This window comes from Homarus americanus, unplaced genomic scaffold (genome assembly GCF_018991925.1).
Source record: "Homarus americanus isolate GMGI-L3 unplaced genomic scaffold, GMGI_Hamer_2.0 scaffold31037, whole genome shotgun sequence".
Lineage (NCBI taxonomy): Eukaryota > Metazoa > Arthropoda > Malacostraca > Decapoda > Nephropidae > Homarus > Homarus americanus.
The window spans coordinates 4839579-4894089 of NW_024722227.1; the positions used below are offsets into that span (position 1 = coordinate 4839579).

The 54511-nt window shown below is 41.4% G+C and overlaps 2 protein-coding genes across 5 annotated transcripts; both read left to right on the forward strand.

Annotated features, from left to right (window-relative positions):
* Positions 1-17448: 17448 nt before the first annotated feature.
* On the forward strand, positions 17449-19902 carry LOC121862322 (SH3 domain-containing protein C23A1.17-like). The gene is made up of 2 exons (XM_042360494.1): positions 17449-17488; positions 19134-19902. The coding sequence occupies exons 1-2, from the start codon at positions 17477-17479 to the stop codon at positions 19800-19802; spliced, it is 681 nt and encodes a 226-aa protein (XP_042216428.1). The 5' UTR covers positions 17449-17476; the 3' UTR covers positions 19803-19902.
* Positions 19903-32975: 13073 nt separating this feature from the next.
* On the forward strand, positions 32976-51056 carry LOC121862324 (calphotin-like). 4 transcript variants are annotated; one of them, XM_042360497.1, is made up of 4 exons: positions 32976-33067; positions 34914-35154; positions 35239-35330; positions 50531-51056. In XM_042360497.1, exons 1-4 carry the CDS (start codon positions 33056-33058, stop codon positions 50960-50962), a joined length of 777 nt encoding a protein of 258 aa, XP_042216431.1. In that variant the 5' UTR covers positions 32976-33055; the 3' UTR covers positions 50963-51056. The 4 variants fall into 4 exon arrangements, with proteins under 4 accessions (XP_042216431.1, XP_042216432.1, XP_042216430.1 ...); XM_042360498.1 differs by having other exon boundaries at positions 34914-35138; positions 35223-35330; XM_042360496.1 differs by having other exon boundaries at positions 34914-35075; positions 35160-35330.
* The last annotated feature ends 3455 nt before the right edge of the window (positions 51057-54511 follow it).

The window sequence follows — 54511 nt, forward strand, 5'->3', positions numbered from 1 at the left end:
GTTAGGTTTGGGGGTGGGGGGGCGGGTAAGGTTAGGTTTGGGGGTGGTAGGGGCGGGTAAGGTTAGGTTACGTTTGCTTTGGTTAGGTTAGGTTTGAGGGTGGGGAGCGGGTGTGGGTCAGGTTAGGTTAAGTTAGGTTAGGTTTGGGGTGGGTGAGTCGGTAAGGTTAGGTTAGGTTTGGAAAATTTGGAAAATTTCCCGAGATTTTTCAGAAATTTCCCGATTTTTCCAAAATTTCACCATATTTTCCAAAAAATTTCCTAGATTTTTCAGAAATTTCCCCAGATTTTTTTAAAAATTTCCCCAGATTTTTTAAAAATTTCCCCAGATTTTCCAAATTTTTTGGAATTTTTTGAAAATTTCTGAAAAATTTCTAAATTTTTGGGGGAAAATTTAGGAAAATTTTTGGAAAATTTCTGAAATTTTTTGGAAAATTTTTGGAAAAATTTTGGGGAATTTTTGGGAAATTTTCGGAAAATTTCTGGAAATTTTTTGGAAAATTTTTGGAAAAATTTTGGGGAATTTTTGGGAAATTTTCGGAAAATTTCTGGAAATTTTTTCAATTTTTTTGAAATTTATTGGACGATTTTGGAAAATTTGGGGAAATTTTCAGAAAATTTCAAAAAATTTGGAAAATCTGGGGGAAATTTTTAAAAAATCTGGGGAAATTAATGGAAAATCTAGGGATTTTTTGGGAAAATCTAGGGAAATTTTGGGAAAATCTGGGGAAAATTTCTAAAATTTTTAAAAAGCAGAAGACAACGTTTCTCCAACGGGTAACATCCTCTCAACCTGGACACAAAAACAGGGCTACCCACGGCTTTTTCATATATGGATGAGTCTGGGATGAACCTGAACTGAGAATAAGGTGTGGTCAGCGTGGCTCCAGGGCAGGGAGGGGCGACAGACGGTTGGCAGGAGGAGGCGACGGTAAGTAAGGACTATGAAGGAAAAATAAAAGGATAACGTGAAACAAGACGACATATTATGATTGATTTTAAAATCTGTTGAAAAATCATCAGTATGACGATTTAGTTAGATAAGGTTAGGTGAGCTGGAGTAAGGCTAGGTGAGGTTAGAATGACAATGAGGGAGAATCATACTGGTATTTGAAAATCGACGAAGTGGTATGAAATCCACCTTCCCGCACACTGACACGAACACAGAACTAGTCTATGAATAGTTTAAGAAACTCAGTGGATACAAGGATGGTGGGGGTGCTACGGAGAATAAAGCCTTCATCCTACCTGAGGCGTTTTGAAGTCTTGCTTGTCAAGGTGTAAGGCAATTTAGAATTTATAGTCGTTTCAAAGGAGATATGTCAGGCGATTTAGTTATTTCGAGGTTGAGAATTAGCAGGATTCGCCGTTCAAGATGAAGAAGGAAGAGAATTAGTCGTTTCAAGGTAAAAAAAAGTCGTTTAAAAGAACAGAATTAGACGTTTCAAATACAGAATTAGTAATTTCAAGGTACAGGATAAGTCGTTTCAAGGTACAGAGTTAGTCGTTTATAGTTACAATATAATCGTTTAAAATTAAAAAAAATATTCATTTCATGGTACAGAATGAGTCGTTTCAATGCACAGAATTAGTCGTTTCAAAGTACAGAATTAGTCGCTTCAAGGTACAAAATTAGTCGTTTCAAGGTACAGAATTAGTCGTTTCAAGGTATAGAATTAGTAATTTTAAGGTACAAAATTAGTCGTTTCAAGAATTAGTCGTTTCAAGGTACAATTAGTCATCTACAGTATATGGTAGGTACTGTACAGACTGTTAACACGACGCAGAATTACCAACGCCAAGGTAATATTTGTCGTGTTAAGAAACAACAGGAAAGTTGTCGTCTAAAGGTTAGGGCGCCAATTTTCGAGCCTTTGATTCAGTTCAGTTCTCCCACCTGCTGTCGTTAGCCGTCCTTGTCTCTGTTCTCGTCAACCACCCGTCCTCGTGTGTCTGTTCTCTACCGCTTGTGTGTGTGTGGGGCTGTAGTTAACCTGTACATTTTAATTACATTTGTGTGTGTGCGTGAGTTCATTAATATGGAATGTGTTCTGCCGTTCTTGTAAATATTAGAGAGTATAGGTTTGTTATTTTTTATGATTATGTATTACGTAAAAGTTTCGTCTTACATTATACAAATAAGCTAACAGGTAAACGAGTCATCAACTAAAAAGTGGATCAAGCTTTGTTCATCTTCTCAGCTACAAAAAAGGGATGTATGTAGGAACTAGTTTTTCAGCAAGGGAGAAGTGAGTGGGTCGCCTTGGCCTTGACTGGTCGGTCTCAGGTAAGCGGTGGCGTTGGGTGTGTCTCCCTCCCGCCAACACTCACCTCACTACTTTCATTCTCTATTGCAACACTCAAGACGTGCTTAAAAGTGTGAGTGTTTGTGCAGATGCTTGCAAGATGTGATAGACATGTGGAGGAGATGTGGTATGAGGATGTGGTGGAGGAGACAGGAAGGGGGGGGGGTGTGTGGTCATGGGAGCTATCACGGCCACATACCATCATTATGGGCGACCAATTCCAGGGTCATCCGTGTCTCCAAAACCTTGGCAGATGCTCCTCCGAGACTCTACGGACGGCAGGGGGTGGCCTACAGACACACCAGACTGAGAAAGGTTACACGACCGTCTTACAATAGAGCCCAAGGAAAATTTAAAGATATAGAGTCGTGGTTATTAATAGAGGTGATGGAAAGGGTCCACAGACTATTCTTATAAGGCACATGGACACTGCACAGGGGATCACGGACACAGCGAGAAGGCGGGGTAGGGAAGAAGGCCTCACGTACACATTCCAGGAGGGAGCTCACAGTTACTGGGGGGCAGCTTGGGGGACGGGGTGACAACCACCACGCCCTCTGTTACCAAACAACGATGCTTGGGTGGCTGTTCCAACCCTCGCAACTCTGTGTGTGAGTGACCAAGCTTTCCGGATGACAGCCACAATCATCCAGGCTATATTGTATAATGCTTGCTGCCCACGACCCACTGTAACTTCCCTGGTATTAATGAGATACCAGTCTCAGCGAGGCTTCTTGAATTTATCAGTAAACAGTTGGTAAGTATAAGGTCCTCTTTGATTTTAATTAATGACTCACTTGCTTATAACAATCTGTCTAACACTTTTCTATAGTTTATAATACCCCCAGAAATCTATTAATGACCGGTCTCAGACCTTCACATATTTTCCCTGTGTTAACTAATCTGTTTGTAAGCGTTCGAGGAAGTTGAAGACACGATCTATTACATCAGTTTACAGAAATAGTGCGAATCAGTTGAGCGATCCTGACAACCACCTCTGGGAACTGTCACTACCGCCATTAGCCTATTGTACACCATTTGCACAGGCTCCCACCACGACAGATAAGGGTCCAACCACCTCACCTCGCCTCTCGCTTATCTCGTGAGTTAAACTAGGAGGCAAGGATGGAACTTCACCTAGAAAAAATGGTGTCTAGGATTAAGGTGCTTTTTTTTTTAGGTCCAGACAAATTGTACTTCAATATTTACCAATACAATTGTTAAACTAAAAAGCACAAGTAAAATAAAAACGTAACATTGTTTTTTACTTTTTTGCTGGTGATATAAACCCCGCCCCCCTTGCAGTTCATAGCCTTACTTTAAAGTCGAATTGAATATATGTAAAGATATAACTGCTTGAAAACATTAACTTTCAAGATATAAATGGATTTTTTTTAAATAAAGAATATTTACCGTCGACGTCACAAACAAATTCACGCTTTCGGAGAACACATTCGCCCTTCTTCTCTTTTCACTAATTATTAGGTATATCAAGACAAATGACAGGAAACATATAAAGAATAGAAGATGGAGAGATGAGGAGGGGGGAGGGTGGAATGAGGTGAAGAGGGGAAGGGTGACTTGAGGTGGGAAGGGAAGGGGGCGAAGTGGAGTGGAGAGGTGGAAGAAGCATGGTGGGCGTGGTCAGAGGGAGTTATGTTTAAAGATCGCATGATGAACGTGGTAGTGATGGTGGGCATGATAGAGGATGTAGCGATGGAGGGAATATAATAATGGGGGTTCATATATTGAGCACGGTGGTAGTGGTGGTGGGCGTGGCAGAGGGCGTGGTAGTGGTGGTGGGCATGGCAGAGGGCGTGGTGGTGGAGGCCGTATGAGGGTTGGCCACAAGGACGAGGGAGAGCCCCGGGCGTGGGTGGACCCGGTAGTGTGTGTGTACACCATCGACCCTCTTACCTGCTGTCTCTCTCTCTCTCTTGCTCTTTATTTCAATTAAAGTACTTTTTTCTCTCTTCACTACTTAATATCCTGTTTTATTATTATTGTTAATTAATTGTCCTCTTTTTTGTCTCGCTCTCTCACCTAGTCAAGAGTTACACATTCATTAAGGATCTTACAACATTCCTCTCTCACCTAGTCAAGAGTTACACATTCATTAAGGATCTTACAACATTCCTCTCTCACCTAGTCAAGAGTTACACATTCATTAAGGATCTTACAACATTCCTCTCTCACCTAGTCAAGAGTTACACATTCATTAAGGATCTTACAACATTCCTCTCTCACCTAGTCAAGAGTTACACATTCATTAAGGATCTTACAACATTCCTCTCTCACCTAGTCAAGAGTTACACATTCATTAAGGATCTTACAACATTCCTCTCTCACCTAGTCAAGAGTTACACATTCATTAAGGATCTTACAACATTCCTCTCTCACCTAGTCAAGAGTTACACATTCATTAAGGATCTACAACAACCTCTCTCACCTAGTCAAGAGTCATTAAGATCACTCTAGTCAAGAGTTACACTCTCATTCAAGATCTTACAACATTCCTCTCTCACCTAGTCAAGAGTTACACATTCATTAAGGATCGTACAACATTCCTCTCTCACCTAGTCAAGAGTTACACATTCATTAAGGATCTTACAACATTCCTCTCTCACCTAGTCAAGAGTTACACATTCATTAAGGATCTTACAACATTCCTCTCTCACCTAGTCAAGAGTTACACATTCATTAAGGATCTTACAACATTCCTCTCTCACCTAGTCAAGAGTTACACATTCATTAAGGATCATACAACATTCCTCTCTCACCTAGTCAAGAGTTACACATTCATTAAAGATCTTACAACATTCCTCTCTCACCTAGTCAAGAGTTACACATTCATTAAGGATCGTACAACATTCCTCTCTCACCTAGTCAAGAGTTACACATTCATTAAGGATCGTACAACATTCCTCTCTCACCTAGTCAAGAGTTACACATTCATTAAGGATCTTACAACATTCCTCTCTCACCTAGTCAAGAGTTACACATTCATTAAGGATCTTACAACATTCCTCTCTCACCTAGTCAAGAGTTACACATTCATTAAGGATCTTACAACATTCCTCTCTCACCTAGTCAAAGAGTTACACATTCATTCAAAGATCTTACAACATTCCTCTCTCACCTAGTCAAGAGTTACACATTCATTAAGGATCTTACAACATTCCTCTCTCACCTAGTCAAGAGTTACACATTCATTAAGGATCGTACAACATTCCTCTCTCACCTAGTCAAGAGTTACACATTCATTAAGGATCGTACAACATTCCTCTCTCACCTAGTTAACGTGTTACACATTCATTAAGGATCTTACAACATTCCTCTCTCACCTAGTCAAGAGTTACACATTCATTAAGGATCTTACAACATTCCTCTCTCACCTAGTCAAGAGTTACACATTCATTAAGGATCGTACATTCCTGTAAGTAAAGATAAATCGAAAAAAAAAATTACGAAAAAATTACTCTGATATTCTCCTTAACCTAACATAGCTTACACCAAACTAACCTAACCTAACCTAATCTACTTTAACAAACAACAAATACTATAACAAGAACAAATAACTATAGCAAGAACAAATAATAACAAGAACAAATAACTATAACAAGAACAAATAATAATAACAAGAACAAATAACTACAACAAGAGCAAATAACTATAATAAGAACAAATAATAATAACAAGAACAAATAACTATAATAAGAACAAATAACTATAACAAGAACAAAGAATCGGTTTGTGTTATTGACTTAGAAGTTTATTTTCTTTCGACTATTGTTTTCTTTCCCTCTATCATTCCTTCCTTCCTTCCTTCCTTCCTTCCTTCCTTCCTTCCTTCCGTCCCTCACCCCCCCCCTTATTCTATAACCAATGTCTTTGTCTTTGATAAATTACATTAGTTTGAGTTTAAATGCAAAAGCATTGTGCGATGGTGGTGGTGCAGAGAGAGAGAGAGAGAGAGAGAGAGATGGTGTGGTGCTAGAGAGAGAGAGATGGTGTGGTGCTGGAGAGAGAGAGAGGGGTGGGGTAGTAGAAATAGAAAAGGGAGGCCACAGTTGATGAAGGGTGGGTGGGCAGGTGAGAGGGTGGATAGTGGGTTGGTGGGTGGAGTGGCGACCTTGGGTAGGTGTGTGTGTGGTCATAACATAGTAACGGTACAGGGCGGTGGTTCAGGATATTGTATACTCTACTCTAAGCTCACCTGTGTGTGTGTGTGTGTGTGTGTGTGTGTGTGTGTGTGTGCGTGTGTGTGTGCGCGTGTCCTAGTTAGTCCAAGAGATAATGAATGTTTTTTTGTATTCTGTTTGGATGTGAGTATTTCTTTCTCAGAGGTCCTGCCATCACTGAAAACATATGTACTTAGTTTCAAAAGAACGCATTCTACCAGTTTTATCATGAAAGTTTCAAACTAATCACTTAACATGGACAGTATGAGAGTCATTCGTACACTAAACCTTACTTAGGCGTCTCCAGATTTCCTTTCATTTTTAGGACAATAAGCAGAACTAAATGGTGGAGTTTGCGACATTACTACACACACCCAAAGCGTTATCATTGTGCACGAAATCTTGCTCTGTCCAGTGGTCTCTGGGTATTAGCACGTTTTAAGGAGAAGACTACCTGCTCTTGGCACAGACCAGGACAACATGATATCTGATGTAACTTATTCCAGTGTCGTTCTTGTGTTACTTATGCCTACTTAACTCTTCAGTCAATAGTCTTCAAACTTCCCTCCAGGTAACTTATTTGTTTTTAAATATTCATCGTTAATATATAAAGTTACGACCAAAGCAACACATTTTTAAGGACGATCCTCAAAAACTTTATAAGAAAGTTTGAAAGCAGCAGGTTGAGCTGTTGAGCAAGTAGGGCGGTGCCAGGATATGTGAAGTAACCCGAATAAACCAGACGGATATTTGACGCCGCCTTGTGGAAGAGGATCACCACAGCAGAACACAGGTTACAGAAGTGAGTGAATAGAAGACCGTGAATGGAGGGAGAATGTGTCTACCCTTGACCCCGGACACCCTGCCGAGTATGGGCTTACCAGAGTGAAAATAATATGTGACCGATATTTACAAGAACCACATCAAAGAACATGTTTTTGTGGTGAGTAGAAGCATCTTATTCTCTCCGTCTTTGCCCTTTGGTGACTCCGGTCTGTGACACCTGACCTTTACACAGCCTCGAATTAATATGGTTTTTTTTTGTTTGTTTATTTTCAGTGCCTCAGCTGTTGAGGGTCTGTGTCCCGCTGCCACCTTGAACTTGAACTTTGATCCTTTTCGTCTTATTCCCCAACAGTTATGAAGATGACCCTTTCCCCACGAACATTCTGGCGCGAACGGAGGCCTCAACAGGATGTAAACCAGCAGGACGGCCCACAGCAACACAAGCCTTACCAAACAGGACACCCACCACTACTTATCTAAGCCACAAAGGCGCTTAAGCACATGTCTACACACACACAAAACACCATCTGTGAGGGAATTACTACACCACGTCAACCCCCTCATATCACCATCTATGAGGGAATTACTACTCCACGCCAGGCCCCCTCATAACACCATCTGTGAGGGAGTTACTACACTACGTGTCTGCTGTTCAACACCTCAGCGCATATGATCTACATGACCTCCACTCAGGGCCGGTGCAAGATGATTTGGCGCCCTAGGCAAGCCTTTAGATGTACGCCCCCTTGAAAGTTTTGATAAGCTAATGTAGGTACAGTAACCCATTACTACATTGTGAAACTGGAGATTAGCTTTTACTGTAATGGATACATAACCAAATTTATTCTACAAAACATATATCAAATTATTGTTGAAAATAATACAATCACTAGTACACACTCACGCAGTACATACGTCCACTAGTACACACTCACGCAGTACATACGTCCACTAGTACACACTCACGCAGTACATACGTCCACTAGTACACACTCACGCAGTACATACGTCCACTAGTACACACTCACGCAGTACATACGTCCACTAGTACACACTCACGCAGTACATACGTCCACTAGTACACACTCACGCAGTACATACGTCCACTAGTACACACTCACGCAGTACATACGTCCACTAGTACACACTCACGCAGTACATACGTCCACTAGTACACACTCACGCAGTACATACGTCCACTAGTACACACTCACGCAGTACATACGTCCACTAGTACACACTCACGCAGTACATACGTCCACTAGTACACACTCACGCAGTACATACGTCCACTAGTGTACACGAGTACAGCATTATAGACAGAGTACAAGAGAAATCAAATAACTACATACTATAAAAATAATAAGACAGTTTCAACTTACTGTTTAGCAGGATAGCCCTTACTGTTAGCAGGATAGCCACTGACTGAACCACACTTTTGGAGATGACTGACTCGGACTGAAGTGGCCTGGTCACTGGTGTCTGTGAGTAGTCTGGACAGCTTGAATCTTGATCTCCAACTAATCAAGTTGTTCCAGGTTACTATTTGCCTGGCGGCTGGCGGCTCTGGTCGCTGGCCAGTCTCAGTGGGATTATGTTATGCGAGGTCAAACTTCAGAGGTCAGTTAACCTTGCCTCATCCCGACAAAGGCAGGGAAGGGGCGGCTCAGCCGCCCTGGCAGTAAGGGAGGGGAGGGGATGGTGGGGTTGGGAGAAGGGTTCCTCAGATGTCAGCCTTCAGGTCACTGCTCGACAGTTCTCCAGGCCGCCAAAGATAAGGACCCGGGTTAGTCCCTCCGGGGGGTTAACGAATAATGTTAAAAAAGAAAACACAGTCGGCTACCGTCTACCTACCCTCGCCTCCCTCCGACCCCCCCTTCTAACATCCTGCTCCGACCCTCCACGGCTCCACCACAGTGTCCACCACAGTTTAGGTTACATTAGGTTAGGTTGGTTAGGTGAATTTTAGTTAGTTTTACTTCTTTTCACGAAAAACACTCAGTTTTAGATAAAAACCAATGTATTTTACTTATTTTTCTTCTTTTCACGGAAAACTTAATTTCTTTTCAAAACACTGATTTTCAGTGTTAGAGTTTAGGTTAGGTTAGGTTAGGTTAGGTTAGGCTAGGTTAGGTTAGGTTAGGTTAGCTTAGGTTAGGTTAGGTTAAGTTAGGTTAGGTTAGGTTAGGTTAGTAGGTTAGTAGATAACCAACTTTCCCAGAAAGTAGATATTTCCTATTTTTTATGGCACAAATTTCCCGTTTTCTATGATAATCTACTTCGCAAAATTAGGTAATATTTCCCCCAAAACTCGAAAATCTACTCCCCCGAAAGTCGATAATCTACTTTCCTGAAAAGTACAAAGTCTATCTACTTTTTCGGCAAAGTAGATAACCAACTTTCCCGGAAAGTAGATATTTCCCAATTTTTTATGATACAAATTTCCCGTTCTCTATGATAATCTACTTCGCAAAATTAGGTAATATTTCCCCCAAAATTCGAAAATCTACTTCCCCGAAAAGTCGATAATCTACTTTCCCGAAAAGTAGATAGATTTTCTACTTTTCGGGAAAGTAGATAACCAATTTTCCCGGAAAGTAGATATTTCCCATTTTTTATGATACAAATTTCCCGTTTTCTATGATAATCTACTTCGCAAAATTAGGTAATATTTCGCCCAAAATTCTAAAATCTACTTCCCCGAAAAGTCGATAATCTACTTTCCCGGAAAGTAGAAAATCTATCTACTCTTCGTGAAAGTAGATAACCAACTTTCCCGGAAAGTAGATATTTCCCATTTTTTATGATACAAATTTCCCGTTTTCTATGATAATCTACTTCGCAAAATTTGGTAATATTTCCCCAAAAATTCGAAAATCTACTTCCCCGAAAAGTCGATAATTTACTTTCCCGAAAAGTAGAAAATCTATCTACTTCTCTGGAAAGTAGATAACCAACTTTCCCGGAAGTAGATATTTCCCATTTTTTATGATACAAATTTCCCGTTTTCTATGATAATCTACTTCGCAAAATTAGGTAATATTTCCCCCATGTTTTCGAACATGTGCCGTGTTTTCTGTTGAAGAACTCTCTTTTGAAGTTAGTTTTACTTCTTTTCACGGTTAGGTTAGGTTAGGTTAGGTTAGGTTAGGTTAGATGAATTTTAGTGAGTTTTACTTCTTTTCACGAAAAACACTCAGTTTTAGACGGAAACCAATGTATTGTACTTAATTTTATCTTCTTTTCACGGAAAACGCTTAATTTCTTTTCAAAACACTGATTTTCAGTGTTAGAGATTAGGTTAGGTTAGGTTAGGTTAGGTTAGTTTAGGTTAGGTTAGGTTGGGTTAGGTTAGGTTGGGTTGGGTTGGGTTGGGTTGGATTAGGTTGGGTTAGGTTAGTTTAGTTTAGGTTAGGTTAGGTTAGGTTAGGTGAGGTTAGGTTAGGTTAGGTTAGGTTAGGCGAATTTTAGTTAGTTTTACTTCTTATCACGAAAAACACTCAGTTTTAGATGAAAACCAATGTATTTTACTTATTTTTATCTTCTTTTCACGGAAAACGCTTAATTTAATTTCAAAACACTGATTTTCAGTGTTAGAGGTTAGGTTAGGTTAGATTAGGTTAGGTTAGGTTAGGTTAGGTTAGGTTAGGTTAGGTTAGGTTGGGTTGGGTTGGGTTGGGTTGGGTTGGGTTAGGTTGGGTTGGGTTAGGTTGGGTTAGGTTACGTTAGGTTACGTTAGGTTACGTTAGGTTAGGTGAGGTTAGGTTAGGTTAGGTTAGATTAGGTTAGGTTAGGTTATGTTAGGTTAGGTTAGGTTAGGTTAGGTTAGATTATGTTAGGTTAGGTTAGGTTAGGTTAGGTTGGGTTGGGATGGCTTGGGTTGTGTTGGGTTAGGTTAGGTTGGGTTAGGTTAGGTTAGGTTAGGTTTGGTTAGGTTAGGTTCGGTTCGGTTAGGTTAGGTTCGGTTGGGTTGGGTTGGGTTGGGTTAGGTTAGGTTAGGATAGGTTAGGTTAGGTTAGGTTAGGTTTGGTGAATTTTAGTTAGTTTTACTTCTTTTCACGAAAAACACTCAGTTTTAGATGAAAACCAATGTATTTTACTTATTTTTATCTTCTTTTCACGGAAAACGCTTAATTTCTTTTCAAAACACTGATTTTCAGTGTTAGAGGTTAGGTTAGGTTTGGTTAGGTTGGGTTGGGATGGGTTGGGTTAGGTTAGGTTAGGTTAGGTTAGGTTAGGTTAGGTTAGGTTAGGTGAATTTTAGTTAGTTTTACTTCTTTTCACGAAAAACACGCAGTTTTAGATGAAAACCAATGTATTTTACTTATTTTTATCTTCTTTTCACGGAAAACGCTTAATTCCTATTATGAAATTCCACCATGAATAAACTACACGACGTGTCCACTAAGGCTCAGAATGACAACCAGTGTGTTCAGAAAACCCAATGCACTAATGGAGACTGGTACACGAACGATGAATTCAGTTTACCCCCAAGACGCTATTCCATTTTCATTACTATGAGCCAGGAGCGTTAATGTGAGGAGGAAAGATCCCACGTTACCTACGTACACATACCTCCATCTTCCGGGTTCCAAGGTGAGAGAAAACCTTTCTAGTGTTGGCTAGCTATGGCTATGGGCGCAGCTGCACTCTAACACAGTAACTCAAGGGCTTAAGACAATACACGAGCTTAAGCCTTAGTGGGCGTTATGTTATCAAGCCCATAACTATAGTCTAATTTCAGCATTCACGAAGAGCCACACAAAACGCCTGAAAAGTATAATAATAGATTTGTTAGAGAAGAACGCTCTCTGCTGAGACATTGATCAACGTACAGTATGCTCATCCAGATGATTTCAAACTTAATTTGTAACTATTGTTTCCAGTAATTTTCCCATGATTGATGTTAAACCAATTGGACAGTATTTTGAGGATGGTAATCTACCTACCCCCTTTTTTTAATTAGTAAATTAGTTCTACATTCACTATCCTCCAGGATTCTGGTACTACACTCTATTTTAATGACATGTTAAACAAGTTTGTAAAAGACGCACAAAGTTTTTCTTACATTCCTTTAATACTCCGATAAATACAGATATCTCATCGAGACCTGGCGATTTATCGTGACTTATCAATACTAACTCGCTAAGTATCTACTTCAGGGATCATCATCTTTAGGTGTTCGCTTGTAAAAACTGAGAGAAATGCATATTAAAGTTACAGTATTGCTCATCCCCCCCCCTGTTATCAGTTATCTGGCCTGACTGATTGTATTGGTTCAGTCTTGTGAGTCTGATACATTTAAAAAATCCCTTAGGGTGAGTCTTCGCTTCCCTAACTGAATAAATGAACCCCATCCCTTCATACGGGGCGTTTCTATCGTAGAAGCTGATATTAACTGCATTATCTGTCTAGATCAGCGGTTCTTAACCGGGGGGGGGGGCACGCCCCCCTAAGGGGACCTGAGTAATTTCCAGGGTGGGCGCGAACCTAGAGCAAAAATAAGGAATGGCCTTAACAGGTGTGTGTGTCCTTTTTTTTCGTGGGGGTCTCGCTCCCACAGATACTTCAAAATGTCGCAAATGGTAACTATGTCAATCAAAATGTGAAATTCAACTAAAAGTTACTGAATTAAGGTAGTAATAATGTCGGGAAGTGTACGATAATTTGATGAAGAAACGATAATTTTGAGGCTCCAGTACAATAATTCACATTTAAAAATTTGTCAACACTGACTGCGACGGTTTCAAGTGCCAGTCGCCCGCGACGTCCGCCCGTGACAACTTTCTACCTCTCACATTCACGCATTTCTTTCTTCAATTGAGCTATGTTATAGCGTAGACTTTTTATGAACAAAACACTAATGATAATTACTTATATCAATTAAAAAGAATGCTAATTGTTTCGTTTTTATAACGAGAATGCATTTTGCGAACTCAAAAATAGATTGTAAACCCGCGGTGTCTACTTACTGTAGAGTGATGTTTATGGCCATGTGGTGGTGTTTATGATCATGGTTTTAGATTTAGAATTTTATATGAAGGAAGGAGGGGGCCGTGGAGAAGAGGACCAACTGCTGTAGGGGGCGCGACCCTAAAAAGGTTAAGAACCACTGGTCTAGAACTAGATGATCCTTAACACATCTTCCCAGGGCAACAATTCCCTGCCAACTCCCCTTCTCGGCATGTGCAACACATATGACATGCAGGCATTCCTCCCTTCTCCTAGTACGATCTACAGTATAGCTGCCTGAAACTTATACCAAGTAGCTCTTCACTCCTACACCTGACAATATCGTTGCCTCCTGCACTGAGGCAGATAATGGTTTTGTTACCATTGCCAGACATGCTATTGTTCATCCTATTAACTATATCTCCCTCCCCCCAACATCTGGTAAAAACGCCTCCATCCTTATTACATAAGACACGATCCACGTACTGTACCTTACCTGCGTATCACCAACTATTGAAGGTTTTCTTACCTCAGTGTATGGAGTGCGGCGGTTGAGTGGATGCTGCACTGTACAGCAGTGATTTATAATGGCGGCTGTTATTATCATTGTTTTGTGTGGCATAACCCGGTATTACACTAACTACGCCACTAAGCATAACAATGCATATCACACCAGCAGTTATCACAATCGAAAAATTGGTCCAGACAAGATTAGGTCAAACCTCTAAATAACTCACCATGTGATAGGATATTCTACACACAATTTCAGGACAACTATTCACTCTCAGTATATCACAATTTATGAAGAAGTCTGAACTATTTATAAGTACATAAGAACATAAGAATATAAGAAAATAAGGAGTCTGCAATAGGCCGGTTGGCCTGTGCATGGCAGCTCCTGTCGAGAGTTACTACCACTCTCTATCATCCATGAATCTATCTAGCCTCCTTTTGAAATTTTCCAGGGTTCCCGCACTTACTACAAAGTTGCTAAGCTTGTTCCACTCGTCCACCACCCTATTTGTGAACCAGTTTCTTCCTATCTCCCTCCTAAACCTAAACTTATCCAACTTTAATCCGTTGCTCCGAGTCCTATCCTGCTCGGATATTATAAGAACTTTATCTATATCCCCTTTATTGATTCCTTTCACCCACTTAAATACTTCTATCATATCTCCCCGCACTCTTCGTCTTTCTAGGGAATGCAAGTTAAGTTTCTTTAACCTATCCTGATATGGAAGGTTTCTAAGTCCCGGAATCATTTTCGTCATTCTTCGCTGCACCGACTCTAGTGAATTGATATCCATTCTATAATAAGGGCACCAGAACTGAACCGCATAATCGAGGTGCGGCCTGACTAGCGCAAGATATAGTTGCAATAAGACCTCTGCACTCTTGTTACTTACACTTCTAGATATAAAACCCAATACTCTGTTTGCCTTATTTCGAACATTAACGCACTGTTTTCTAGGCCGTAGGTCCGGGCTTACAAGTACCCCTAGGTCTCTTTCACAAGTCGACTTCTCTAGGTTGATGTTGTTAAGGCTGTATACATTATAAGTATTTGTTCTTCCAATATTAAGTACGCTGCACTTGCTGGTGTTGAATTTCATTTGCCATTTTTCAGACCACCCCTGCAGTTTATTTAGATCCTCCTGTAATGCATTTGCATCCTGCCCTGAATTAATTTGCCGCCCTATTTTGGTGTCATCCGCAAACTTGCTTATGTCACTGCTGATCCCAGTATCTAAATCGTTTATGTAGATTATGAACAAGAGTGGGCCTAGTACTGACCCCTGGGGAACGCCACTGGTTACACGGCCCCACTCAGATTTAATACCATCTACGCTGACCCTCTGCGTTCTATCGGTGAGCCATGATTTTATCCAATTTAAAACTTTCCCCTCGATACCATGAGCCTTAATTTTTCTCAGAAGCCTCTGATGCGGTACTCTGTCAAATGCTTTGCTAAAGCCTAAGTAAATAACATCGTAATTTTCATCATTATCTACTACCTCGAAGACTTTCCTAAAAAACGTTAGCAGATTTGTTAGACAAGATTTTCCCTTTGTAAACCCATGTTGAGAGTCGTAGATTAATTTGCTAGTCATTCATATCATCCTGATCTACAGTAATTTATCTCTCGCAATTAATATGTAAAAAGTTAACATTACATATCTACTGATAAAATCACATATGTATTACAATAACTTACAAACTTCCATAGATATTTCACTTTCTTCAATAAATTTTAATTGAGTTAAAACATTTTAAGACTCACCAAATCATTTCAAAATGATCGTCACTCATTAATTTTCTTCATACAATACTTCATATTTCTTAAAAATCAAAGATAACATTACAATACCAGAATCTATCATATTTGCTTAAAAATGCTGAACTAGGCATAAAAATCCAACACTCGCCTTTTGTTCCAGTGATCGGTAGCTCAACCCTCGGACACTCCCAGTTCACCTCGATGTAAATGGGTACCGAAGTTTACAACTTGGGGAAATAAATGTGGTCGAGTGCAGTACCAATCATGCTGCCTCCTTGTACAGTATATTGAAAGCTTATTATACAGTGTGCTGTATCTAACAAGGTAATCATGTCAATAGGACCCACTTTCACTTTTCCACCTTCAATGTATACCTAATCTTTATCATTCTCGTGGATCATTTCGTCACCCAGAAGACAAAAAGAATTATAACACTTAGCTGCTTTAGTCATCTTTACCACAGGCTTTGTCGCCCCTCTTAGCGATTTTCCAATACCTAACCTATCTCAGTTTCTTCCAGCCTTACATTCTCTTCCTCCAACTCCAAATTTTCCTCCTTCATCTGCTCGAGCTCAGCCCTCAGAGAAGCACAGAGCTGTTCCCAGCTGGCACGAGAAATGACTACATCACTTGGATGATGCCAGGAACTAATTTAACTTAACCTTTCCTCTTGTGAGGTCACTGGTCGTACTTCTGCAAAATGGTTGTTAAAAAATGTAGAGCAACTTAACCTAACTCAACGGGTCCTAAACGAAGAGAACCTAAGCTAAAACACACCCCCGTATTGTTGTATCAAGTAAGAATAGGTAGCCTTTGGCTACCTATACAGTGGTGGCCAACATTACGTCCTTGGGTTAAGTTTTACAGCTAATAGTTTGTGGGTTTTTCAGGCACGACCAAGATGATGAAGGTTTGTATCTGAGTTCTTTCTCTGTTATATTTGGAGTTTTTAATGTTATTATTCATTTATGCACTTATAGTAGATGTAATAATAATTTATAGCCTTATTTCTAAGGCATAAGTACATATACTATACAATACAATAACAAGGTACAGTATATTACACCAGCCACTACAAGTGGTCTTTGTTACTCGACAAAAATATATATATTTTCATGAGCGATAAACCTGAGAAACATCCTGGGTCTACAGTATGTACTGTACAGCCACATAAGAACGGCTATTACTTATTTTCTGCCTTTTCGAAAGGTAATCAGTATGCTTATCAATCAACCGTTGTCAATCTTTTAACATGAGGTCATGCTCAAGTAAAGGATGTGGAGTTCCTCAAAGAGATGAATTAAAAATTATTCATTCATTATAGACATCCAAGACAACTTAAATGTTAAAAGTAACAACAACCATGACATGACTAGATACGGTATTTTTTTTATAACAGCCAACATTTATAAATTCGTATATCAGCTGATCGAATCTGCTGAGGTACATGAGCTTCTGAACATACAGTATGTGCTACACAGCCGACCATAGACCGTGAGACATACTGGGAAACAGTGTAGCCAACACCAATACTGGGAAGCAGTGTAGCCAATACCAACACTGAAACAGTGTAGCCAATACCATAACTGTGAACCAGAGTAGACAATACCAACACTGAAACAGTGTAGCCAACACCAACACTGGGAAACAGTAAAGCTAACACCAACCCTGGTAGACACTCGCGTATTTTATCAGACACCGCCGAGGAGCATAAAATCTTCAGTTATGAAACGTGGATCAGAATCATTGAGACGACTTAATTAGAGCAAAGATCAGTCAACCAAGCCAAGGATGGCGTGCGTGTGTGTACAGTGATGCAGCAGGAAAGAAACATCACCGGGAATGTAGGTGTGGATGTGTCTAGGTGTGGCTGAGCCGGGGAACCTTTAACCAAGGCCTCGACATCCCCTCCACGAGTTATATAAGGCGTCTCTTTCCCGTGACAGGCAGTGTAGCGACTCTCCCCACTACATCATGAAGACTCTGGTAAGTGCCTCAGTCTTCCCTTCACCCGTGAATATATAATTTTTTCCTTTAAAGTCCATCCGTAATTCATTAACAGCGGTGCAAGTGCAGTGATTCCTACAGTGTATCAGCAGCAAAATGTGGTGGGTGACTTATGATTAGGCTGCATGAGCTGTCTTGGGTTTATTTCAAAACAAAGGTGTTACTTATATAGATTGACATCATCTCTCATTTTCCATTAGAACTACATTTGATTCGTCATTTTATTAAAATGTTCTTCATAATTTCTATCTGCAATATTAAAAAAGTATGTTGTAGTTGTAGTTCTACTGTAATTTGGTGCTTCCATAGCGAGGCTCAGTAGCAGTTCACCTCGTTTCTACAGTATGCTGAAAACTAACTTTTAAAATTTATGAGATTTATTATCTCATGGTGTACACACTCAAGCTTCGCTAGTTTTAAAAAAATGCATTTTTTTGTGGCTGCTGACAATAATTTCATGAATGTTGTTGCTGTTGGTAATTTAGGTTCACAACTTTGGAAATTTAAGAGGCAATTTTCTGGCTAAGTATTTTGTTTTTATGGTGAGAAGCGTTAAGTTAGTTCGTTTTTAGTGAAATGTTGTACTATAAACACTTCAAGTTTATCATCAACAAATTCAGATTAACAAAGGAAGTCACAAACTTGTCAACGGTGTTTACCGCCCTACCCTAGCGAGTTATTGAACACTCATTTTTTCCTGGAGGCCAAACCTCACCGTATTGACATTATCACTAATAACCTTACTGTAAGGTAATTCAGAATTATTTACTGATGTATCTGGTTCAGAAAAAATATTTTATTCTTGAAACGTATTTTAAAGTTATGGTTATTTTGTGTTATTGCATACATAATATTTCTGGTGCTAGGCTTTTCTCTGATCAGCGATTTGTCCACTTGACTATACAGTTTAGACCGCTTACTCTGTACCACACACGCCCCACACCTTTTTACTCTTTTACCGAGTCTTCCATATACAAGACGATGTCTACCTTGTTGGTGTACAGTTGTCCGTACATCACTGTCAGCCACGACCAGTAGCAGGAACAGCAACAATGTTGCTCCACCACAGAGGACAGAACACTGTAGAATATGATTGAAGGTGAAGCCAGCCATTCAGTAATTCAGCTTTATGCCCAGCTTTCGACACTAAAAAAGATACAAGTCATGCTAGAAGGAAAGGGGAATAAAGAATCTGTACAATATCCTATATAAGATATCCTAAGATGTCACACTTCCTAATACACAGTGCCGGATTTAGACCTGTGGAGGCCCATGGGCAGCCTCTTTGTGGAGGCCCCCCTCATTATAACTACCCAAGAGGGTGGGGTGGCGAGTGAAGCGAGCCTAAACATCTGGGAGTTCCGGGGGGCGCTGTAAGCCCCCCGGGAAAATTTTGAAATTTGAACACTTCTTTGGAGAATTTTGAAGCCATATGCAGTTATATCGAGGAAATTAGAACATATTGTAATATGTGGAGGCCCCCAGATTGTGGAGGCCCCTGGGCAGCTGCCCACTTTGCCCACTCCTGAATCCGGCCCTGCTAATACACCTCAATTTTAGTGTTAAGTCAAAGTAGTGATGTATGCATGGTATCTCCTGCGACTGACACCAACATTTTCCACAGGTTTTGTTTGGCGTGATTGCCGCGGCCCTGGCTGCTCCCATCCCTGAAGCCTCGTCTGTGCTGGCCGTCCACGGTGCTCTACCATATGGTGTAGCTCCTGCAGGTGTCCATGTGGCTGCTGCCCCCTTGCCCCATGCTGTATCTTATGTTGCTCCTGTTGCCCATGCTGCTTCCTACGCTCCTGCCCCAGTACCCGTCGCTCTGCCCCCAGCACAAGTGCAGGTGCCCATCACCCGTACTCATGTGGAGGTGCCTGTTCACCAGAAGGTCCACTACGGCACTCAGAATTACGTAGCCGGAGCCACCACCACCATCCATAAGCCATCCCTGGCTGCCCCCGCCATCGCACCACCCACCGTCCTCCTCCCCAAGGTCACTCACAATGCCCCAGAGGTCACCATCCAGCACCAGGAGATCCCTGTCGAGAAACACACCCCTAACTTCGTCGACACCCCCTACCACGCTGGTACCATCATCCAGTACACTAAGCCTGAGATCAAGGAGATCAAGGTGCCCACACCATATGCCCAGCCAGTACCCGTGCCTCACCCCGTGCCCGTCGCTCAGCCCGTGCCCACTCCAGTGCACTCCGTCCACCAGGCTGCCCACTATGGTGCACATGTCGCTGCCCCCGTGAGGTATGGTGCTGTCTTCCAACACGGTTATTAAGAAAAGAAGTCAGGATCCTCCGTAGATATTCACGCCAACACGAGTCTCTCTGATGTAGATATTCTATCATATCACGTTTTATAAATAAATGAAAAAATCAGCTACCTTTACTTACCTAGACTTCAGCCAAAAGATGCCTGAGCGAGTCCAAAGACAGGAGTATCCAAGGCAACACTAAACTAAAAATGCAATAGTTAACTCTGTTATGCCATAAGAACATTCATCAGTTTGCAACACTTAAAACTGCTATTAGAAAACGGCCGAGCCTGATTATCTTACCATAGCGCACTGACCTCTGTTCTCGACATACTGGATCCAACACACATCCACTATCAACAGACACGGGAGACCAAATTAAAAGTTGAGAGGAAATATAGCTTAGTTTACTACACAACGGAAAACCAAGAACTGGACCAATAAAAGAATTTAGATTTGAAGTACTTCTGGGGTTTTAAATGGAATATTTATGGTTATAACAAGAAAAAACTTGTATAAAAGATATAGATATAGGTAGAATATTTAGTTGTAGGAATGTAAAGTGAGGAAGTTTGGTAGCGTGGCCGGTTAGTTATTTACTGTATATTATATTCGTTGGGGGAATTTTCTAAACCACCGACTCTAAGTACAGCTATATATTATTCACTCAATGACACACACACACACAATAATAGAACATTATATTTACGTTACGAGACATTGACTCCTGGTTTATAATACATCTTTCCTCTTTCATCAGTTTCTATCATATTCCAGATGAGTTTTTCTAGCCCCATCTGAGTTTCTTCTATACAGCTTCATTTTCCGTCATATTCCAGATAAGTTTTTCTGTTCCATCTGCGTTTCCTCTATGTGTAGAGCATCATTTTCATATTCCAGATGAGTTTTTTTGTTCCGTCTGATTTTCTTCTATGCAACATAATTTTCCGCCAATCCGGCCGGGGGTAGCAGGTCACACTGGGGGGTGCCATGACTCAGGACGACGTGTGAGGCAGGATACATGGTCCTGGGTTCGCCCTCTGAACAAGAGTATCGGCTGGATCCTTGACCCCCTGTCCCACGCCCCCACAGCTGAAATCCTCTCCCTGGTTCGGCTTGCCAGGGTTTTATGTGTGTTGCTGCATTCCACACGTCTTAACTTCCTAAAGTAGAAAAATATAAAATCTCCTTAATCCTAGACCAAGGGAGGACTTGAAAGAAGTGAAGTGGTGTGTGGTGGGTGTGGTGCTGCATTCATCACCCTGCTTCTCCTCTGCTCGTATGTGCTGTGGTTGAAGTCAATACTTGGTCCATCGTCACCTCTTGATTGCTTCTGTGTCGTAAGGCAACGTCATCCTGGCCGATCACTGCATGCAGCTTGGAAATGCGACGTCAGGTCATGCCCAAGTGAGCTGGTTATCTCCAATATCCGGCTGGCCATGGGGCGGTACTGTGTGTGACATTTGACAGAGAAAGACAATCCTAAAGGGAGGATGGATTAGTTGGACGTGCATCTATAAAAAAAATATTTACTTTATACGTTACGTCAATGTTTGGCAACTATGGTTTCCGTCACGACAATGTTCTCAAGACTGGTTCGGGGAGTGAAGTTCTGCTCACTATGCTGAATATTACACCTTTTCACATATCCGTTGAGACATTGTTACATAAGTATTTGACAAATTTCATAACCGAATGACAAACACATGTCGAATGACAATCTAAAATAACTGTTCGTTCATGCTAACGGAAGTGATTGACATAAGTTATGAAGTTGACAGACGTGAACAATAAACCGACAGTCTACATATAGTTTGAGAATGTAACAATGGGAGAATGACATACCACCAACAGTTATTTTAGATTGTCATTCGATATGTGTTCTGTCATTCGGTTATGAAATTTGTCAAATACTTATGTAACAAAGTCTCAACGGATATGTGAAAAGGTGTATTTATCAACGGGTATTAACGAGTACACTATAAATCATACTAGACTAAAACAAAAAAAAAGACACTGAGTGAAGCTCTGCAAGTATGGCAATATCAAATTACACGAACCATCGATTTCAAAGCATAACTTACGGGACAAAACAGACTGGGGATTAATGAGGTCAAGCTGGGCGGGGCGAGACGGGACGGGTCGGGTGGGGTGCGGTGGAGCGGGGATGGAAGGGTAAGGAGGATGAGGTGGGAATTAGGACAGGGAGGGGGATGTAGGTTGTAAGACATGTTAGGTTTTAACAGTTAGTATAGACACAGCTTTTATCACTAAAACACAATGGGTACATTTAACATTGACCGACAATTAAAATGCACTAGGGACACTGAGAACGTTACAAATCGCGGGGGACTCTAACAAATTATATTAAGCACTGAACATATTCTGGGGCGAGTGTTATGCTAGGAACAATTCGCACATACCACGCTGTACCACATACCACGCTGTACTACACAGGAATCCCTTACTACACACTTTTAAGCAATACCCAAACTGAATTAAACGAAGGATGAGACAAGCCAGGTGTAATGGCTAAGCGAGGGAGGGCGTGGGTTAAGTTAAGTACGCTGCCACCAGTGTAATGACTAAGCGAGGAGGGCGTGGGTTTACGTTAAGTAGGCTGCCACCCTTATAACAAGGGGGATTGAGAGGTAGAAGGTATAGATAGAGTCTTTAGTTGTAGGATTGTAAAGTGAGGAAGTTTGGTAGCGTGGCCGGTTAGTTATTTATCTGTACAAGTATAATATATTCGTTGGGGGAATTTTCTGAACCACCAATTCTAAGTACAGCTATTCATTATTCACTCAATGACACAGACGCATTAATAGCGCATGATATCGAAGTTACTAGAGCATTATATTTACGTTACTAGACACTGACTCTCGGACACAAACAAAATGAATACACTTCCCACCGTAAGTAACTCACCTTATGGATAGCTCTGACAATGACTCAGGTGTGACCTGAGGGAGGCCCAGCGGGTGCTGCTGGACTTTGTCTTCCTCCTCATACACATCTCTACTGTCAAGCCCAACCAACTCAATCCGGGCACAAGGATGAGCATAAGTGCGAGTTCAATCCCTACCATTACTAGCCAACACATGATGGCGTTCTTTATCCCGATCACAGAACTATCAGTCACGAAATAAAAACTACGCTCTGCTACCAGTTGTAACCGGTCGGAATTCTCTCACTTAATTATTGGGTTTATTTAGTATCAGTGGATGGTAATGCAGTGGAAGCGCCCCTCAGAGAAAATACCGAACTTGCACAAACACAATTAATTAAAATTATTCTCCGTGACCGTGGACAGTTAGAGCCTGTGATTAGGGTAAATGAGAGGCACTGTAAAAGATGACACTTCTATTCCCTCCAACACTACAAACACAATCAATAATGGTACACCAACACACTTCTTGGCATGGCTTAAAAGCTACAGTGGGGAACAAAATTTATACATGGTATCAAAAAATATTAAGAAATATTAAATGCATTATGAGAAGACTACTAAGGCAACAGTATTACTTATACCAGAATAAGGAACTCATCTGAAAACAGTTCCCTCGTTACCTTACATCACTTAGTGACATATAAAACATTAGAAAACATCAAGTGCACCAATGAACATGCCTTAAGAGCATCCGACAAAATAATAGCAATCACTGAGAAATAGGAAGTCTCGATTTTAGTCATACTACACTAGAACATGGATCAATCATAGCCTGTCTGGGATGACCCACAAAATACCACAATCGTAACTGTCCTAGAACCCGAAGGGTGTAACTACTAACCTGCCAAGGGGCAGGCATTTACAAGAAACCGAGAAAATCACTCATGACTCATCAGGCAAGCAGGTGCGCCGTTGTTTTTTTGTTAGTACTCTCTTTAGATTTCAGGAGTCATGAATGTCTTTCTCCACCAATACCCGTAAACATGCTTCACACATAGGTTCCGAATGCACCCGTACTTTTAAGGCACTACAGTTTGTCACAACCTTGAAGAAGAACCCCTACTTCCCCCGTGGGGACGTAGGGGGTAAATGACCCAGAACGATCATCAACCAAGAGCGGACGCTGGTCCCACGTAGTTAGTTGTCAGGGGCACTCGTTCACTTCGGGCGCCCCAGCTAAAACCCTGCTAGCCAGTGACCAACACTGACAGCTCAATCCGCTCAAAACCGCGTGGACTGCTCAAACAGTTTCGATCGCGTGGGCTTTCAGAATCCCTGCAAGAGACTCTTTGCAACACTGATGGAAGTGCACGCAACGAGACGAGACCACGTGATCACTTTCCGTGGCAGAGACCCGCAGGAAGACGTCTGTGTGGCCCGGGCGTCGGCGCTTTACTGACGCTTCCAAAGCGTCTCTTCAAGACGCTACCCTGGCCTAGTGACGTCATCACTCACAAACTAAATACCTTCTGTGGGACACAACCCGTATCATCATTGGGTATGAGTTTGCTTGGGAGATTGGTATCCCCGCATCCCCTGAGCAACGCTCTTGTGCATTATGCAGAAGACCCGACAGCAGCACCCTTTTCCACTACCTCCTAAGATGTCCCCACACACAACGCTTCCGTGACGCCTGCTGGACCACCACTCCACGACCCCCTGACGGAGACACGATGATCCTCCCCATACTGACCAGATATTTTGTAAATAATATTAATTATGTGTTAAAGGAATATCCTTCCTTCCTTAGGCTTTAGTAAGCCCCTTTATAATATTTATACTGTATATACTTGTCACACTTGCCAGATGCGTCTGGTGTCATTGTACAGGGGTACCTAGTGACAGCACTAGGATCCCGCTTCCTCTATCAAGGAATAAACAATTGAAATTGTGGGACACAAGTAACATATTTAGACTGAGAAACGATCTATAATAACTTTAAATTTAATAATAATCCCGTACCTTCACGAAACGCGTCCATATTAATTCAATAAAATACATTTAATATTATATAGGCCTAGTTCAAAATGCTCCCACTGCGCTTGGGGGAGGCATTGGATATATATATATATAATATATATATATATATATATATATATATATATATATATATATATATATATATATATATATATATATATATATATATATATATATTTATATTTATTTATTATATTCAGAAATTTCGGTGTGATAGTTAGAGACGTTTGAAAACCATCAGCTGGCCAAGCCTCGTGGTAAGTTAATTAAGCGAAGGCAATGCCTCCCCCAAGCGCAGTGGAAGCATTGGATTCCTGGCCTGTCCTAACACTATATTTATGTTGTTTAAGTCTAGTTACAAGATCTTTACCTGTCTGGCCTAAGTAAAACATATTACATTCCTTGCAAGGAACCTTATAAATGCAGACACCTGTATTGTTGGGGGAGTTCTTGATTAACATTTGTTTAACAGTGCATGAGTTTTTAAATGCCACATTGACAGGTAAAGATCTTGTAACTATACTTAAACAACATAAATATAGTGTTAGGACAGGCCAGGAATCCAATGCTCTGTTTGTTCATTTGAGGGATAACAAGCATTGCATTGACTGGGATAATGCCTCCTCAATATTACCTTGTAATTAAATTGACAGTAGGAACATTATTGAATCCAGTCTCATTAAACATTCCGAATCCGTCAACATGAATTTGAGTAATGGTATGTACAAACTGAATAATTTCGTAATTAAGAAGATTTGTAACCAGGTGAGAAGGTTGGGTTATCTTACCCTTAGACCTGACTACCGACTGCTGCGGTGCTTTTTGAAGATTAGTAGGGTCACTACCTAATAACCTGACTATAGTGGACTTGATCTCACCTTCCTCTACTGTATATATATTTGCCTTGTTATGTATTTCTCCTTAGTCTGTACTCACCCCTGAAGATGTGAATTACACGAAAGCGCTTGGGAACTTCGTGTTTTCTTTTTCCTTGTGATTATCAGCATATACCTAGATCACGCGCACCTACAGTGATTTACTTGCATATATATATATATATATATATATATATATATATATATATATATATATATATATATATATATATATATATATATATATATATATATAGAGCAAACCTGCCAATTTATGTTAGAATAGTCTGGAAAGTAATTAATTAATACAGTTATTGCTATTTGGTATACAAGATATGAAAAAAATGCAAGTTGCACATATCTCTCACTAATATGTCTTGGGTTCAAGTCCTGCTTGGCCCAGGCACACGCAAAGAGGGCATAATCCAGTGTGACACTGTCAAATATCTTAGGTTTTCTCCGAGTACTTCAGTTTCCTCCTGTACTTGGAAAGAATTCAGAGGAGAATGACAAGACTAATCCCGGGCATTAGGAACCTTGAGTACAGAGACAGGTTAAAGCATCTTAATTTGCACTCCCTTGAGAGACGTAGAGCGAGGGGCGACCTGATAGGGGTGTATAAGTGGAAGGCAGGGCTAAACAAAGGGGACATTACAAAGGTACTCAAATTATCCAACCAGGAGCAAACTCGTAACAATGGTTTTAAATTAGACAAATTTAGATTTAGGCGTGAAATAGGTAAACACTGGTTTGGAAACAGAGTAGTGGATGAATGGAGCAAGTTACCAAATATCATCATTAACTCGAATACGCTGAATTGCTTCAAACATAGGTTGGATGCTCGTATGAGCAATAGGGGTTGGGTGTAAACGGGACTGCCCAGTATGGGCCAATAGGCCCGCTGCATTTTCCTCCATTCTTATGTTCTTATGTACTAACACCAAGCAAACCATTCGAACGACTAATAAACTGGTAAGTGGTGAAGTGATAAATAGAAATAGTCAGCCAAACGTGACCTTCCAAAGACTGTTGAGAGAGTTCAGTAGTTATTTACCTGACACCGGCTGAATAGTTTATCTAGCCTGCTGATAGTTCACTATTGCAGATGATAAAGTAAGGTTTGCCTTGTCGGGAATATCAGGTAAATAATAATGAGAAAGAAGATATTATAGTGCTGAGGGAACCATGGAAAGCCAGAGTGTAGAAAGGCTGAAAAAGAGTTCCAGAGGTGGATTTCGAGCAAGGTCAAGTGAAACCCAAAGGCGTTTTACCGCTATGCAAAGTCGAAATTTAAAACGAGAGTAGGCATATCGGACCTGTGACTGGTGAGGTTTAGTCTGTTGCAGTGGACCTTGCTAGATTAGCTGCACAGTGTTACAGCTGCAGGCTTCTCCGAGACCACCAACCAAGACATTATGGAGGTGATCGGGGATCCTGAGGTGACTGCCGACGAGATGTTGGAAGACGATGACGTCAGTGAAGATGCAAGTGGTGCGTCAGCCCGAGAAGAACACAAGTTAACACATGGTAATGTTAAGGATGCCATCGAGTTTGCAGAGAAACTCAAGCTCGCCCTTTCCAACGACCCTGACAATAACCGCTATGCAGTCTTCACTCCATATGTATTTAGAAATACATGATTAAATTTTCTGAGTACCTTTTATTTAATGGAAATGTATGAGATATGTAACATACCTTGGACAAAACTTTTGAGTTAACAATAATTGCTTTTTGGTACAAGGATAATTTCCTGTTTGACACAATTGACAGTAATTGTGATGTTTTCCAAGATTTTGTTCCAACTGTGTGTTCATAACTGTCATAGTATATAGTACCTAAAACTTGGGAATATTCTGCTGATCTCATCCACAGCACAGGCCATAAATCTCTTTTCTTCCACTCACCCAAGCCCATAATACTTGTTTACCTATTGCTTCCTCAAACCTTTCTATTTCTCTGCTAACCTCAATTATGGACTGGTGTGTGGCAACAAAGACTGTAGAATCAACAACATATCCCTGAATGAGAATTTTTATGTTGTTTGGTAACTGTCGGGGAATTATCCTGGCAATGCTGTTTACTGATAAATAAAAAGGTTCTTGGAAAAAATATATAGAGAATCATAGAAAGAGGACATCCCTGTCTTACTGATCTTTTAATCCTGAATGACTTACTTTGGATGCCATTAACCAAAACCTTACTCTCTCAATTTCCATACAACATTTTAATCCAGTCTACATAAACATTGTTAATGCCTAATTTTTTCATTATCCTAAATACAAATTTAATATCAACTCTGTCAAATACTTTTGACCAATCTAAGTTTATCAGGCACATTTTTGGTTCTCACTATTGACTTTTTACTTTACTTTTATCCTCTTCGCCACTGATCGGCTCGTTAGCCGCTTGGGCGATCGGTCACGTCTCTGAATACTTTTCCTTTTCATTTATCTTCTTCACCAAAAGATCGGCTCACTCGCCGCCCGGGCGATCGGTCACGTCTCTGTCACGCAATGTTGGCAAATACTGGGCATGCACCGGTTCCTGAATGTACCTGAACCCGCTCCAGTGTTGGTCAAGTCTTGTCTTGAAAGAGCTCACACTCGGTGCCGTCACAACACTCTCTGGTAGATTGTTCCAAGAGTTTACAACCCTCACTCCGAAAAAGTTTGCCTTCACAGTTTTCTGGACTTGCGGCTTCTTCAATCTTGAGCTGTGACCCCTTGTGGGGCGAGCGTCCGCCAGCTCCAAGTAAGGACACTCGACTGAGTAGTGCCCCCTGAGATGCTTATACACCTCAACTAGGTCCCCCCTTGCCCGTCTGTAGTATAAGCTAGGCAAGTTCAGGCACTCCAATCTCTCAGGGTAGCTGAGGTGCCAAAGTGGAGGCACCAGTCTGGTGGCCCTCCTTTGAACATTTTCAACCAACTGACAGTCCCTAGCATATCTCGGGAACCAGACGGGGTGACATGGAAAGCCAGAGTTGTCATTAAATTACCAACACCATAGAATAATGTTTAAATCTCTTAAGGATGATGGTTTAACCTTCAGAGGATAATGGCTTAACATTTTAAGGACAACAGTTTCACCCATTTAGGTTAACGGTCTAACCTTTTGAAGTTAATGGTTTAACAGGGCAGTGACCGGAGGGAGGTGGAGGAGAGGACGATGATTATTCAATCACTCAAAATACGTGTAACTCGTTCTGATATAAATCTCTCTTACAAGACAGTTTAAAACCCTTCTGAGAAAATTCCATATTTGGGAGCAATATGAACAGCTGACAAGCTACACTCAACATTACCACCACGCGCCGCCACCACCACCATGCACCACGCACTCGTTAAGTATTATAAAACCTGTAAAACAAAATTCCATCACTTTAATCTTTAGTAAGTGGACAACGACACCGGTCTGAACTCACTATCACCAACGGATTCCTATGCTAATCTCATAGAATAATTGTTTACCCATAAGAAATTCATACAGAAAGTGTTAAATAAATTAAAAGATATTATTCAATATTTTCAAATTGAAGATCAATATATGTTATAATCATGGTCCTGCTATTATAATCATGTCCTGGTTGTTATAATCATGGTCGCGGATACTTACAGTATCTAATATAATAAGAAGAAGAATAAAGGTTAGAATAATTAGTTAAAGAAATATTCGCCATAGGAGAGGTTAAAATCATAAAAAAAAATTATTATGAATCACGATGATCATTCCGAGATAAATTATATTAATGAAGAGAAGTGACCTTGATTCTGGTTAGTCACCATCTGCTTAAGTCATCACCTGTGTTAAGTCATCATAGTCATCATCTAAGAGTAGTTTTAGGCCCATCTCATGACTGACACGACCATCGATGTTCTTTCCGCCGAGGGTGTCGAGTCTTATTATTTACGCTGGTGGATGTAAGACCTCCTACCCTCACTGACGCAGCTATGGTCAATTTGGTGTTATTCGTGTTTATAAATGCCTTCTAATCTGTCTCAAGTCTATCCGTCCTGTCTATTGCCATCCCAACTGTCTGTTCGTCTGCGTGGTGTTTGACTGTGAGCCCGTCTGTGCTCTTTGTGTCGTCAAATCTGTCTGTCTTATGCGTTGTTGGCGTGTGTCTGCCTGTTTGTCTAATGTGAACCAGTCGGTCAGCTGTCTGTCTGTCATGTTAGTTGCCATATTGTCTATTTGTGCATGTATGAATCTGTCTATTTTTGTCAACCTCCTGTGTGTTTCACTGTCTATATTCAACCCTGTGTCTATTGTAGTCATCTTCTCCATGCATTCCTGTTATTATCTTTTTATCTCTTCTTTTTTTCCATGTACAGTCACCCACAGGAATAAGTATACACTGTAGCTGTAAGGTCGTCTGGTAACGTTGAAGCAGCGCATCCAGACGCATGGTGAAACTCAGCTCCCCCCCCACCTGTTATCTCTAACTATTTTCTGTTTCCCCTTCAGTGGGGGAGGAGGAAGAGCCGTACGATAACTGCAATCGTGGGCTGACAGCGTACAGCGAATGAGGGTGTGCCAAGTCCGTAGACTTGCATCGTTTTCCATCGTAAATAAAATGGTTATGTAATGGCTTCCTAAAGAAACCATCGATATGGGACCAGGTTTGTTCCACTCTACGAATTTTTTTGCGATTTTTCCACCAAGTTTGATGAAAAACGATTATGCCGTTTCGGCTGCCCAGAACTGACACACACACACACACACACACACACACGCCTAGTCCTATATTATATTAGATACATCTGGGTTTTCTCTTTCATAATATCTAATTTAAACAGCCAATCAGATCCGTGATACATTAGCCTATACCTGTTGATTATCTATGACATCAAGGGAACCAGTTTTTCTCTCTCTGGCCAATAGAGGACTAGATTCATAAAGGTTCGTTTTTTTACTATTTCTTGTGCGTGATGATGTATAATGATGTATAAGGATGTATAATGATGTATAAGGATGTATAAGGATGTATAATGATGTATAAGGATGTATAAGGATGTATAATGATGTATAAGGATGTATAAAATCAGAATAGAAATCCCATCAACACTGCCTGAACTAGATAATTATGTACACTTAATACCAGTTAGGAGACAAAATTAACACAGAGAGGAGGAAGAGGAGAAGTAGAGAGAATGAGGATGAGGAGAAACAAAGTGGATGTAGATGAGAGAACAAGGAGGAGGATGAAAGAGAAAGTGGAAGTGGATGAGGGAGAAAGAGGATGTGGATGAGAAAGAGGATGTGGATGAGAAAGACGATGTGGATGAGAGAAAGAGGATAAGGATGAGAGAGAAATTACTATTATTATTATTATTAGTAGTAGTAGTAGTAGAGACAGCAAGCTTTCTTCGACATCAGGATTTTTGATCCCATGGCCGCATGTCACCGTAACCTAGCTCTCGATGCTGCACACAGGAGGAACGAGAACGACAAGAGAAGGGCATACGGGGAGAGAATTCAAAACGTTGATCAAGGCAGCTTCACTCCTCTAGTGTTCACAACCTCTGTGGATGACCAGCAAGATGTTTCGCGCTAGACTCTCGGAGGTGATCTCCGAAAGAAGCAGCAAGAAGTTACGTTATAGCCTGGATGAGATGTCGACTGTCTTTCTTCGGTCGGCTTTGCTCTGCCTCAGGGAACGAGAGCTTCTGCCCCAATCCCGACAACAGCTGCAGTTATTGACTATGAGGCAACAGTCACTGAATGCCGCATCGATCTGCGGCTCAACTAATTCAACACAGATAGGATAGCTACTTATGTATTAGGATATTTAATATTAAGGTAATAAAATGGTGGCGAAGGTGTGGCTATTGGGGGAGGCTGGAGGCCACTCTTAAAAAAAAAAGTAGTAGTAGTAGTAAAGGGAGAAAGATTTGGATGAGAGTAAAAAAGGAAAAGGATGAGACAGAGGATATGGATGAGAGAAAAATAAGATGTAGATGAGAGAGAAAGAAAATATGGATGAGAATGAAAGAAGAGTACCGTACAAATGGTGCATAAGAGAAAAAAAATCTCAAATATTTATTATATTAGGTTAGGCCAAGTGGTTACGTTAAGGCCCTTAAAGCAGGAGATAAATGTGTGCATTAAAAGAGAGGAAGCAAGGAGGCGACTGACGAACTGTTATTATATTTGTGTTACAAGAGTGTTTATTGGACAACGATAAAACTACATACCCAAGATTTATTTATTTTTTCACCTTAAGAAGATTAAATAAATTCCCTAACGCTAACCTAACATAATCCCATGTAGCGTTTGAGTGTTTGATCATCAGGTGAAATAAGCTGGGGTTAGTCTTCAGGTGGAATAAGCTATAGTCTTCAGGTGAAATAAGCTGGGGGTTAGTCTTCAGGTGGATTAAGCTGGGAGTTAGTCTTCAGGTGAAATAAGCTGGGGTTAGTCTTCAGGTGAAATAAGCTGGGGGTTAGTCTTCAGGTGAAATAAGCTGGGGTTAGTCTTTAAAAATAAGCTGGGGGTTAATCATCAGGTGAAATAAGCTGGGGGCTAATCATCAAGTGAAATAAGCTGGGGCTATTCATCAAGTGAAATAAGCTGGGGCTATTCATCAAGTGAAATAAGCTGGGGCTAGTCATTAAGTGAAATAAGCTGGGGCTAATCTTCAGGTGACCTATCCCAGCTATGTAATGTTCAAGTAAAGGTCACATGGTGAGTAGAGTACAATAATAAACATTCAATGATAAGGAGATCTTGTTCACTTGTAGCGCAACCGAGAGAAAACTGTTTACGCACTGGGCAGATTAAGATGCCATGTGGTAAAGTCTTAAAACACGAATGAAACACTGGACTTACAGACAAAGAGCCTTTGTTCATAACACACCTATGTAAATGATGTAACTAACTACAGAGTAATCCGTCCCAAATAAGGTTTAAAGCAATATGATCTAAATTACGTGATAAGTTTGTGAATCTATGCCAATTAAACCTCCTCGTTACCAGTATTAGCGCAGCGGCCTACCAGTGTGCCGCACCTGACAACAAGGTCCCCTATACATACCTCCACCAGTAGTGCCTCCCCACCACCCGCCTCGGGCTACCTGTGTTCAACTACCGCGCCACCAGTTATTAGGCTGTGTGCTGTTACGGCAACACTTGTAAGAAATAATGGTACAGGAGTAATAATGTACAAACATAGTATGATGCAGGTAGTACTTTCCTCATCACCCCGATTGTTAAATACATCAAGAGCGTCTCCTGGAGGTTGTTTCTCCTTGGGCGTATGTTGATCCACATACTGAACAGCAGCTGGGTGTGGCTCGGGTCCAAGGGAGGCGGGTCTAGTTTTTCTGGTGGAGGACTCATCCTAAGGAAGATCCCCTAGGAGGATGGGCGGCGGGCGACCTTGGGTAAAGCCTTACACCTCCCCTTTCTCAGAGGTATATAAGGGGCGCGCCCCTTGATACCGGCAGTGTTGCTGCTCTCCTCACCGCATCATGAAGACTCTGGTGAGTTGCTCCACGGCTCCTTGCCTCCTTCCACGCCTGGTTCACCTTTCGTATTTTATCTAGTTTAATGGTGGTGTTTGTGTGACAGACCACGCCTTTACCGTGTAACAGTCAAAGAGAAAGAATCACGTGCTCTTCGCTGAATTTATCCCTATAAGTGAATTAATTCTTAGAGTTTAACGTACAGAATAGCACACACTGATGCGAGGATTACTGTCATTCCCTTCCTCGTGTTGACGTGATCCACCTCCCTCACTTGACCCCTGGCTGATGACCCACTCACTAATTATATTGAATTCCAAACCAATAAAATATAATTCGGATATATATAAAAAATAACCTGTATATAAATAAAATCCGTTGTGAAGGTAATTTTGAGTTAAGATATATACAAAATCAATCCTATCTGAGGTCTGTACTTGCTGAGCTTTTTGGGCGTTCATAAATGTTGATTATATAGTACTGTACAAATATTAAAGTTTGTAACAGTTGAATGTCTACTTTTGTGTTATTTAATACAAGTTAAAGCAAATGTAGAGCATCAACTAATGAAACACTGAATAAAATATGAAGTGACATTACAAGTCACGTGTGTTGTTTAAGTTATTTTACAAGTTAAAAGCTACATGTGTTCGAAACGTTTCACAATGGCTTCACATTTGCGAGCTACCATAACCCTATATGTCGAGTGGACAGTTATTGTTCACTGCTCGTTTAAATTTTACCGGACCCGGGGCTCTCAAATAAACCTCGAGAACGAACGAACACACGCACCCACACTTTTTCAGTATTATCATCACTAACAACAAGATCATGAGCGACAATTCCAACCCTTTTTATACAGAATTTATTATAATTGTTGTTTTTTTACAGAACAGTAACTAATGCACTCGTTGGGTCTGTGAGATTGGTCACATTAACCTCTTGAGTATGATGGCCAGGCGTTTAGTGGTTGTGGTTGTGTTCGTACTCAAAGGGTTATGACATAGTACTCAGGAGTTTAAGGTATCGTACTCAAGGGGTTAACGTATCCTTCTTAAGGGGTTAACGTATCCTTCTCAAAGGGTTAACGTATCCTTCTCAAGGGGTTAACGTATCCTTCTCAAGGGGTTAACGTATCCTTCTCAAGGGGTTAACGTATCTTTTTCAAGGGGCTAAGACAGTACTTAAGGGGTTAAGGAATTATACTCAAGGGGTTAAGGCAGTACTTAAGGGGTTAAGACATAGTACTCAGGGGTTAAGGTATCGTATTCAATGGGTTAAGATAGTACTCAAGGGGGCAAGACATCGAATTCAAGGGGGTTACGACATCATACTTTATTGTGGAAATGCATCTTACTGTAGATCCTGTAATTTGTGACGAAGAACTAGTGATCAGTTTATGTGAGTAGAGACGACTTCCAAAATTGTTTACGCTATGCAACGTCGGTAATAGAAAGTTGTTAATAGCTACCTTATCATCAGTGTGTTTGTGTGAGCGAGACCCAGAACACAGCTCTTCACTCTTGCCTATCTTAGGCATTCTGCTGTCGGGTATAGCGTATATATGGAGGTGCATCCTAGTGTGACGCTTGCTTCGCCAGTAATGTTCTAGTACCTCGTAAACCCAATACTGTAAAAAATTACGCCCATCCACTCTTCTTTTCTCTACAAGTTACCAAACTTGAAATATTTCACTCGTAAATACACTTGACCACTTCAAATTATTTTTGTTTTGCAATTGCATAACAAACGTTAAGTGGGTTAAACATTAGGCCTACTAGAATCAGGAAATTTAATCATTTTAGGTAATAAACAGACGTCATCGGTATTGTTTCAAAAGTAATATTTTTCACCTTGTTCACAGGTTTTGTTTGGCGTGATTGCTGCGGCTCTGGCCCTCCCAGTGCCTGAAGCTGATCCTGACTGTGTTGAGGCAGTTCTGCCTTATGCTGGGTATGGTCTAGCTGCCGGGTATGGTCTGGGTGCTGGGTATGGACTAGCTGCTACTGGGTATGATCTGGCTGCTGCCCCTGTTGCCTACGCTCAGGCCCCTGTTGCCTACGCTCAGGCCCCTGTTGCCTATCCTCAGGCCCCTGTTGCCTATGGTCAGGCCCCTGTTGCCTACGCTCAGGCCCCTGTTGCCTACGCTCAGGCCCCTGTTGCCTATCCTCAGGCCCCTGTTGCCTATGCTGCTCCTGCCCCAGTACCCGTTGCTCTGCCCCCAGCACAAGTGCAGGTGCCCATCACCAGTACTCATGTGGAGGTGCCTGTTCACCAGAAGGTCCACTGCACTCAATTGCAGCGGGAGCCACCACCACCATCCATAAGCCATCCCTGGCTGCCCCTGTCATCGCACCACCCACCACCCTCCTCTCCAAGATCACCCACAAAGCCCCAGAGGTCACCATCCAGCGCCAGGAGATCCCTGTCGAGAAACACACCCCCAACTTCGTCGACACCCCTACCACGCTGGTACCATCATCCAGTACACTGAGCCTGAGATCAAGGAATCAGGTACCCACACCATATGCCCAGCCAGTACCCGTGGCTCAACCCGTGCCCGTGGCTCACCCCGTGCCCGTGCCCACTCCAGTGCACTCCGTCACCGTCCACCAGGCTGCCCCCGTGGCATACGCTGCCCCCGTCGCTGCTGCTGTCGCACCCTTTGCCTACACAGGTGTTGTCGCTGCTGACGACTGTTAACTCCACAGATCAGAGAACTCCCCAGATATTCACGCCAAACATAAGCCTCTTCTGATGTAGATTTTTGTTTCAAGAGACCTTCTATAAAGATATGAAATATGATACAATTGATTTCTTCATCCAAATGTTGATTGCACTTGTTACTTTAACATCTTATAAATTTTAAGATGACTGGTAGATATACTGTTAACCTATTTAAAGTTACTGTGGTACTCCCCCTGGTATTGTAAAGATCTGTCTTTACGTATCCAACTCTTTAAAATTATTAACATGGAAGAAAGAATCAGTAAAAACTCTCGTACTGTAATAGAAAATTTGAAGAAAATAAAATTATAAAAACGTGAAATCACCAAAATGGAAAAAGAGCGCATTAACAGGGTCTCTTTTTACCATTCTCTGTACCCCACTACTGCTGCCAATTACCTTGGCCAATAAGTATCCACTGGTTTCCTTGTAGTAGTGGTTTAATGGCGTGTTTTGTGCAAGTTATAACACTCACACATGTCAGACTCAGTTTTATGTATTATTATTAACTTGATATAATACAAGTTGTGTGTACAGTATATGTTAGACAAAATAAATCACGAAATGGTGCCTGTGAAGTGTCATTTTATATCTTTAAAAATATTACATAATTCTCCAAGCGTTGTTTTGTGAAGACAAGGTGAATCGAGAAGTCTAGTTTGTTCCACATCAAAAAGAATAAAATCAACATCGTACTATTTTCTCTGGAGGAAAACATTAAAAACAAAGGAACAATATCACAATAGGGCAAAGCGTAACTCAAATACACACTGGATCCACGAGTTATAATAGTTTAAGTCTATGGCGGTATCTTGGCCGCTTTTAGAGATTACATAATACGACTTTTCGTGAAAGTAGATAACCAACTTTCCCGGAAAGTAGATATTTCCCGTTTTTTATGACACAAATTTCCCGTTTTCTATGATAATCTACTTCGCAAAATTAGGTAATATTTCCCCCAAAATTCGAAAATCTACTTCCCCGAAAAGTCGATAATCTACTTTCCCGAAAAGTAGAAAATCTGTCTACTTTTCGGGAAAGTAGATAACCAACTTTCCCGGAAAGTAGATATTTCCCATTTTTTATGATACAAATTTCCCGTTTTCTATGATAATCTACTTCGCAAAATTAGGTAATATTTCCCCCAAAATTCGAAAATCTACTTCCCCGAAAAGTCGATAATCTACTTTCCCGAAAAGTAGAAAATCTATCTACTTTTTCGGAAAATAACTCTTTCGGAAAGTAGATATTTCCCCATTTTTATGATACAAATTTCCCGTTTTCTGAGGTAATCTACGTCGCAAAATTGCATGTAATATTTCCCCCAAATTCGAAAATCTGCTTCCCCGAAAAGTCGACAATCTACTTTCCCGAAAAGAAGAAAAGCTATCTACTTTTCGGGAAAGTAGATAACCAACTTTCCCGGAAAGTAGATATTTCCCATTTTTTATGATACAAATTTCCCGTTTTCTATGATAATCTACTTCGCAAAATTAGGTAATATTTCCCCCCAAATTCGAAAATCTGCTTCCCCGAAAAGTCGACAATCTACTTTCCCGAAAAGAAGAAAAGCTATCTACTTTTCGGGAAAGTAGATAACCAACTTTCCCGGAAAGTAGATATTTCCCATTTTTTATGATACAAATTTCCCGTTTTCTATGATTATCTACTTCGCAAAATTAGGTAATATTTCCCCCAAAATTCGAAAATCTACTTCCCCGAAAAGTCGATAATCTACTTTCCCAAAAAGTAGAAAATGTATCTACTTTTCGGGAAAGTAGATAACCAACTTTCCCGGAAAGTAGATATTTCCCATTTTTATGATACAAATTTCCCGTTTTCTATGATTATCTACTTCGCAAAATTAGGTAATATTTCCCCCAAAATTCGAAAATCTACTTCCCCGAAAAGTCGATAATCTACTTTCCCAAAAAGTAGAAAATCTATCTACTTTTCGGGAAAGTAGATAACCAACTTTCCCGGAAAGTAGATATTTCCCATTTTTTATGATACAAATTTCCCGTTTTCTATGATAATCTACTTCGCAAAATTAGGTAATATTTCTCCCAGAATTCGAAAATCTACTTCCCCGAAAAGTCGATAATCTACTTTCCCGAAAAGTAGAAAATCTATCTACTTTTCCGGAAAGTAGATAACCAACTTTCCCGGAAAGTAGATATTTCCCATTTTTTATGATACAAATTTCCCGTTTTCTATGATAATCTACTTCGCAAAATTAGGTAATATTTCCCCCAAAATTCGAAAATCTACTTCCACGAAAAGTCGATAATCTACTTTCCCGAGAAGTAGAAAATCTGTCTACTTTTCGGGAAGTAGATAACCAACTTTCCCGGAAAGTAGATATTTCCCATTTTTTATGATACAAATTTCCCGTTTTCTATGATAATCTACTTCGCAAAATTAGGTAATATTTCCCCCAAAATTCGAAAATCTACTTCCCCGATAAGTCGATAATCTACTTTCCCGAGAAGTAGAAAATCTGTCTACTTTTCGGGAAAGTAGATAACCAACTTTCCCGGAAAGTAGATATTTCCCATTTTTCATGATACAAATTTCCCGTTTTCTATGATAATCTACTTCGCAAAATTAGGTAATATTTCCCCCAAAATTCGAAAATCTACTTCCCCGAAAAGTCGATAATCTACTTTCCCGAGAAGTAGAAAATCTGTCTACTTTTCGGGAAAGTAGATAACCAACTTTCCCGGAAAGTAGATATTTCCCATTTTTTATGATACAAATTTCCCGTTTTCTATGATAATCTACTTCGCAAAATTAGGTAATATTTCCCCACTCTCCGAAAATCTACTTCCCCGAAAAGTCGATACTCTACTTTCCCGAGAAGTAGAAAATCTGTCTACTTTTCGGGAAAGTAGATAACCAACTTTCCCGGAAAGTAGATATTTCCCATTTTTTATGATACAAATTTCCCGTTTTCTATGATAATCTACTTCGCAAAATTAGGTAATATTTCCCCCAAAATTGAAAATCTACTGCCCCGAAAAGTCGATAATCTACTTTCCCAAAAGTAGAAAATCTATCTACTTTTCGGGAAAGTAGATAACCAACTTTCCCGGAAAGTAGATATTTCCCATTTTTTATGATACAAATTTCCCGTTTTCTATGATTATCTACTTCGCAAAATTAGGTAATATTTCCCCCCAAATTCGAAAATCTACTTCCCCGAAAAGTCGATAATCTACTTTCCCGAAAAGTAGAAAATCTATCTACTTTTCGGGAAAGTAGATAACCAACTTTCCCGGAAAGTAGATATTTCCCATTTTTTATGATACAAATTTCCCGTTTTCTATGATAATCTACGTCGCAAAATTACGTAATATTTCCCCCAAAATTCGAAAATCTACTTCCCCGAAAAGTCGATAATCTACTTTCCCGAAAAGTAGAAAACGTATCTACTTTTCGGGAAAGTAGATAACCAACTTTCCCGGAAAGTAGATATTTCCCATTTTTTATGATACAAATTTCCCGTTTTCTATGATAATCTACTTCGCAAAATTAGGTAATATTTCCCCCAAAATTCGAAAATCTACTTCCCCGAAAAGTGGATAATCTACTTTCCCGAAAAGTAGAAAATGTATCTACTTTTCGGGAAAGTAGATAACCAACTTTCCCGGAAAGTAGATATTTCCCATTTTTTATGACACAAATTTCCCGTTTTCTATGATAATCTACTTCGCAAAATTAGGTAATATTTCCCCCAAAATTCGAAAATCTACTTCACCGAAAAGTCGATAATCTACTTTCCCGAGAAGTAGAAAATCTGTCTACTTTTCGGGAAAGTAGATAACCAACTTTCCGGGAAAGTAGATATTTCCCATTTTTTATGATACAAATTTCCCGTTTTCTATGATAATCTACTTCGCAAAATTAGGTAATATTTCCCACAACATTCGAAAATCTACTTCCCCGAAAAGTCGATAATCTACTTTCCCGAGAAGTAGAAAATCTGTCTACTTTTCGGGAAAGTAGATAACCAACTTTCCCGGAAAGTAGATATTTCCCATTTTTTATGATACAAATTTCCCGTTTTCTATGATTATCTACTTCGCAAAATTAGGTAATATTTCCCCCAAAATTCGAAAATCTACTTCCCCGAAAAGTCGATAATCTACTTTCCCGAGAAGTAGAAAATCTGTCTACTTTTCGGGAAAGTAGATAACCAACTTTCCCGGAAAGTAGGAAAGTAGATATTTCCCATTTTTTATGATACAAATTTCCCGTTTTCTATGATAATCTACTTCGCAAAATTAGGTAATATTTCCCCCAAAATTCGAAAATCTACTTCCCCGAAAAGTCGATAATCTACTTTCCCGAAAAGTAGAAAATCTATCAACTTTTCGGGAACGTAGATAACCAACTTTCCCGGAAAGTAGATATTTCCCATTTTTTATGATACAAATTTCCCGTTTTCTATGATAATCTACAGTACATGCACAGAGCTGTAATCATGCAGGCAATCCGATGAAAAATGGAGGGAAAAGTATTTACTTGATTATAACGTTATTTTGGATAAGTGTGAGTTAAGAGTTGTGTTAGTCTGAGCCATATTAGAATTATCTATTAATAAAAGGTTGTTAATAGTTACCTTATCTTCAGTGCGTAATAATAATAATAATAATAATAATTAACGGTTTATTGAAAAAGTTTTGCAGCCCGAAGGCTGGAAATATACATTGGATATTCATGATTTATTACATACATAGACATTGGTGGTTTAGCAAAAGCCTTCATTAGAGAAAGGTAAATGAGCATACAGTGAACATACAGATTAATGTTTACAGTGGAGGTCACGTAGATCTTGTGCGCTGAGGTGTTGAACAGCAGACACATAGTGTAGTAACTCCCTCACAGATGGTGTTATGGGGGGCATCACGTGGTGTAGTAGTTCCCTCACAGGTGGTGTTATGAAGGGCTTGATGTGGTAGTAATTCCCTCACAGATGGTGTGTGTGTGACCCAGACTATAGTTCTTCACTTTTGTCTATCTTAGGCCCGATGTTGTCTCTTCCAGTATTCACTCTTAACTTCTCTGAGATCACCTCCCACAGTTCATTTCCATCTCGGTCTGGTCCTCTCCAGCGGCCTAAGAATAAACAATTTCTAACCTACGAATACATACAAGCTAAGTATGAGTTTATTAATATTATGATAAAGTTAAGTAATGGTGTGTTAAAGACTCTGCTTTATCAGGAGATATATATTATAATTTTGTTTACTAAGTATTTTGCTGAATCTAGTGGAAGACAGAGAGCAGCGTCGTGTTATGTTTACAAATGGCTGCTTGTGGCTGTGAGACTACCATAGCATTATATAATTTATGACAAATATCATTAAAGAAACTAGCCTAAATAATAATAATTCAGAGAACATAATTAAGTTAGGTTAAGTCTGGTTCGTATCATCTTTCGTAAATAATTTTATAATAGTCTCACAAATCACTAACATGGTCAACAACTTCACGTATTTTCACTCGAGTCTAATCAGTCGTGCTTTCTTTAGTCCCCCATCTGTTCCCGTAACAAAAAATAACGGTTAGTAATTATGTAAACAAAATTGTCGTAAGCATTTCCTAAAAAAAAAAAAAATACTAATAATAAAAAATAAATAAAAACAATTCTTATACTGTACAGTGAGGGGTGTCAACAAGGCACTGAATGACTGTCTCAGAGGAAACACTCGCACAAGACAATCAACTATACCGCCTCAGTCATCTTTACACACTAAAGAAAATAATGTAAACGAAAAGACAACCATAATTAGTGATAAAAACATAACATTATACTATGTTCATAATTGGATGGATTAAGAACCTAAGTTTGTTTATTTCACTCATTTATTAATCACTAACCTAACAAAACCTAAATTAACTTAACGTAACCTAGCCTAACCTAACCAAACCTTAATTAACGTAACGTAACCTAACCTAGCCTAACCTAACCAAACCTTAATTAACGTAACGTAACCCAGCCTAACCTAACCAAACCAAAATTAACGTAACGTAACCCAGCCTAACCTAACCAAACCTTAATTAACTTCACGTAACCCAGCCTAACCTAACCAAACCTTAATTAACGTAACGTAACCTAGCCTAACCTAACCAAACCTTAATTAACGTAACGTAACCCAGCCTAACCTAACCAAACCTGAACTAATTTAACCACATCTAAACTAACACAATCCCTCCAGGTAATGTATGGGTGTTTAGTCATGACATGAAATATGCTAGGGTGCCTAATCTTCATGTGATCCTCATAAATTACCGTAAGTTCATAACATACTCGGGCAGTTGATATATATATATTAGCATCTATTACAGCTCAAGAGAATATACGGTATATACAAGTTCATTAACAAAACACCTCTATAAACCTGCCAGGACCTCGATCTACATCTACAACCTTACCTGTATAACCACTGGAAGTTGTAACAATGTGTACCTGGCTGTTCTGTGTACCAGGCCGTTGTATACCTGGCTGTGTTGTGTAACTGGCTGTGATGTATACTTGATTATTTTGTGTAACAGTGTACTTAGTTAGGTGCTGGGCAGCATCTGGGTGTGGTCTAACTAGGTGCTGGGCATCACCTGGGTGTGGTCTAACTAGGTGCTGGGCATCACCTGGGTGTGGTCTAAATAGGTGCTGGGCGTCACCTGGGTGTGGTCTAAGTAGGTGCTGGGCATCACCTGGGTGTGGTCTAACTAGGTGCTGGTCATCACCTGGGTGTGGTCTAACTGGGTGCTGGGCATCACCTGGGTGTGGTCTAACTGGGTGCCGGTCATCACTTGGGTGTGGTCTAACTAGGTGCTGGGCATCACCTGGGCGTGGTCTAACTACGTGCTGGGCATCACCTGGGTGTGGTCTAACTACGTGCTGGGCATCACCTGGGTGTGGTCTAACTGGGTGCCGGTCATCACTTGGGTGTGGTCTAACTAGGTGCTGGGCATCACCTGAGCGTGGTCTAACTACGTGCTGGGCATCACCTGGGTGTGGTCTAACTAGGTGCTGGGCATCACCTGGGTGTGGTCTAACTAGGTGCTGGGCATCACTTGGGTGTGGTCCGGTCTTGGGTGAGACAGGGCACTTTTCCTGGTTCTGCTGGTCACTACCATTTTCAAGGGAGGGTCATCTTGGGGTGGGGTGAGGTGGAGGCGACCTTGGGCGAGGCTCCACCACATAAATATAGAGGCGCCCACCTCCTGGTACCGTCAGTGCAGCAACGACGCTCATACTCAATACAACATCATGAAGGTCCTGGTGAGTAGTTAAAAGCCATCCCTCCTCACCCGACTCCCTGATTCTGTTGTAGTACTTGGTGTAGAAAGTAAATGTGTGTTGTTAAACTATTCGAGGCAACACCGTCGACGTGCATCAGCAATACCAGCGGTTCACCATTTACCTGTAAGTATACATGGTCATTGAAAAATAATTACCAGATTTTAAATTATATATTAAAATCTGGGAATTATTTTTCACGATCCTTTATATTACTGTTTCAAGCCCATGACCATTTACCACACAGCGACCGGAAACAAGACACACGCACGCACGCACGTACACAGTACTGAACTTATTTCCAAACTACTTACAATTCCACACGTTGTCAGTGCGTGGTATGACTAAAGGCGCCCACACACTATCAAATATGTTTGTCAAACATGGTGTTTGATCAAACATTCATGCATTTATTCCTCTTAACTGTCTGTTAATATACCAGAGAGAGAGAGAGAAGTGTTGATGTCAACTCTGCTCACATCTCTCGTCCCGTGGCCAAACACAGTATATTCGTGGCTCAATAAGTTTACGTTTTGAAACAACTGCACTTAACCGTTGACCCTAAAATCAATGTGTTGTCTTCTCTTTTCTGCACCAAAAGATTCTGTCAAAGTTTGGTCGATGAAAGTCAATTACAACTAAAGTTATGGTCCGGAAATCCTCCACACTGACACACGCTGAGGACGAGCGGCGTAACTCACAAGATGTTGATAATATAAATGATAAACCTTTTACCCCAAACACCCCTGCCTTCACACCCCTCACCCGCCTCCCCACAATACACCCATCAACCCACCCCACTTCCATCACCCCACACCCACCACCCCACCCCACACCCATTTACCCACCCCACCCCACACCCATCCCCCCTCCCTACACCCACCTCCCCACCCCCACATCCATCTCCCCGAATGAAAGGACAGGCGGAGATGACCACACGGCCACCTGCTCCAGGAAGCAAGCCATCAACTCAACATGGGTGGGCAGGTAATGAGGGGGAGATGTGGGATGCTGTGTAGGGAAGGTGCGTGTGTTACTGTAGGGAAGGGGCGTGGGTTACTATGTGGGATGCTGTGGGGGAGGTGTTGGTGGGGGTAAGGGGAGAAGATAACAAAAACACCACTGTCCATATTCGGTTTCCTGCATGCTACATCAACCTGACCAGCGAAGAAAATTAAGATAACCCTGAAGTAAACTGTTGACGCGTTGCACTGAGGCGCACTTCAACACTCCCTCATACGGGGAAAATACCATCTTCAGTCAGGTCAAGAGACACGGGTAATGAGGTGACAATGCAGGATTTTGGGGTTTTGTCATATGTTGGTTTGGGAAGGTATCAAACGTGGATTCAGCCAGTCAGCGAGAAAATAGCCAAAATAATCCAGAAAAGATAAATTATTTGTTAATTATGTTAAAGAAAGGGTAAGAGTAAGTGAGAAATGATGTAGAGACGGTGAGGTGTTTTTCACGTTGGTTTCACTACCCAAATATTCACAGGAGTGTTGAGAGAAGTGAGGAGCGCCGCCAGTGTGTGTGAGAAGGAGTAACGAAAACGAGAGATTACTCCTGAGGAAGAGATCGATAATGAAGAGGAGAAATGAATGGACCAAAGGAGAACATAAGATGATAGTAACCCTGGTAACTTTGTACCCGAGGAAAGTGAAGTGTGTGTGTGTGTGTCTCGGGTAATGCCGTGTGTAGTGTCACCAAACCATCCACTAATTATCGAGGAGACACGACGTGAGGCGAGACTGATATAACGTTCAATAGAAAATAACAAGTGATCGCGGGCACTTTCGTGCCCTTGTGAGAGTTTGAATGCTCGTGACAGCATACAGCGAATGAGGGTGCGCGAAATCCGTAGACTTGCATGGTTAATTAGGGTGCGCCAAGTCCGTAGACGTGCATCATTTTCCATCGTAAATACAATTGTTATTTAATGCCTTCCTAAAGAAACCATCGACATGGGACCAGGTTTGTTCCACTCTACGAATTTTTTGCGATTTTTCCACCAAGTTTGATGAAAAACGATTGTGCCGTTTCGGCTGCCCAGAACAGACACACACACACAAACAGACACACACACAAACAGACACACACACAAACATAGTATATGAGATAGATATTGGTGAAGACTTCTGGCGTGAGCCGTGTAGAGGAGGAGGTCCTGCGAGAAGAAGGAAGGAAGGAAGGAAGGAGGATGAGGAAGAGAAGAAGGAAGGGGGAGGGGGAGAGAGCGAGGAAGGAGGAATGGTGGGAGGAAGAAAGAGAGGAAGGAGGAAGGGTGGGAGGAAGGAGGGAGGGAGGGATAAGACGGTGTGGGACAGAATTGTGAGGCTTCTTCCGATGACTGATGGAACAGGGAGAGTGGGAAGAGCGGAAAGAGATGCAGGTGACAGGGAGGGAAGGAACGATAAATGGGGGAGGGAGGGAAGAGGGGATAGATAGATAGAGGGAAGAGTAGTGTTGGTATTGTCAACACATGAACGTACAAATGGGAGTGAGAGTGAAATTACTGTCAATAAGTGCAGCTACCAGATGCTGTTGTTAATCCACAAAGTGACTGTCTCTAAACACCATCTGGAAAATTGCGTTTAAAAGATCATGTTACATAATACTGTATACACTGACCAAGTAGAATTTGTACACTGACTTGTATGTGTACAATATGGTGTACATGTAAACTGATCTCAACTGGCACCAGCATGAGGACGTGACGTGAGGGTGTACAGCTACGGACATAATTCCCTGAACACTTTATCTGGTATCTATATCAGCCTGGGATTAAGACATAATAAAACACCGACCACCAGTTATAATCCTCTCATATAAATGACTCCTAACAAGATGTTTGAGTGTCCAGGGAATATTGTACACTGAACCTGACAAATATATACATAATGTTCTTCAGTAATATCTCTACCTACAGATTTATTTTCACTTGTAATGTTTGCAATGTGAAATGGAAGAGAAATTTGGTGTTAGTGTCAGGAGATGTCAGGAATTAAGAAGATTAACACGGTGACAAGAGCAAGATCCGCGACGAACATGAAGGGGGTCCTGGAGGTGCGGGGGCCAGGACCCCCTATGTGTGTGTGTCCAGGCCGTGGTGGTGGTGCAGTTGTGTCCAGCTAGTGAGAACACCACCGTCACCACAGCTACACGACCACCTACAAACACTACCTCCCCTCCTACACGACTGATCGCCACAGCTGCACGACCACCTGCAAACACTCTTTCCTCCTACACGACTCATCACCACACCTACACGACCACCTACAAGCACTACCTTCCTCCTACACGACTGATCACCACAGCTACACGACCACCTACAAGCACTACCTTCCTCCTACACGACTCATCACCACAGCTACACGACCACCTACAAGCACTACCTTCCTCCTACACGACTCATCACCACAGCTACACGACCACCTACAAGCACTACCTTCCTCCTACACGACTCATCACCACAGCTACACGACCACCTACAAGCACTACCTTCCTCCTACGACTCATCACCACAGCTACACGACCACCTACAAGCACTACCTTCCTCCTACACGACTCATCACCACAGCTACACGACCACCTACAAGCACTACCTTCCTCCTACGACTCATCACCACAGCTACGACCACCTACAGCACTACCTTCCTCCTACGACTCATCACCACATACGTACCTACAGCACCTTCCCTACACGACTCATCACCACAGCTACACGACCACCTACAAGCACCTTCCTCCTACACGACTCATCACCACAGCTACACGACCACCTACAAGCACTACCTTCCTCCTACACGACTCATCACCACAGCTACGACCACCTACAAGCACTACCTTCCTCCTACGACTCATCACCACAGCTACACGACCACCTACAAGCACTACCTCCCATCCTACTCATCACCACAGCTACACGACCACCTACAAGCACTACCCCCTCCTCGACTCATCACCACAGCTACACGACACCACACAAGCACTACACTCCTCCTACACGACTCATCACCACAGCTACACGACCACCTACAAGCACTACCTTCCTCCTACACGACTCATCACCACGACGACCCCATCAGCACCCAACAAGCAGCCACTAGGAGAGAGGTGGTGAGCGAGATCAGGAGGAGGCACACACTGAACATGACGAACCTGAGTACACAAGCAACAGGCCGAGGTCAATAGATGTGCATCCCTACACCTAGGATAACTCTCCCCACCTCCTACACCCTCAGGATAACTCCTCCCCCCCCGGGATAACCTCCCCCCACCTACACCCTCAGGGATGCTCTCCCCCTCCTACACCCCTCCTCTCCTCCTCCCTACACCCTCAGGATAACTCTCCCCCCCTCCCTACACCTCAGGAATGTCCTCCTCTTCCGACACCCTCCTCTGAGATAACTCCTCCCCCCCCCTCTCCCTACACCCTCAGATATAACTCTCCCCTCCCTCCTCCCTACACCCCTCCCGAATAACTCTCCTCCTCCTCCTACACCCTCAGAGATAACTCCCCCCCCCCTCCTCCCTACACCCCAGAATAACTCTCCTCCTCCCCCTCCTCCTCCCTACCCCCTCAGGATAACTCTCCTCCTCCTCCCTACACCCCTCAGGATAACTCTCCCCTCCTCCTACACCCCTCTGAGATAACTCTCCTCCTCCTTCAATACCCCTCGAGAATAACTCTCCTCCTCCCCTCCTCCTCCTCCCTACACCCTCAGGATAACTCTCCTCCTCCTTCCTACACCCCTCAGGATAACTCTCCTCCTCCTCCCTACACCCTCCGGATAACTCTCCTCCTCCTACACCCTCAGGATAACTCTCCTCCTACACCCCTCTACACCCACCCCTCAGGATAACTCTCCCCCTCCTCCCTACACCCTCAGGATAACTCTCCTCCTCTTCCTACACCCTCAGGATGCTCTCCTCCTCCTCCACCCTCTAACTCCCTCCTCCACCCCCTCCAGGATAACTCTCTCCTCCTACACCCTCAGGATAACTCTCCTCCTCTACCACCCTCAGGATCTAACTCTCCTACACCCTCAGGATAACTCTCCTCCTCTTCTACACCTCAAGGATAACTCTCCTCCTCCTTCTATACCCTCCAGGATAACTCTCCTCCTCCCACCAGGATAACTCTCCTCTACACCCCCGGATAACTCTCCTCCTCCCTTCTACACCCTCAGGATAACTCTCCCCTCCTCCCTACCCTCCAGGATAACTCTCCTCCTCCTCAGGATAACTACACCTCAGGATAACTCTCCTCCTCCTTCTGAGGGGTGCTCTCCTCCTCCTTCTATACCCCCTCAGAGATAACTCTCCTCCTCCTCCTGCCTCCAGGACTCTCCTCCTCCTACCCCACTCAGGATAACTCTCCTCCCTATTCCCCTACCCTCCAGGGCCACTCTCCTCCCTCTCCTACACCTCAGAGATAACTTTCTCCTCCTCCTCCTACACCTCCTCCTCCTCCCCAGGACACTTCTATACCCTCCAGGATAACTCTCCTCCTCCTCCTACACCCTCAGAGACCAACTCTCCCCTCCTCCCTATACCCCTCCAGATAACTTTCTCCCCTCCTCCTTCCCAGACCAACCTCTCCCTCCTCCTCCTCCTACACCCTCAGAGGCCAACTCTCCCTCCTCCTCCCTACACCCTCAGGAATAACTCTCCCTCCTCCTACACCCTCAGAATACTTTCTCCTCCTCCTCCCTACACCCCTCAGAGATGCTCTCCTCCTCCTTCACACCTCGAGATAACTCTCCTCCCTCCTCCTACACCCCTCAGAGATAACTCTCCCCCTCCTCCTATACCCTCAGGATAACTCTCCCCCTCCTCCCTACACCTTCAGATAAACTCTCTCCTCCTCCTCCTCCCTACCCCTCGAGATACTCTCCTCCTCCTCCCCACCTCCCAGATAACTCTCCCCCCTCCTCCCTACACCTCAGGATATTCTCCTCCTCCTCCCTACACCCCCTCAGTACTACACTCTCCTCCTCCTCCCTACACCCTCGGGATAACTCTCCTCCTCCTCCTACACCCTCGGGATAACTCTCCCCCTCCTCCTACACCCTCGGGATAACTCTCCTCCTCCTCCTACACCCTCGGGATAACTCTCCCCCTCCTCCTACACCCTCGGGATAACTCTCCTCCTCCTCCTACACCTTCGGGATAACTCTCCTCCTCCTCCTACACCTTCGGGATAACTCTCCCCCTCCTTCTATAGCCTCAGGATCACACACACACACACACACCCACACATTTTCTCATCATTCATTGTCAATTAATTTTTTCTACCATTAAAAGATGTGCTCTGTTCAGGTACTCCTCTTCTACAACAGGGCCCAGCATCACCCATCCCACACACGTCTTACCTAGCTAAAACATAAACACTCACCGCCATTCACCCACACTGCTGCTTCTGGGTGTTAAATCCATCTCACTTCTAGTCTATCATTTACCCCATCCTTCATTTTCTTTCTTCCTCTTGTCCTCTTCCTGGTATCATCCACTTATGTATTAGTATTCACTATTATTATAAATTTTTCACTTATACTTCTTTTAATATCAACATACGACCTGAGTAAACGTAAATAAACTCTTTAATCTCTACCAAATATTTTCTCATTTCTCCTACTTATTTCTGTATCTTATTCTGTGCATTTGATTCATTCCCAACATAACTGCTTTAACACTCTCTTAGCTTTATTGTAAGTTTCCTTCCTTTGTCTTGCCACATACTTCCTCTGTTGCCCCCCCCCCCCTACGTGTGCCTCTGCCAAGTTCTGTTCTTCCCGGTCGTCTTGTTTCTCTTCCTCCTTTACTGACTTATTACTTATATCTGAAGACATTTTTGTTTCCTTTTAGCTGCCACTAACGTACTTTCTCTTTACTTCGATATTCTTTTATGTCCTAATTATCTCCATGTACTGTTTCCACATACTTTTTCCAGGTATTGTATTGAGAAACAATCATTCTCCAATGGCACTTTATGTTTCCAGACGTGCCATTCTGATCCTCTATATCCTAAATGTTTATTGATGATAAAGAAAGATCCAGTGTAGGTTAACATGTATTCAGACCAAGTCTAAGCTTCACCTTGTTCACAGGTTTTGTTTGGCGTGATTGCTGCGGCTCTGGCCCTCCCAGTGCCTGAAGCTGATCCTGACTGTGTTGAGGCAGTTCTGCCTTATGCTGGGTATGGTCTAGCTGCCGGGTATGGTCTGGCTGCTGGGTATGGAGTAGCTGCTACTGGGTATGATCTGGCTGCTGCCCCTGTTGCCTATCCTCAGGCCCCTGTTGCCTATCCTCAGGCCCCTGTTGCCTATCCTCAGGCCCCTGTTGCCTATGCTGCTCCTGCCCCAGTACCCGTCGCTCTGCCCCCAGCACAAGTGCAGGTGCCCATCACCAGTACTCATGTGGAGGTGCCTGTTCACCAGAAGGTCCACTACGGCACTCAGAGTTACGTAGCCGGAGCCACCACCACCATCCATAAGCCATCCCTGGCTGCCCCCGTCATCGCACCACCCACCACCCTCCTCTCCAAGATCACCCACAATGCCCCAGAGGTCACCATCCAGCGCCAGGAGATCCCTGTCGAGAAACACACCCCCAACTTCGTCGACACCCCCTACCACGCTGGTACCATCATCCAGTACACTGAGCCTGAGATCAAGGAGATCAAGGTGCCCACACCATATGCCCAGCCAGTACCCGTGGCTCAACCCGTGCCCGTGGCTCACCCCGTGCCCGTGCCCACTCCAGTGCACTCCGTCACCGTCCACCAGGCTGCCCCCGTGGCATACGCTGCCCCCGTCGCTGCTGCTGTCGCACCCTTTGCCTACACAGGTGTTGTCGCTGCTGACGACTGTTAGCTCCACAGATCAGGAAACTCCGCAGATATTCACGCCAAACATAAGCCTCTTCTGATGTAGATTTTTGTAAATTGAAATAAACCCTTGAAATGTTGAGCGCCAATTATTCTGTCCTCCTATGTTCCATAAGCTTTTCCCCAATCTCTAACATTACTTCTTTGTAATTATTAAATTGTTGTTCTGGTCATTGTTCATCAAGGTCACCCTTTAACAATATTGAAAATCTCTCTTCGGTTTAAATTTCATACTCTATCCCTGCCCCCGTTTTGAGCTTCCCTAAATCTCATTAGATTTTTTTTCAGGGCTGTGGAGTCGAAGACAAAACCTTCGACTCCGACTCCTCAAATTTTTATGCTTCCGACTCCGACTCCTTGGCCTATTTGTAACAACTATTTCTACCATCCTAATTGTAATTTGTATGTTGTAACCTGCATAGGTAAAAAGTAAAACACCGTGGCTATACTGCTACAGCTTTATTAATGATCTGGACGATATTTAAGAACTACAAAAAGATGATAGGCTTGACTTTCAAAGTTTCAATCAAAAGAAAAATAAATTTATTAAGAATTCAAGATATTAACTAGAAAACACCATTTACATGTATATCTAAAAGTTCGATCTCAGCATATGAATTTTGTTTAAGCTCATAATCTGATGTGGATCTAAATGATGATCCTACAATTCCTTTTAAAGTAAAGTTATATATTTATGTACATTAAAGAAATGAATACCTTATTAAGGAAAATGGATAAACCTTACATGATTAAGTTATTAAATTAAATTTGCCTTAATCTCACCAAAAACAGGTTGTAGCTAATTGTTTTGTAGCTGAGAGCCTCTGTGCAGTTTTCAACGAAACAAAATTTGATATAATTCAAAATTTCAAATGGTAAAGAAGAGACTATCGTCCAAAATTATAGTCTAATTTTTTCTGAATTGCTACCATTCAGGAGTACCTATAGCCTAAGGCTTTAATTTACAATTTTTGGTCATTTTGTAATAAAAAATGGATTTTGTCTTTTCAAAAATTTCAGTATAGGCAATTCTGAATGTGTTGCTTACGATCTGGTTAACCAAAAATTTGATATCTTGATTATAACTTGTTCAAATTGGCTTTTTAGAAAATGTTCAAATGATTTTTAAATATTTTTAATTACTTTTAATTACTCGCCACTTATGGGTTTTCGAGGTCATTTCTTGGTGCTTGTGTATTATTCTTGATGTACTTAAATAGTTAGGCACATTAAATTTTAGTTCAGAGAGAAAACGCATTTTGGCCAAAAATCCTTTAAGGCTATAGACTTACAATTTTCGTCATTTCGGCCAAAAAATGGATTTTGTTCAAAATTAGCCTTAAGGATTATACGTTTCTCTCTGAACTAAATTTAATGATGCCTAACTTTATTTAGTACATCCAGGCAATACACAACACCAAGAAATGACCTCGAAAACCATAAGGGTGACATTGATAGCATTGCAAAAAGTGGTAAAATATTCACAAAATCGTGAACATTTTCACAAAGCCATTTGAACAAGTTATAATCAGATATCAAATTTTTGAGTTGTAACGAATCCTTAAGCAGCACATTCAGGGGGCCTTACTATGCTGATTTTGAGACAAAAAATCCATTTTTTTGGCCCGAGAAATGACCCGAAAATTATTGAGATCTATAGCCTTAAGGATTTTGATAAAAATACGTTTTCTCTCTGAACTAAATTTATGTGCCCTAACTTTATTCCAAAGCATCAGAATAATACACAACTTTTAAGAAATGACCTCGAAAACGGTATTAACATTACCAAAAGTATTAAATATATTCTAAAATCATTTGAACGTGCACAAAAGCCATTTGAACAAAGTTATAATCAAGATATCAGAAGAGTACGGTTAACAGATCGCTTAAGCAGCACATTCGGGGGGTACTATACTGGTACACGGAACAAAATCCATTTTTTGACCGAAATGAGAAAATTGTAAATCTCTATAGCCAAGAGTTGCAGGCCAAAAATACACGTTTTACTCTCTGAGAACTAAAATTTATGTTAGCTACGCTTATTTAAGTACATCCAGAATAATACACAAAGCACCAGAAATGACCTCGAAACCATAATTGGCGGTAATTAGCATTGCAAGTAAAATATTCTAAAATCATTTGAACATTTTCTAAAAGCCATTTGAACAAAGTTATAATCAAAGATATCGAAATTTTTGGTTAACAGATCATAAGCAGCACATTCAGGGAGTGCCTATACTGAAGTACGAGACAAAAATCCATTTTTTGGCCGAAATGAAAATTGTGAAATCTATAACGCCAAGGATTTTTGACCAAAAATAGATACCTACTCTCTGAACTAAAATTTATGTTGCTAACTATTTAAGTACATCCAGAAATAATACACAACACCAAATGATACTCGAAAACCCATAGAGGTGGCGGTAGTAGCATTGCAAAAGTAGTAAATATTCTAAAAATCATTTGAACATTTTCTAAAGCCATTTGAACAGTTATAATCAGATATCCAGAAATTTTGGGTTGCCTTGCTGGAATCCTTAGCAGCACATTCAGGAGTACATACTGAAGTACTGAACAGAAATTTTTTGGCCGAGAAATGACGAAAAGTGGCAAGTCTATAGCCTTAAAGGATTTTTGACCCAAAATACGTTTTCTCTCTGAAACTAAAAATTTGTGTGCCTAACTTGTTATGTACATCCAGAAATAACACACAAGCTTTTCCAATGACCTCAAAAAACCCATGAAATTGACGTATTAGCATTGCAAAAGTAGTAAATATTCTAAAATCATTTGAACATTTTCCTAAAAACCGATTTGGGCACGGTTATAATCAAGATATGAAGTACGGTTGGCAGATCATAGCAGCACATTCAGGGGTACCCTATACTGAAGTACGAACAAAATCCATTTTTTGGCCAATGACCCGAAGAATTGGCAAGGATCTATAGCCTTAAAAGGATTTTTGACCAAAAAGCTCGTTTCTCTCTGAACTAAATTTATGTGCTTTTATTTGGTACATCAGAATATACACAACACCAAAAATGACCTCAAAAAACCCATAGTGGCAGTATTATTAGCATTGCAAAAGCCAGTAAAATATTCTAAAATCATTTGGTTTATTTCAAAAGCCATTTGAGAACAAGTTATAATCAGATATCAAGTACGGTTAACAGATCATAGCAGCACATTCAGGGTACCTATACTGAGAAATTTTTGAACAAAAAATCCATTTTTGGCCAATGACTAGTAATGAGATCTATAGCAAAAGGATTTTTGACCCAAATAGTTTTCTCTCTGAACTAAAATTTATGTTGCCTAACTTATTTAAGGTACATCAGGGAATAATACACAAGCACCAAGAAATGATCTCAAAACCATAAGTGGCGGTATTAGCATTGCAAAAGTGATAAAATATTCTAAAAATCATTTGAGGAGAACATTTTTCTAAAAGCCATTGAACAAGTTATAATCAAAAGATATCCAAGTACACGATTTAACGAATCATAGCAGCACATTCGGATATCTATCTGTTGGG

Excerpts from the sequence above, each read along its gene's own strand:
- LOC121862324 (XM_042360495.1), top strand. Across the intron at positions 35,331-50,530 it reads AGGTGCCTGTTCACCAGAAG|GTCCACTACGGCACTCAGAG; the intron begins GTCCACTGCACT and ends GTTCACCAGAAG.